Source organism: Cottoperca gobio, chromosome 11 (assembly GCF_900634415.1).
Source record: "Cottoperca gobio chromosome 11, fCotGob3.1, whole genome shotgun sequence".
In the NCBI taxonomy this organism is placed as follows: Eukaryota; Metazoa; Chordata; class Actinopteri; order Perciformes; family Bovichtidae; genus Cottoperca; species Cottoperca gobio.
Window position 1 is genome coordinate 13,348,500 of NC_041365.1, and position 71,986 is coordinate 13,420,485.

The 71,986-nt window shown below is 40.1% G+C and overlaps 3 protein-coding genes and 4 gene segments (V, D, J or C); 4 read left to right on the plus strand and 3 right to left on the minus strand.

The window, feature by feature from the left end:
- Positions 1–27,812: 27,812 nt before the first annotated feature.
- LOC115015979 (Ig kappa chain V region Mem5-like) lies at positions 27,813–32,682 on the minus strand. The segment is given in 4 exon segments: positions 27,813–28,345; positions 28,884–28,921; positions 32,043–32,337; positions 32,553–32,682. Coding segments are annotated over 4 exon segments (711 nt in total).
- LOC115015981 (immunoglobulin kappa light chain-like) lies at positions 29,908–38,617 on the plus strand. 3 transcript variants are annotated; one of them, XM_029443654.1, is made up of 4 exons: positions 29,908–30,046; positions 30,153–30,466; positions 37,414–37,447; positions 37,986–38,617. In XM_029443654.1, exons 1-4 carry the CDS (start codon positions 29,956–29,958, stop codon positions 38,309–38,311), a joined length of 765 nt encoding a protein of 254 aa, XP_029299514.1. In that variant the 5' UTR covers positions 29,908–29,955; the 3' UTR covers positions 38,312–38,617. The 3 variants fall into 3 exon arrangements, with proteins under 3 accessions (XP_029299514.1, XP_029299515.1, XP_029299513.1); XM_029443655.1 differs by lacking the exon at positions 37,414–37,447 and adding an exon at positions 37,045–37,080 and having other exon boundaries at positions 30,153–30,464; XM_029443653.1 differs by having other exon boundaries at positions 30,153–30,462; positions 37,410–37,447.
- An 11,850-nt stretch (positions 38,618–50,467) lies between these two features.
- LOC115015988 (Ig kappa chain V-III region PC 7043-like) lies at positions 50,468–51,322 on the plus strand. The segment is given in 2 exon segments: positions 50,468–50,628; positions 50,844–51,322. Coding segments are annotated over 2 exon segments (360 nt in total).
- Positions 51,323–52,654: 1,332 nt separating this feature from the next.
- Positions 52,655–54,211, minus strand: LOC115015985 (Ig kappa-b4 chain C region-like). The segment is given in 2 exon segments: positions 52,655–53,153; positions 54,059–54,211. Coding segments are annotated over 2 exon segments (462 nt in total).
- Positions 54,212–54,714: 503 nt separating this feature from the next.
- On the plus strand, positions 54,715–55,235 carry LOC115016052 (Ig kappa chain V region 120-like). The segment is given in 2 exon segments: positions 54,715–54,854; positions 54,961–55,235. Coding segments are annotated over 2 exon segments (366 nt in total).
- Positions 55,236–65,911: 10,676 nt separating this feature from the next.
- Positions 65,912–68,655, plus strand: LOC115016053 (deoxyribonuclease-2-alpha-like). Its single transcript, XM_029443717.1, has 5 exons — positions 65,912–66,004; positions 67,199–67,277; positions 67,576–67,740; positions 67,818–67,991; positions 68,555–68,655. The coding sequence occupies exons 1-5, from the start codon at positions 65,912–65,914 to the stop codon at positions 68,572–68,574; spliced, it is 531 nt and encodes a 176-aa protein (XP_029299577.1). The 3' UTR covers positions 68,575–68,655.
- Positions 68,656–69,322: 667 nt separating this feature from the next.
- LOC115016054 (piggyBac transposable element-derived protein 4-like) lies at positions 69,323–71,845 on the minus strand. Its single transcript, XM_029443718.1, has 3 exons — positions 71,838–71,845; positions 70,219–71,763; positions 69,323–70,100 (listed from the first exon to the last, which is right to left on the minus strand). The coding sequence occupies exons 1-3, from the start codon at positions 71,843–71,845 to the stop codon at positions 69,662–69,664; spliced, it is 1,992 nt and encodes a 663-aa protein (XP_029299578.1). The 3' UTR covers positions 69,323–69,661.
- Between the last annotated feature and the right edge of the window lie 141 nt (positions 71,846–71,986).

Genomic DNA, 71,986 nt, shown 5'->3' on the forward strand with positions numbered 1-71,986 from the left:
ACATTACAGTATTTAGTGTTATATTTCCCTGGTGAGCCCACACATGTCTTTAAGGACTTTCCATAGTTCTTTGGAACAGCATCAACGTAACAGATGAGGACCCACTGGCTTAGTGTGTGTGTGTGTGTGTGTGTGTGTGTGTGTGTGTGTGTGTGTGTGTGTGTGTGTTGCCTTTATCTTCTGTTAAAAAGCATATCGGAGGTGTTTGCTTAACCCTCCTATTGTGTTCGGGTCAAATCTGACCGATTTACTACTTTCATCAATCATAAATATTTTGTTTTACATCTGATTGCTTCAAGTCCTTATGATATCCTCCACAGTAGACATTTGAACATATACAATTTCTGATCACCACTTTCATTGAATTTGGAAGGGGTTCAGTCAACTTTGTTACATCCGTGGTGTTCCCGGTCAAAATTGACCGGCATAAGAAATTAATGGGTAACCCTAGATTAATTTCATCCAACAGATAGCGCACACACACACACACACACACACACACACACACACACACACACACACACACACACACACTTATTTGTACCTTGCTCTCATTTCACTCTGTGAGCACAATGAGTAGGCCACTGAATATCTGTCAGAGAGGTTCTTGACCAAATCTTTGAACCAGATGAAGTTGAAGTTGACCCAGAAATAAAGGAGGATGTCTCAGAAATGGAAGACAACATCGATCCTGACTTTGATCAAGACCTTTGTGAGTCTGACCAGTCAACAGATGGCGAGGAAGAGGCCCCTGAGAAAGAGGCCCCTGGGGAAGATGCAACTGAAGAAGAGGCACCTGAAGAAGAGGCACCTGAAGAAGAGGCACCTGAAGAAGAAGCACCTGAAGAAGAGGCATCTGAAGAAGAGGCACCTGAAGAAGAGGCACCTGAAGAAGAGGCACCTGAAGAACCGGCACCTGAGGTGACATTCCAGTCCAAGGGTGGTAACTTGCTCTGGTATTCATCCTCCCAGGACAGAGGAGGCAGAGTGAGAGTGGAAAACATTGTAAGGATGACGCCAGGGCCAACACGGTTTGCAACATCTCGTGTGGATGACATCATGTCCAGCTTCCAACTCTTTTTACCAAAGTCCATTGAGGAAGTTATAGTGGAGATGACTAACCTGGAGGGGAGGCGTGTGTTTGGGGACACGGGGAGAGCATTGGACCAGGTAGTCCTCCAAGCATACATAGGTCTGTTGATTCTAGCAGGAGTTTATCGGTCAAACGGTTAGGAGTCTGCAAGCCCCAGCCACGGCCCTGGCCCCACTCCCCCAATAAGGACAGGGGCAGAAAAAGAAGAGATGCAAGCTCTGTGCCCCAAGAGACAATAAAAAAACTGTGTGTGTGTGTGTGTGTGTGTGTGTGTGTGTGTGTGTGTGTGTGTGTGTGTGTGTGTGTGTGTGTGTGTGTGTGTGTGTGGTTCCGTAACTACTCTTTTTAAAACTGCTTATCTGGCTCCATCTTCTGGCAATAATAAATCTCTGCAACAGGTTTTGGTTATCTGTCCTCGTGTGATGATGTCATCATGGTCTGCAGCCGCTATTGTTTTGATTAGAAACTGTGAAGTTTTACTATTTCTCCAACTTTAAGTTGGTCTTTGAAGACATTGTCGGTCTGTACACTCATTTGTAAATAATATTTCTGTTAATGAAGAGTATATGCAGGGAATATATGAACGGAATGTTTTGCACGAGTTTGTAATGGAGGAGCTCACTATGTCTTGGATAGCGTGTTAAATCTCTGTCTGAGTGCGATGAATGTTTATTATTGTTTCTAATGGCAATGTACGTTTATTTCTCAGTTTTACCCAACCCCAAGTGGCTTCAGTAAAATAGTGTGTGTTAGAGTTGTCACAATACCAATACCAAGTTTAGTATCATGATACTTGATAGTGAGACTTAAATTTGACATTGAAATAGTGCTGATTCCACACTATCAATATTCAATTAACCACGAGACTGTTAAATATATCAGTAAATAAATACTGTGAATTATTAAGCCTGGCTGTGGCTACGTTAAGCATTAAAATGGTGCATACCTGTCAACCCTCCCGCTTTTCCCGGGATTATCCCGTATTTTTCCTTCTGTCCCGCTGTCCTCCCGTTTAAATATTTTCCCATAATCATCCCGTATTTTTAACCTTTAAATACAAATAGGCCTAATTAAAAAAAGTGTACAGTGGTAAAGTGGCCTCCGGTAGAGCAGGTGGCAGTATTATGTTTAACTTTAGCTGAAAAACATTATCCGCCAGTAAACACAGGAACAATAACACAGAAGAAGAAGACGAAAAAATGTGGATGAGAGTCACAGTGAACGGGAGATAGATGGAGACGCAGCTGTACCTGCCAAAAAAGTTAAAACTTTATGCAAGTACCTCGCCGAATGAGAGGAGACCTTCCCTTATTTAATAAAAAGCAGAGTCGGACAAACTCGTGTTTTTTGTAAAGTGTGCCATTCAGATGTTAGCATCACACACGGCGGAATAAGCGATGTTCGCCAGCATGAAACATCGACCAAGCACAAGCACAAGCACGCGAAGAGACACAAACACATACACGGTCAATGACTTCATGTGTGACAAGAACTGTGTCGGAGGCAGACCAAGTGACCAAAGCTGAGGGAAAGATGTCGATGCTTTGTGTCAAAAATAATGTCGCCTTCAGCTTCTGCGATGATTTCAGTCGCAGTGTAGCGGACACGTTTCCCGATTCTGCCATCGCAAGGAAGTAGGCTACTCGTCGGGGGAAACAAAAGCCACACAACTCATCCATCATCAAATAAATTGATGAATAAATAAAATACATAAATCTTATAAACATGTCTGTACAAGTAATAGCCTACATACTTTAAATAAACTTGTGTTTCCTGAACAGATGGTGACTCCGACGTGATTGGGTGTGGAGAAGTACCTGGAGATTGGACCGGAGGATTCCTACTCACCTCCCGACACTTGTTCTGCGCATATTGAGTAAAGGTAGGCAGAGCCTTTTGATATCAAAATCTGCATAGATTACATGGGAAAATAGAATACGAGTGTCAGCGGAGAGTCGTTATCTGTAACAAAACATAAATAACATATTTAAGTACAATAAATAATTGAATAATGATGATATATACGTGACTTGTATGTCGGTTTGAATGAGAAACTAGTTGAGTGAACTCCGGGAGGCCCTTGGTGCCGCCCGACGTGTATATAAATAAATAAATCATTTGAGAGGTACGAGGAGAAGCTCGGTTGATAGTGTAAAGATTCATTGAAAATCCACCCAGAGAGGTCTGGATTGAGTCCAGTGGTTCGGGTAGCACGCCTTGATGTACCACCATAGTCTATAGTGTAATGATAGGCGGGAGTGATAGTGGAATTTTGAGTGTTTGAAGAGAGGACCATGGTGTGTAAATATGTGTGAAATGGGTGAATAAGAAAGTGATGAAAAAGTTGTTGAGAGTTCAAAGAGTGATTCTACGCAGTGTGTTTTAAAACTTTGGTGTCAAAATATTGGATCAGAAGTGGAAACCTTACGGTGATAACACAAGCTTCTGTACAAATATTCAAAGGATCAGTCACTCGGGTGAATTCCATAACGACTGATTGGCCAAAGTTAGTGATTTTGTACAAAGTGTGGGAGGGTTATACAGAAATATCAATGCATGGAATCAACATCCACAGCAAGATGTTGGAGGGTTTGAGAGAAGCATACGAGGCCTAGTAAGCACTTATTGATTAAATACAGTAGAACTAGAAACATGTGTAAGAGGAATATTGCCATACACTTATATGCAACAGTAGAGAATGAATAGGTTAAATGGATCTGCACTCCCTGTGTCCAATCATGTTAAAACATGGACATTTAGTTGATTGGCAGACAGCCCCTCTGCAAGATGTCAAAACTCACATGATTCATTCGACAGTAGTTTTAGAAAAAGAAAAAGAGCGGGGAGCCACTGGGGGCAGCGCCCTGTAGCAGAGATATTTATGACGAAAGCAGTGAAACCAATTACCAGAACCCCAGAAGAAGAGTAGAATGGGAGTTTTTAGTAGACAGAGCAGTGACTAGAACAGAACAATGTCGCAAAATAATCAGTATAAAGAGAAAAATAATCAGAATAAACAGAAAAATAATCAAAATAAAGAGAAAAATAATCAAAATAAAGAGAAAAATAATCAAAATAAAGAGAAAAATAATCAGAATAAAGAGAAAAATAATCAGAATAAAGAGAAAAATAATCAAAATAAAGAGAAATAAGAGCAGAGTAATCAGAATAAAGAGCATAAAATAAAACAATCACAGTAAAACCAGCTAATGGTAGAATACGTTCAGATAATTGTTAAAAGACATTTGCATCAGACCATATTAGAGATATCCGTTTAAACAAGAAGCGCCTGAGGGAATTAGACCAATAGTGAAGGCCTTAATGGTATCAGGAGTAATTATTGACTGGCTCACCTTGCATCACACCATTATTTACAGCAAAGAAAACGACACCATCATCAGTAGATTCAATTGCAGCATCATCAGTGGGTATTATTTTGTGTTAGAAAAGGTCTCGCTCCTCCTAGAGAAACGTCAGTATCTGACAGAAAGCTTCCTTTGCCTCCTGTCCTAACATCTCTCACACAAGGGGCCTTACCTGAGTGTTGATGGAGAAACCTCAGATGCAAAGGTGGATGATGTCCAAAAGGTGAAGAAACTGCTGTCTTTCAGTCTTCTTGCTTTAATATAATGAAAATGATCAATGGTTATAAATTAATAAAAAGAATACAAATGATTAGATGAAAAAGTAAACTGCCAATGTTCAAATCCTCAGGCGTATACTGGAGCTGAGCAAAGAACATCTTAATATTTGGTCAAAAATGCAAATTCTTTCAAACTGTCGACAGATTAAACATCGCAGCTCTACAGAACGGTAAACTAAAGTTACATATATGGTTATGAATTCCTTCAATTATAAAATGTAATTTAATTTAAGTAAAAGTACAAAAGGATTAGCATCAAAATATACTTAAAGTACCAACAATAAAAGTACTCAATCTGCTGAATAATATATATTATATGATTGTATTATAATTACTTTGTTAACGTGTTCATCACTTGAATGTTGCAGCTGGTAAAAGTGGAGCTCATTTAAAATACTTTATATACTGCAGGAAAGCTAATTCACAATAATATATCATCATTTATTAGTTGATATATATTTTGTATTAATAGTCTAAATCTGTAAGAAACAAAGCTTTAAAATAAATGTAGTAAATTTCTCTCGGGATCAATAAAGTGTATCTCTCTCTCTCTCTCTCTCTCTCTCTCTCTCTCTCTCTCTCTCTCTCTCTCTCTCTCTCTCTCTCTCTCTCTCTCTCTCTCTCTCTCTCTCTCTCTCTCTCTCTCTCTCTCTCTCTCTCTCTCTCTCTCTCTCTCTCTCACACACACGGTCCGCTCCACCGCTCTTTTTCGACCTAGCCTACTGCAAGAGACCAGAACCAGATAACCACCGTGCTTATATTGTGTGATTACCTGATTCTGTGCAGCTGTCTGATCCCCGGCTGAGACACTCCCACCTCTCCACCAGCAGACGCCGCCCTAATCACACCCCACACCACAGTGTTCAAGCCCTATTTAGCAAAAATGTATTGGATGTACTGGTATTGGAATCAACTACAACATTCTGCCATTGTGACATGAAACAGTTTAAATACTGACCTTGCAAATGGTCTTGGGACTTCCAAAGTATTTATCAGAGGTGAATGTGTGTGTGTTGGATTTACCTTCCCTTCCTGATTCTCAAATATTCTGATTCTCATCATCGATCTGATTGGAGTAAAGAGGGGCTGTAGGGTGTTTGCCAGGATGTCGTTAGGATCCTTGATGCACTTATAGTTCAGTGACACACCAGCTGAGAAGCGACGACAGTCACATGCATTCCGGGGCCAGGGCGGAAACTGCTGGCTAAGGCTAAACGTAAATACAGTAAGATTGTTATTCACGTCGGCGGTAATGACACGCGATTGCGTCAATCGGAGTGTACTAAAGTTAATGTGGAGTCGGTGTGCCAAAACAATGTCTGACTCCGTAGTTTTCTCTGATCCTCTGCCAAATCTTTTGAATGAGGACATGTTTAGCCGCATGTCATCATTCCATCGCTGGCTCTCATGGTGGTGTCCACATAATGATGTGGGCTTCGTAGACAATTGGCGGACTTTCTGGGGAAGACCTGGTCTGATTAGGAGTGATGGCATCCATCCTACTTTGGATGGAGCAGATCTCATATCCAATAATATTACAACGTTTATTAGTGGACCTAATCCATGACAACCCAGAGTTGAGACCAGGAGACAGAGTTGCAGCCTTACACACCTCTCTGTGCTTCTTTCCGGGAAGTAACCCACTTAAATCCCCATAGTGACTGTGTCTGCCCCACGACCACTGAAATTAATCAAATCTATGGTTAACAGAAGAGGAGTTATACATGAAAACCTAATTAAAATAAACACCACCGCTGCAAAAGTGCAACTAAATCAAAAAATTAAATGTGGGCTCTTAAACATCAGATCTTTATCAACGAAAGCTGGATTGGTAAATGATTTAATATCAGATAATAAGATTGATTTATTGTGTCTCACTGAAACCTGGCTGAGACATGAAGAATATGTCAATCTAAATGAATCCACTCCACCTGGTCATATTAATACTCACATTCCCCGAGGCACTGGCCGAGGAGGTGGACTTGCGGCCATATTTGACTCAAACCTCTTGATCAATCCTAAACCTAAACTAAACTATAACTCTTTTGAAAGCCTTGTTCTTACGCTCTCAAACCCAACATGGAAAACAATAAAGCCAATTTTATTTGTTACTGTGTCTCCTCCTCCTACTCCTAGTCCGTATTCTGAATTTCTATCTGAATTCTCAGAATATTTATCAAGTTTAGTCCTTAAAACAGATAAATTAATTATTGTAGGTGACTTTAATATTCATGTGGATGTTGATAGTGACAGCCTTAATAATGCATTTATCTCAATATTAGATTCAATTGGGTTCAGTCAGAATGTACATGAACCAACTCACTGTCTAAACCACACTCTGGACCTTGTTCTGGGATATGGTGTTGAAATTGAAAGTTTATCAGTGTGTCCACATAATCCTCTTTTATCGGACCATTTTTTTTATAACTTTTGAAGTCCTGTTACTGGACTACAAGCCAGTAGGCAAAATATCCTAAAAAGTGCTGAAAGTGCTGTGACTAAATTTAAGGAAGTGATTCCATCAATATCAATATAACGGAGGACTCCAATGCTAACTTTAGTCCCTCCCAAATTAATCATCTTGTTGATAGCGCTGCAGCCTCACTGCGAATAATAATAATACATTTTATTTATAAGCGCACTTTTCATTTGCGTAAACAAAACTCAAAGTGCTACAGAGTAAAAACGATGAGCAAAATATACATTTAAAAAATAAAATAAAAACATTTGATAGACAAGACAACACTCGACTCTGTCGCTCCTCTAAAGAAGAAGACCATAAAACAGAAAAAGAAAGCTCCATGGCTTAATTAAAAAATCCGCAAACTAAAACAAATCTCCGTAATGCCAGAGCAGCTTATTACTCTTCCTTAAATTGAAGTTTTGTCAGGTATATCCTATACAAGGCCCCTACACAGCAGACTCTCACTGGGCTGGAGTATCTTTACATTGATTGTAAGTGACAAAGATGGCCCCCTCTACAAATCAAATCAAATCAAATTTATTTATATAGCCCAATATCACAAATTATACATTTGTCTCTGTGTGCTTTACAGACTGTACAGGTTACGACACCCTCTGTCCTTAGACCCTTGCATCGCACAAGGAAAAACTTCCTAAAAGAAACCCCATAATCCCTCTCCCAGGACGGACAGACGTGCAATAGATGTTGTGTGTACAGGATAAACAACATAGTACAAATACAACATTTGACAGAAATTAGAAAAGAGAAAGTATGGATGAATCCAGGAAAATGTCAAAAAGGCTTCCCGGTGTCCAGGGCAGCAGGCGCAGCCACGATTCCTGATCCTGATGTAAACTTTATCAGTGGCAACCTGCCACATGAGAGACACAGAAACTCCGGGGATGATGCCCCGGATGATGAGTTAGTAACTACATTTACATAATGCATACAGATAGAGAGGAAGAAGAAGAGAGAGGGAGGGGAGGAGAGAGGAAGAGATGGAGGAGAGCAGGGAGGTGTCCCCTGGCAGTCTAAGCCTATAGCAGCATAACTAGGGGCTGATCCAAGGCAAACCTGAGCCAGCCCTAACTATAAGCTTTATCAAAAAGGAAAGTCTTTAGCCTACTCCTAAATGTGGAGAGGGTGTCTGCCTCCCGAACACAAACTGGAAGCTGGTTCCACTGGAGAGGAGCTTGATAGCTGAAGGCTCTGGCTCCCATTGTACTCTTAGAGACTCTAAGAACTACAAGTACCCCTGCTGTCTGGGAGCGCAATGCTCTAGTTGGTTTATAAGGTACTATGAGATCTTTAAGATATGCTGGAGCCTGACCATTAATTGCTTTGTAATGAGTTGCAGTAATCCAGCCTTGAAGTAACAAATGCATGGACTAGTTTTTCTGCATCATTTTGAGACAGGACGTGTCTTATTTTTGCAATGTTACGTAGATGAAAGAAGGCAGTCCTTGAGATTTGTTTTATGTGGGAGTTAAAAGACAGATCCTGATCAAAGATGACGCCAAGATTCCTTACGGTGGTGCTGGAGGCCAAGTTAATGCAATCCAGAGCTTCTATGTCATTAGAAAATGCGTTTCTGAGGCGTTTAGGGCCAGGTATAATAACTTCAGTTTTGTCTGTGTTTAACATCAATAAGTTGCTAGACATCCAAGTTTTTATGTCCTTAAGGCTTGAAGTTTAGCCAATTGATTGGTTTCGTCTGGTTTAATTGATAGATATAATTGGGTATCATCCGCATAACAATGAAAGTTTATAGAGTGGTTCCTTATAATATTGCCCAAAGGAAGCATATATAAGGTGAATAGAATCGGTCCAAGTACAGAACTCCAAGACTGACTTTGGCTGTCATGGAGGATTTATCGTTAACACATACAAATTGAGATCGCTCAGATAAATAGGACTTGAACCAGTTTAGTGCGGTTCCTTTTATGCCAACACAATGTTCCAGTCTCTGTAGTAGAATGTCATGATCAACAGTGTTGAAAGCAGCACTGAGGTCTAACAAGACAAGAACAGAGACAAGTCCTTTGTCTGATGCCAATAGAAGGTCATTGGTAACTTTCACCAGTGCCGTCTCTGTGCTATGATGAACTCTAAATCCAGATTGAAAAACCTCAAATAAACTATTATTATGTAAAAAATCACACAACTGTTTTGCGACTCCTTTCTCAAGGATCTTGGTGAGAAAGGGAAGGTTAGATATCAGTCTATAGTTAGCTAAAACCTCTGGATCAAGACTAGGCTTTTTAAGAAGTGGTTTTATTACAGCTACTTTAAAGGATTGTGGTACGTAACCAGATAATAGAGACAGGTTGATCATATTTAATAACGAGGTGTTAATTAAGGGTAAAACTTCTTTAAACAGTTTAGTTGGAATCGGGTCTAAAAGACAGGCAGATGGCTTAGATGATGAAATTGTTTAAGTTAGTTGGTTAAGGTTGATTGAAGTAAAACAGTCTAGATATATTTCAGGAGTTACAGATGTTTTTGAAATTCTGGAGGTTGAAGTTAAGTCATTACCAATTGAGGGCAGGAGGAGATTCATTTTGTCTCTATTAATTATAATTTTATCGTTAAAGAAGCTCATGAAGTCGCCACTACTGAGAGATATAGGAATAGAAGGCTCTGTAGAACTGTTGCTCTCTGTCAGCCTGGCTACAGTGCTGAAAAGAAACCTGGGGTTGTTCTTATTTTCTTCTATTAACAAATCTGTTAAATCATGGGTCTTCAACTGGGGGACGGTGACCCCTAGGGGGTCCTCAGAGTTGTCTGAAACTAGACAATATTACAACACATTTTTAGCAAAGAAACGGCACCTATCCATAACATAGAACTAGTTAGCTACGTTTTATTGAAACATATTGGCCACCCTGCATGTTATTGTGGGCACAGGTAATATGCAACTCAGTTTTATGTAGTAGTGCAGGGGTGCCCAACCCGCGGCTCTCGAGCCGCATGCGGCTCTTTGCCCAGTTTCATGCGGCTCTTCAGTTCATATCAAATTTTATTTGTGTGTGTATGTGTGCTGTCAGTATGAGAGCATGACAGTGCGTCTAATTTTGATGTGGCCCAAGAACCAATCACCTTCGAGGGGGGAAAAACATATCGTAGAGTAAACACTATCTGACCATCTGAGAATGCACAGCTAAGGGAAAATATGAAGACCAACATAGGACGTTTTATTAGAGTGGGTGAGTTCATATTCATATAAAAATGCTGCCTGATCTAGTGCAAAGTGTATTTGCGTGTGTTAACAAACTGAAATAGTTTAAGACACTTCAAAAGTGAGAATTAGCGCATTTTCCCTCTGCTAAAAGCAAGCGGACAAGCCGAAATACTACATTGGTTGAAACCCTGCACGAAAACTTTGCGACCCGGTTCCATGATCTACAGCTGAAAAGGTCACAGATTATGTTCCTCGTCGACCCTTTTAATGCTGAGACGGACTGTTTGAAAGCCCCGCTAGTCCATACCTGTCAACATTGGAATTTCAAAATAAGGGAATTTTTTGCACACATGAAGTCATTGACAGTGTACGTTTTGTGCCTCTTGGCGTGCTTGTGCTTGGACGATTTTTCTTGCTGGCGAACATCGTTTATTCCGCCGTGTGCGATGCTAACATCTGAATGGCACACTTTACAAAAAGCACGAGTTTGCCCGACTCTGCTTTTAATAAATAAGGGAAGGTCTCCTCTCATTTGGCGAGGTACTTGCATAAAGTGTTAACTTGTTTGGCAGGTACAGCTGCGTCTCTATCTATCTCCCGTTCACTGTGACTCATCCATATGTTTTCGTCTTCTTCTTCTTCTGTGTTAATGTTCTTGTTTTCTTCTTCTGTGTGTTTACTCGCGGATAACGTTTTTCAGCTAAAGTTAAACATAATACTGCCACCTGCTTTACCGGAGGCCATTTTTTAATTAGGCCTATTTTTTTTCTTTCTGAAAGGTTAAAAATACGGGATAATTACGGGAAAATATTTAAATGGGAGAAAATCGGGATAGAAGTAAAAATACGGGATAATCCCGGGAAAAACGGGAGGCTTGACAGGTTTGCGCTAGTCACGGACGAGGCGGTGGCCCAGTTGGAGATGATTGAACTTTCTGAGGAAGACCGACTGAAACCTGTTCTGAGGGAAGGGACCCTTGAGTTCTGGAAAACTGTGCCAATGGAAAAAATATCCCAATGTCAAACGGGCTTCACTCAAGCTACTATCAATGTTTGGGACAACATATGTCTGTGAGTCGGTGTTATCTACCCTGAAACACGTGCAATCAAAGTATTGATCTGTTCTGACTGACACACATGTGAAAGAATTGCTTCGAGTGACCACAACGGAATACAAGCCAGATTTGAGGAGGATTGTTCAAGGCAAGGAATGTCAGAAGTCCCACTAATTTAAAGAAGCAACATGCATAGGAAGACACTTTTTCACATGTCTTTTACTGAGAGTTTGTGTGAGAGAGTGCACACAATGTTCATTGTTGATAATAACTGGCCTCTGAATACTGGTAGGAGATGTGTCTGTCTGTGTGAGGGTGTGTGTGTCTTTGGGAGGGAGGGTCTTTGAGTGTGTGTGTGTGTGTGTGTGTGTGTGTGTGTGTGTGTGTGTGTGTGTGTGTGTGTGTGTGTGTGTGTGTGTGTGTGTATGTTTGTGTAAAGTTTTAGATTTTAATTTTGACTGCGTGAGAGAGAGGGGAGGAAGAGAGTGAGGGAGCACAGAGAAAGGCTGAGAACAAAAGAGAGAAGGGGGGGGGGGGTGTGACTGTGTGTATGATGTGGCTCTTTGCAGTAACGTAGTAACATTATTGGCTCTTAACCTCTGACTGGTTGGCCACCCCTGTAGTAGGGGGTCCGAGCTCCATCTCTCTTTCAGCTCATGGGACCCTTGGATTACACATACCTGTTTGCTACATCAGATAGCTGACAGCAGCACCCTTTGAAAGACTTCTAGAAGTCAAGTGTTGCCTCACCAGTGCAAAGCACCTTCAGAAAAACACTTTCCTCTGTAAATGTGCTTATGTTAGCCTTATGTTTGAAAACACCCAGACTCACTTTTATATAAAAAAAACATCAATATCAACAGATGTTGGGGATCAAAGTCCAGAAGAGCTTTAGTTGTTCTAGATGTTGGGGATCAAAGTCCAGAAGAGCTTTAGTTGTTCAGAATGGGTTTAAATTAGTATGCATGCTTGTTAATTAAGATGAAAAAAAGGTTTCCTTCTGAGGAGTGTGAAATGTGTCGATCTACAAGATCTTCCTCAGGCCTGAGAAAAAGTCGTTTTTTATACTCACGTTATGTGTGAAAGTCTTCATGACAAAAACAACAGATCCAAAAACATATATTGACACACGTCCCCTGTAAAAACATACTAGGACTAGAAATGATTAATCAAATTAATTATATTATTAGTAGGTATTGCTATGTAGTGCTGGGAAAGACTGACACGTGTGATTTAGTTGTGAATAATTTAATTTAATTAGTAAATATCATTAAATCATACTTTGACCTGGATGACCGGGAACAGGTTATTAAAGTGCATACTGTGTGGAATTAAAAAGGGTTTTAAATTCCTCATAATGAACCCTGCAGAGACCGTGAACAAGTTTTTATTTATTTTTATGAGGAAATTAAGAGACAAGTTCAGGTGTTCGTGACATTTTACTTTTTTCATCACAGAAAACACTGGTTTGTGCTTCGTGCCTACAAAAACGCATTGTAACACTATTCTTTCCTATAATGCACTTCCACCTTGTATATACATATAGATATATATACATATATATATATATATGTATATATATATATAGATATATATATATATATATATATATATATATATATATATATATATATATATATATATATATAAAAATATATATACCCTCTACTAATTCATTGTATCCCATTATCAGTGATATAACAAATTTAAATATATATTGTTTGTATTTAAATATGGATTCAGAAATGCAAGTAAATTTATATTCTTTTGAAAATTGTGGTGAAAAGTTTTAATCAAGTCCTTTGAAGTCTATAATACTGAAATGAAGATTCTTGAGAAATAAGCTTGTCTTTGGAGTATTTATTCTTTGCAAAGAAGGTTTAATACAATCATACAGAGTGCAAGCAGTCTGGGTGCGGAAGAACCCTGCTCCCAGGGTATTCATGTATTTTACAGACAGTAAGGAGAAGGAGGGGTGGAAGATTGCCACAGTTGACCCACAAAGACAGGAAGTAGAGAGGGGAGGTGTGTGTGGAGAGTTCCCACAGTTGCAGGAGTTAGATGAGTAGAGTAGAGAGGGCAAGAGATATGCTGGGCATTGAACCAAGTATTAAACAGTAGGAATTAACATTGACATATGACATTTTCCATGACACAATGATAAACAAATGCATACAGAATTGCAAACACAACTTAATAATAGATGCTGATTTAGCCCATCAATCATTTATCAGAGTCAGAGTCACAGTCAGAGTCGGTGTCAGAGGGAGAGTCTACATCCATCTTATGAGCTTTGTTATTATCTGGGCAAGGCTGAGTGTCCATAATAAAACCTTTAAACATGGTACGAACAGCTTCATTCTCGAAGCACAGTGCGCCCCCACGCCTTTTGTATTGTGACATTCGTCTGTTTACATCAGCAATACAGATCAACGGCTTATTATTATCTGTAGTTACACACCACTTGGAATGATCATTTCCAGCCTTCCACACACCAAAATTAGTTATAGTTATAGATTCAATATTTATCACTTTGTGTCCATTTTTAGGGCAGGAGGAAGTGTCTTGCTTGCAGGGCCAGGACTGGACTTTCACTTCACTGCTATATGTGTTAGCAATAGTGGTGTAAAGATCTCCAACTGCAAGAACAACAACACAGTTCAGTACTGATAATACACTAAATACACACTCTGCTGAGCTGCAAATGTTGGTGCCCAAAATCATGTAAAGAAATAACACAATCACAATCACGTACACATGAACAGGAAGACCTGTCAGCCATCACCAGCCAGCCTCCATCTCACCTTACTCAAGATAAAAACACGTGTTGTTCACCTACCAGCCCGTGCATCATCTAAGTTATCTGGATGTCGTCTTTACTTCCAGCTGCTGGAGCTGACTCTAAAACAAAACAAAGAAAAAAACAGCAGAATTGTCATTATCCCAGGGGTCGGCAATCTTTACTATCAAATATATCAAAATATATATATATATCAAAATAACACAGCTTATTAATGTTATATATAGTTATACTATATTTGTTGCATTTATGAAATGACCAGAATGACAATAAAGGAAACTGTTGAGATAGTATTGCTATTTGTAAACTCTTTTGAAGAAGGAAGAAATACAGTGGCATGTTAGGCCCCACTTTGAAAACAAATTAAACACAGAACTATGCAGGCCTATTTGAGTCCTCCCCATATTTGTTGAATCAAATAAAAATGAAATGAATATAATATAAAAATACACAAAACAAAGAAAATACAATACAAAAATGAAATGAATACAAAAGTATCCCACTTAGAAAAACAAACAAACGTTATATCTGCAACCTAACAGCTTAAAAAAAGTAATCATGAAAAAATAGGCCAGTTTGTATTAATTATGTCCGTTTTCACCCCCAGTGTCAGTGTCACAATATCACCTCAAACTCCAAGATAAGGTGTTCCCTTTGAAAGATTGTCCACTGTGCAACAAAAATACATAAAAATAAACATTTAGTTCCATGTTTTAGTTTGTTCAAGCCCTCTCTACTTCCTGTCTTTGTGGGTCAACTGTGGCAATCTTCCACCCCTCCTTCTCCTTACTGTCTGTAAAATACATGAATACCCTGGGAGCAGGGTTCTTCCGCACCCAGACTGCTTGCACTCTGTATGATTGTATTAAACCTTCTTTGCAAAGAATAAATACTCCAAAGACAAGCTTATTTCTCAAGAATCTTCATTTCAGTATTATAGACTTCAAAGGACTTGATTAAAACTTTCCACCACAATTTTCAAAAGAATATAAATTTACTTGCATTTCTGAATCCATATTTAAATACAAACAATATATATTTAAATTTGTTATATCACTGATAATGGGATACAATGAATTAGTAGAGGGTATATATATTTTTATATATATATATATATTATATATATATATATATATGTATATATATATATATATGTATATATACAAGGTGGAAGTGCATTATAGGAAAGAATAGTGTTACAATGCGTTTTTGTAGGCACGAAGCACAAACCAGTGTTTTCTGTGATGAAAAAAGTAAAATGTCACGAACACCTGAACTTGTCTCTTAATTTCCTCATAAAAATAAATAAAAACTTGTTCACGGTCTCTGCAGGGTTCATTATGAGGAATTTAAAACCCTTTTTAATTCCACACAGTATGCACTTTAATAACCTGTTCCCGGTCATCCAGGTCAAAGTATGATTTAATGATATTTACTAATTAAATTAAATTATTCACAACTAAATCACACGTGTCAGTCTTTCCCAGCACTACATAGCAATACCTACTAATAATATAATTAATTTGATTAATCATTTCTAGTCCTAGTATGTTTTTACAGGGGACGTGTGTCAATATATGTTTTTGGATCTGTTGTTTTTGTCATGAAGACTTTCACACATAACGTGAGTATAAAAAACGACTTTTTCTCAGGCCTGAGGAAGATCTTGTAGATCGACACATTTCACACTCCTCAGAAGGAAACCTTTTTTTCATCTTAATTAACAAGCATGCATACTAATTTAAACCCATTCTGAACAACTAAAGCTCTTCTGGACTTTGATCCCCAACATCTAGAACAACTAAAGCTCTTCTGGACTTTGATCCCCAACATCTGTTGATATTGATGTTTTTTTATATAAAAAGTGAGTCTGGGTGTTTTCAAACATAAGGCTAACATAAGCACATTTACAGAGGAAAGTGTTTTTCTGAAGGTGCTTTGCACTGGTGAGGCAACCTTGACTTCTAGAAGTCTTTCAAAGGGTGCTGCTGTCAGCTATCTGATGTAGCAAACAGGTATGTGTAATCCAAGGGTCCCATGAGCTTAAAGAGAGATGGAGCTCGGACCCCCTACTACAGGGGTGGCCAACCAGTCAGAGGTTAAGAGCCAATAATGTTACTACGTTACTGCAAAGAGCCACATCATACACACAGTCACACCCCCCCCCCCCTTCTCTCTTTTGTTCTCAGCCTTTCTCTGTGCTCCCTCACTCTCTTTCCTCCCCTCTCTCTCACGCAGTCAAAATTAAAATCTAGAAACTTTACACAAACATACACACACACACACACACCACACACACACACACACACACACACACACACACACACACACACACACACACACTACAAAGACCCTCCCTCCCAAAGACACACACACCCTCACACAAGACAGACACATCTCCTACCAGTATTCAGAGGCCAGTTATTATCAACAATGAACATTGTGTGCACTCTCTCACACAAACTCTCAGTAAAAGACATGTGAAAAAGTGTCTTCCTATGCATGTTGCTTCTTTAAATTAGTGGGACTTCTGACATTCCTTGCCTTGAACAATCCTCCTCAATCTGGCTTGTATTCCGTTGTGGTCACTCGAAGCAATTCTTTCACATGTGTGTCAGTCAGAACAGATCAATACTTTGATTGCACGTGTTTCAGGGTAGATAACACCGACTCACAGACATATGTTGACCCAAACATTGATAGTAGCTTGAGTGAAGCCCGTTTGACATTGGGATATTTTTTCCATTGGCACAGTTTTCCAGAACTCAAGGGTCCCTTCCCTCAGAACAGGTTTCAGTCGGTCTTCCTCAGAAAGTTCAATCATCTCCAACTGGGCCACCGCCTCGTCCGTGACTAGCGCAAACCTGTCAAGCCTCCCGTTTTTCCCGGGATTATCCCGTATTTTTACTTCTATCCCGATTTTCTCCCATTTAAATATTTTCCCGTAATTATCCCGTATTTTTAACCTTTCAGAAAGAAAAAAAATAGGCCTAATTAAAAAATGGCCTCCGGTAAAGCAGGTGGCAGTATTATGTTTAACTTTAGCTGAAAAAACGTTATCCGCGAGTAAACACACAGAAGAAGAAAACAAGAACATTAACACAGAAGAAGAAGAAGACGAAAACATATGGATGAGTCACAGTGAACGGGAGATAGATAGAGACGCAGCTGTACCTGCCAAACAAGTTAACACTTTATGCAAGTACCTCGCCAAATGAGAGGAGACCTTCCTTATTATTAAAAGCAGAGTCGGGCAAACTCGTGCTTTTTGTAAAGTGTGCCATTCAGATGTTAGCATCGCACACGGCGGAATAAACGATGTTCGCCAGCAAGAAAAATCGTCCAAGCACAAGCACGCCAAGAGGCACAAAACGTACACTGTCAATGACTTCATGTGTGCAAAAAAATTCCCTTATTTTGAAATTCCAATGTTGACAGGTATGGACTAGCGGGGCTTTCAAACAGTCCGTCTCAGCATTAAAAGGGTCGACGAGGAACATAATCTGTGACCTTTTCAGCTGTAGATCATGGAACCGGGTCGCAAAGTTTTCGTGCAGGTTTCAACCAATGTAGTATTTCGGCTTGTCCGCTTGCTTTTAGCAGAGGGAAAATGCGCTAATTCTCACTTTTGAAGTGTCTTAAACTATTTCAGTTTGTGTAACACACGCAAATACACTTTGCACTAGATCAGGCAGCATTTTTATATGAATATGAACTCACCCACTCTAATAAAACGTCCTATGTTGGTCTTCATATTTTCCCTTAGCTGTGCATTCTCAGATGGTCAGATAGTGTTTACTCTACGATATGTTTTTCCCTCCCCCTCGAAGGTGATTGGTTCTTGGGCCACATCAAAATTAGACGCACTGTCATGCTCTCATACTGACAGCACACATACACACACAAATAAAATTTGATATGAACTGAAGAGCCGCATGAAACTGGGCAAAGAGCCGCATGCGGCTCGAGAGCCGCGGGTTGGGCACCCCTGCACTACTACATAAAACTGAGTTGCATATTACCTGTGCCCACAATAACATGCAGGGTGGCCAATATGTTTCAATAAAACGTAGCTAACTAGTTCTATGTTATGGATAGGTGCCGTTTCTTTGCTAAAAATGTGTTGTAATATTGTCTAGTTTCAGACAACTCTGAGGACCCCCTAGGGGTCACCGTCCCCCAGTTGAAGACCCATGATTTAAACAGATTTGTTAATAGAAGAAAATAAGAACAACCCCAGGTTTCTTTTCAGCACTGTAGCCAGGCTGACAGAGAGCAACAGTTCTACAGAGCCTTCTATTCCTATATCTCTCAGTAGTGGCGACTTCATGAGCTTCTTTAACGATAAAATTATAATTAATAGAGACAAAATGAATCTCCTCCTGCCCTCAATTGGTAATGACTTAACTTCAACCTCCAGAATTTCAAAACATCTGTAACTCCTGAAATATATCTAGACTGTTTTACTTCAATCAACCTTAACCAACTAACTTAAACAATTTCATCATCTAAGCCATCTGCCTGTCTTTTAGACCCGATTCCAACTAAACTGTTTAAAGAAGTTTTACCCTTAATTAACACCTCGTTATTAAATATGATCAACCTGTCTCTATTATCTGGTTACGTACCACAATCCTTTAAAGTAGCTGTAATAAAACCACTTCTTAAAAAGCCTAGTCTTGATCCAGAGGTTTTAGCTAACTATAGACTGATATCTAACCTTCCCTTTCTCACCAAGATCCTTGAGAAAGGAGTCGCAAAACAGTTGTGTGATTTTTACATAATAATAGTTTATTTGAGGTTTTTCAATCTGGATTTAGAGTTCATCATAGCACAGAGACGGCACTGGTGAAAGTTACCAATGACCTTCTATTGGCATCAGACAAAGGACTTGTCTCTGTTCTTGTCTTGTTAGACCTCAGTGCTGCTTTCAACACTGTTGATCATGACATTCTACTACAGAGACTGGAACATTGTGTTGGCATAAAAGGAACCGCACTAAACTGGTTCAAGTCCTATTTATCTGAGCGATCTCAATTTGTATGTGTTAACGATAAATCCTCCATGACAGCCAAAGTCAGTCTTGGAGTTCTGTACTTGGACCGATTCTATTCACCTTATATATGCTTCCTTTGGGCAATATTATAAGGAACCACTCTATAAACTTTCATTGTTATGCGGATGATACCCAATTATATCTATCAATTAAACCAGACGAAACCAATCAATTGGCTAAACTTCAAGCCTTAAGGACATAAAAACTTGGATGTCTAGCAACTTATTGATGTTAAACACAGACAAAACTGAAGTTATTATACCTGGCCCTAAACGCCTCAGAAACGCATTTTCTAATGACATAGAAGCTCTGGATGGCATTAACTTGGCCTCCAGCACCACCGTAAGGAATCTTGGCGTCATCTTTGATCAGGATCTGTCTTTTAACTCCCACATAAAACAAATCTCAAGGACTGCCTTCTTCATCTACGTAACATTGCAAAAATAAGACACGTCCTGTCTCAAAATGATGCAGAAAAACTAGTCCATGCATTTGTTACTTCAAGGCTGGATTACTGCAACTCATTACAAAGCAATTAATGGTCAGGCTCCAGCATATCTTAAAGATCTCATAGTACCTTATAAACCAACTAGAGCATTGCCGCTCCCAGACAGCAGGGGTACTTGTAGTTCTTAGAGTCTCTAAGAGTACAATGGGAGCCAGAGCCTTCAGCTATCAAGCTCCTCTCCAGTGGAACCAGCTTCCAGTTTGTGTTCGGGAGGCAGACACCCTCTCCACATTTAGGAGTAGGCTAAAGACTTTCCTTTTGATAAAGCTTATAGTTAGGGCTGGCTCAGGTTTGCCTTGGATCAGCCCTAGTTATGCTGCTATAGGCTTAGACTGCCAGGGGACACCTCCCTGCTCTCCTCCTTCTCTTCCTCTCTCCTCCCTCCCTCTCTCTTCTTCTTCCTCTCTATCTGTATGCATTATGTAAATGTAGTTACTAACTCATCATCCGGGGCATCATCCCCGGAGTTTCTGTGTCTCTCATGTGGCAGGTTGCCACTGATAAAGTTTACATCAGGATCAGGAATCGTGGCTGCGCCTGCTGCCCTGGACACCGGGAAGCCTTTTTGACATTTTCCTGGATTCATCCATACTTTCTCTTTTCTAATTTCTGTCAAATGTTGTATTTGTACTATGTTGTTTATCCTGTACACACAACATCTATTGCACGTCTGTCCGTCCTGGGAGAGGGATTATGGGGTTTCTTTTAGGAAGTTTTTCCTTGTGCGATGCAAGGGTCTAAGGACAGAGGGTGTCGTAACCTGTACAGTCTGTAAAGCACACAGAGACAAATGTATAATTTGTGATATTGGGCTATATAAATAAATTTGATTTGATTTGATTTGTAGAGGGGGCCATCTTTGTCACTTACAATCAATGTAAAGATACTCCAGCCCAGTGAGAGTCTGCTGTGTAGGGGCCTTGTATAGGATATACCTGACAAAACTTCAATTTAAGGAAGAGTAATAAGCTGCTCTGGCATTACGGAGATTTGTTTTAGTTTGCGGATTTTTTAATTAAGCCATGGAGCTTTCTTTTTCTGTTTTATGGTCTTCTTCTTTAGAGGAGCGACAGAGTCGAGTGTTGTCTTGTCTATCAAATGTTTTTATTTTATTTTTAAATGTATATTTTGCTCATCGTTTTTACTCTGTAGCACTTTGAGTTTTGTTTACGCAAATGAAAAGTGCGCTTATAATAAAATGTATTATTATTATTCGCAGTGAGGCTGCAGCGCTATCAACAAGATGATTAATTTGGGAGGGACTAAAGTTAGCATTGGAGTCCTCCGTTATATTGATATTGATGGAATCACTTCCTTAAATTTAGTCACAGCACTTTCAGCACTTTTAGGATATTTTGCCTACTGGCTTGTAGTCCAGTAACAGGACTTCAAAAGTTATAAAAAAAATGGTCCGATAAAAGAGGATTATGTGGACACACTGATAAACTTTCAATTTCAACACCATATCCCAGAACAAGGTCCAGAGTGTGGTTTAGACAGTGAGTTGGTTCATGTACAATTCTGACTGAACCCATTGAATCTAATATTGAGATAAATGCATTATTAAGGCTGTCACTATCAACATCCACATGAATATTAAAGTCACCTACAATAATTACTTTATCTGTTTTAAGGACTAACTTGATAAATATTCTGAGAATTCAGATAGAAATTCAGATACGGACTAGGAGTAGGAGGAGGAGACACAGTAACAAATAAAATTGGCTTTATTGTTTTCCATGTTGGGTTTGAGAGCGTAAGAACAAGGCTTTCAAAAGAGTTATAGTTTTAGTTTAGGTTTAGGATTGATCAAGAGGTTTGAGTCAAATATGGCCGCAAGTCCACCTCCTCGGCCAGTGCCTCGGGGAATGTGAGTATTAATATGACCAGGTGGAGTGGATTCATTTAGATTGACATATTCTTCATGTCTCAGCCAGGTTTCAGTGAGACACAATAAATCAATCTTATTATCTGATATTAAATCATTTACCAATCCAGCTTTCGTTGATAAAGATCTGATGTTTAAGAGCCCACATTTAATTTTTGATTTAGTTGCACTTTTGCAGCGGTGGTGTTTATTTTAATTAGGTTTTCATGTATAACTCCTCTTCTGTTAACCATAGATTTGATTAATTTCAGTGGTCGTGGGGCAGACACAGTCACTATGGGGATTTAAGTGGGTTACTTCCCGGAAAGAAGCACAGAGAAGTGTGTAAGGCTGCAACTCTGTCTCCTGGTCTCAACTCTGGGTTGTCATGGATTAGGTCACTAATAAACGTTGTAATATTATTGGATATGAGATCTGCTCCATCCAAAGTAGGATGGATGCCATCACTCCTAATCAGACCAGGCCTTCCCCAGAAGTCCGCCAATTGGTCTACGAAGCCACATCATTATGTGGACACCACCATGAGAGCCAGCGATGGAATGATGACATGCGGCTAAACATGTCCTCATTCAAAAGATTTGGCAGAGGATCAGAGAAAACTACGGAGTCAGACATTGGTTTTGGCACACCGACTCCACATTAACTTTAGTACACTCCGATTGACGCAATCGCGTGTCATTACCGCCGACGTGAATAACAATCTTACTGTATTTACGTTTAGCCTTAGCCAGCAGTTTCAAATGTGCTTCTATGTTGCCCGCCCTGGCCCCCGGAATGCATGTGACTGTCGTCGCTTCTCAGCTGGTGTGTCACTGAACTATAAGTGCATCAAGGATCCTAACGACATCCTGGCAAACACCCTACAGCCCCTCTTTACTCCAATCAGATCGATGATGAGAATCAGAATATTTGAGAATCAGGAAGGGAAGGTAAATCCAACACACACACATTCACCTCTGATAAATACTTTGGAAGTCCCAAGACCATTTGCAAGGTCAGTATTTAAACTGTTTCATGTCACAATGGCAGAATGTTGTAGTTGATTCCAATACCAGTACATCCAATACATTTTTGCTAAATAGGGCTTGAACACTGTGGTGTGGGTGTGATTAGGGCGGCGTCTGCTGGTGGAGAGGTGGGAGTGTCTCAGCCGGGGATCAGACAGCTGCACAGAATCAGGTAATCACACAATATAAGCACGGTGGTTATCTGGTTCTGGTCTCTTGCAGTAGGCTAGGTCGAAAAAGAGCGGTGGAGCGGACCGTGTGTGTGAGAGAGAGAGAGAGAGAGAGAGAGAGAGAGAGAGAGAGAGAGAGAGAGAGGAGAGAGAGAGAGAGAGAGAGAGAGAGAGAGAGAGAGAGAGAGAGAGAGAGAGAGAGAGATAGAGAGAGAGAGGAGAGAGAGAGACTTTATTGATCCCGAGGGAAATTTACTACATTTATTTTAAAGCTTTGTTTCTTACAGATTTAGACTATTAATACAAAATATATATCAACTAATAAATGATGATATATTATTGTGAATTAGCTTTCCTGCAGTATATAAAGTATTTAAAATGAGTTCCACTTTTAACCAGCTGCAACATTCAAGTGATGAACACGTTAACAAAGTAATTATAATACAATCATATAATATATATTATTCAGCAGATTGAGTACTTTTATTGTTGGTACTTTAAGTATATTTTGATGCTAATCCTTTTGTACTTTTACTTAAATTAAATTACATTTATAATTGAAGGAATTCATAACCATATATGTTAACTTTAGTTTACCGTTCTGTAGAGCTGCGATGTTTAATCTGTCGACAGTTTGAAAGAATTTGCATTTTTGACCAAATATTAAGATGTTCTTTGCTCAGCTCCAGTATACGCCTGAGGATTTGAACATTGGCAGTTTACTTTTTCATCTAATCATTTGTATTCTTTTTATTAATTTATAACCATTGATCATTTTCATTATATTAAAGCAAGAAGACTGAAAGACAGCAGTTTCTTCAGCTTTTGGACATCATCCACCTTTGCATCTGAGGTTTCTCCATCAACACTCAGGTAAGGCCCCTTGTGTGAGAGATGTTAGGACAGGAGGCAAAGGAAGCTTTCTGTCAGATACTGACGTTTCTCTAGGAGGAGCGAGACCTTTTCTAACACAAAATAATACCCACTGATGATGCTGCAATTGAATCTACTGATGATGGTGTCGTTTTCTTTGCTGTAAATAATGGTGTGATGCAAGGTGAGCCAGTCAATAATTACTCCTGATACCATTAAGGCCTTCACTATTGGTCTAATTCCCTCAGGCGCTTCTTGTTTAAACGGATATCTCTAATATGGTCTGATGCAAATGTCTTTTAACAATTATCTGAACGTATTCTACCATTAGCTGGTTTTACTGTGATTGTTTTATTTTATGCTCTTTATTCTGATTATTCTGCTCTTATTTCTCTTTATTTTGATTATTTTTCTCTTTATTTTGATTATTTTTCTCTTTATTTTGATTATTTTTCTCTTTATTCTGATTATTTTTCTCTTTATTCTGATTATTTTTCTCTTTATTTTGATTATTTTTCTCTTTATTTTGATTATTTTTCTCTTTATTTTGATTATTTTTCTCTTTATTCTGATTATTTTTCTCTTTATTTTGATTATTTTTCTCTTTATACTGATTATTTTGCGACATTGTTCTGTTCTAGTCACTGCTCTGTCTACTAAAAACTCCCATTCTACTCTTCTTCTGGGGTTCTGGTAATTGGTTTCACTGCTTTCGTCATAAATATCTCTGCTACAGGGCGCTGCCCCCAGTGGCTCCCCGCTCTTTTTCTTTTTCTAAAACTACTGTCGAATGAATCATGTGAGTTTTGACATCTTGCAGAGGGGCTGTCTGCCAATCAACTAAATGTCCATGTTTTAACATGATTGGACACAGGGAGTGCAGATCCATTTAACCTATTCATTCTCTACTGTTGCATATAAGTGTATGGCAATATTCCTCTTACACATGTTTCTAGTTCTACTGTATTTAATCAATAAGTGCTTACTAGGCCTCGTATGCTTCTCTCAAACCCTCCAACATCTTGCTGTGGATGTTGATTCCATGCATTGATATTTCTGTATAACCCTCCCACACTTTGTACAAAATCACTAACTTTGGCCAATCAGTCGTTATGGAATTCACCCGAGTGACTGATCCTTTGAATATTTGTACAGAAGCTTGTGTTATCACCGTAAGGTTTCCACTTCTGATCCAATATTTTGACACCAAAGTTTTAAAACACACTGCGTAGAATCACTCTTTGAACTCTCAACAACTTTTTCATCACTTTCTTATTCACCCATTTCACATATATTTACACACCATGGTCCTCTCTTCAAACACTCAAAATTCCACTATCACTCCCGCCTATCATTACACTATAGACTATGGTGGTACATCAAGGCGTGCTACCCGAACCACTGGACTCAATCCAGACCTCTCTGGGTGGATTTTCAATGAATCTTTACACTATCAACCGAGCTTCTCCTCGTACCTCTCAAATGATTTATTTATTTATATACACGTCGGGCGGCACCAAGGGCCTCCCGGAGTTCACTCAACTAGTTTCTCATTCAAACCGACATACAAGTCACGTATATATCATCATTATTCAATTATTTATTGTACTTAAATATGTTATTTATGTTTTGTTACAGATAACGACTCTCCGCTGACACTCGTATTCTATTTTCCCATGTAATCTATGCAGATTTTGATATCAAAAGGCTCTGCCTACCTTTACTCAATATGCGCAGAACAAGTGTCTGGAGGTGAGTAGGAATCCTCCGGTCCAATCTCCAGGTACTTCTCCACACCCAATCACGTCGGAGTCACCATCTGTTCAGGAAACACAAGTTTATTTAAAGTATGTAGGCTATTACTTGTACAGACATGTTTATAAGATTTATGTATTTTATTTATTCATCAATTTATTTGATGATGGATGAGTTGTGTGGCTTTTGTTTCCCCCGACGAGTAGCCTACTTCCTTGCGATGGCAGAATCGGGAAACGTGTCCGCTACACTGCGACTGAAATCATCGCAGAAGCTGAAGGCGACATTATTTTTGACACAAAGCATCGACATCTTTCCCTCAGCTTTGGTCACTTGGTCTGCCTCCGACACAGTTCTTGTCACACATGAAGTCATTGACCGTGTATGTGTTTGTGTCTCTTCGCGTGCTTGTGCTTGTGCTTGGTCGATGTTTCATGCTGGCGAACATCGCTTATTCCGCCGTGTGTGATGCTAACATCTGAATGGCACACTTTACAAAAAACACGAGTTTGTCCGACTCTGCTTTTTATTAAATAAGGGAAGGTCTCCTCTCATTCGGCGAGGTACTTGCATAAAGTTTTAACTTTTTTGGCAGGTACAGCTGCGTCTCCATCTATCTCCCGTTCACTGTGACTCTCATCCACATTTTTTCGTCTTCTTCTTCTGTGTTATTGTTCCTGTGTTTACTGGCGGATAATGTTTTTCAGCTAAAGTTAAACATAATACTGCCACCTGCTCTACCGGAGGCCACTTTACCACTGTACACTTTTTTTAATTAGGCCTATTTGTATTTAAAGGTTAAAAATACGGGATGATTATGGGAAAATATTTAAACGGGAGGACAGCGGGACAGAAGGAAAAATACGGGATAATCCCGGGAAAAGCGGGAGGGTTGACAGGTATGCACCATTTTAATGCTTAACGTAGCCACAGCCAGGCTTAATAATTCACAGTATTTATTTACTGATATATTTAACAGTCTCGTGGTTAATTGAATATTGATAGTGTGGAATCAGCACTATTTCAATGTCAAATTTAAGTCTCACTATCAAGTATCATGATACTAAACTTGGTATTGGTATTGTGACAACTCTAACACACACTATTTTACTGAAGCCACTTGGGGTTGGGTAAAACTGAGAAATAAACGTACATTGCCATTAGAAACAATAATAAACATTCATCGCACTCAGACAGAGATTTAACACGCTATCCAAGACATAGTGAGCTCCTCCATTACAAACTCGTGCAAAACATTCCGTTCATATATTCCCTGCATATACTCTTCATTAACAGAAATATTATTTACAAATGAGTGTACAGACCGACAATGTCTTCAAAGACCAACTTAAAGTTGGAGAAATAGTAAAACTTCACAGTTTCTAATCAAAACAATAGCGGCTGCAGACCATGATGACATCATCACACGAGGACAGATAACCAAAACCTGTTGCAGAGATTTATTATTGCCAGAAGATGGAGCCAGATAAGCAGTTTTAAAAAGAGTAGTTACGGAACCACACACACACACACACACACACACACACACACACACACACACACACACACACACACACACACACACACACACACACACACACACAGTTTAAAATCACATTCATAATTTGTTATTTTCATATTTTCTTTTTTTCTTTTAATTGATGAGGTTTTTATATCAAACCTTTGTAGATTTGTTGACAGGGTTGAGCATATGGTCTTATCCAATTGAATTTACTAAATAGGACTAACTTTACATGAAATGGTTAAAATGTCTAACACTTAAAAGGTAAGAAAGCAACACTCTCCATCTTTTTAAACAGAGGAAAGATAACACCAATTATTTCCTCTCAACATTGTATCCTTTAAGATATAAAGAAATATTACAATATGTCAATTTTTAAACACAGTAACCAGTGCAATAAAAAAATAATTGCGGCACATAAATAATAACTCAATATTGGCAAACACTGACATTTATTCCTGGGTATAAAAATCTCATGTAAGAAAAAGTTATATCATCTTATACTAATGATATTCTACATTTAGTTTTTCATTCTACAAACTGTACTTTAGTACTTTAGTTACACTGCATTTTAAATTGATTATATAATACAGCCCCCTCATCAATCCATAACACCTTTTTCATATTGCATTAAGACAATATTGCTAATCAGAGACACTTTCAGATGAGCATCAAATAGTTAGCGGACAAGTAACAATGGATGATTAAAACATTTATTAATAAAACCATCACCACCAAAATCTTACTGTGACATGGGTTAAAATCTTGTATCTCTAAACACACGGGCGCAGGAAAAGGTTTCGATACAAACATATTTCTTATTTGAATTTGCTTTATTGTCTTACAGCATTAATGGCATACATATTATTAGAACAAAAAAAGATCTATTTGAAGTTTATTATGTTCAAATAGTCAGATGACGGAAAGAAAGAGAGAGAGTATAACAGAGTGCAGACTGAGAGCAGTATCAGAGTAACACCAGTAGCAGAGTCCCAGTGAGTCCGGTCAGGACTGGGAGCACTGGTCTCTCCTCAGTGTCTCTGAGAACACAGTCTGGGAGCCCTGGGTGGCCTCACAGGTCACAGAGCCCACCTTCCTCCACTGGTCTGCAGGGAGCCTCAGGGTGCTGCTCCAGCTGTAGTGGCCGTCCTTCTCCAGCACCCCGGGGCTGCTGCTCTTCTCCCAGCTGATGCTGCTGCTGCCGTCCACCTTCCAGGCCAGACTCCAGTCTGAGGGGAAGCCCTTGTTGGCCAGGCACATGAGCGTGGCCATCCCCTGCTGCAGCTCTTCTCCGGAGGGGGGCAGAACCATCAGGGTGGGACGGACATCACCTAGGAGACACCAATCAGATTAGAGGACATGGACCACACAGCTGTCAATCAACCAGCAGACACGTGGACACCTTTACTGTGTGAGAGTTTCTCCTTTAAGGAGTTTCTGTCAGATGTTTGTTCTGCTCCATCAGTCACTCACTCACACATTGTTTCACTTCCCTTGAAGAAGCCTCTCATGCATATCAGCACAGAGAGAACCATCATACAGAACAACCTGAAATATATCAAACTACACTGCAAATACAATAACTAAATCTGTTTCAATCATTACAAGATTTTCACAATTTAAAACAATATATGACACAATTTAAAGATTTTGCACATTTTGAAATACTCATATTCATGTAAAAACAGTTATCATTGAGGAAGTAAAGCTGCTCTGAGTTCTCCTCCGTTATCAGAGAGGAGAAATAAAAACATGAAAACTAAAGTGTTACAATTAAAACAAGATATATTTATCTGCCTCAAACATCCAAAAACTGAATTTAAAACATCACTCAACAATATCATATTTAGTTTTGGTGCAGAAACTTACTTCCAACATCCAGTCTGGTTCCTCCACCAAAAGTCAACCACAGTGATACAAAGTCATTGAGCCGCCGTACAAAAACCTCTGACTGTAGAGAGACACGGCGCTCTGACTTTGTGAGACTGAACTAAACCTACAAGCCCTCAAGATGCAGCTTCACCATTAAAGGTGAAATAATGTTTTATTTTCTATTTACATTCTTTAACTTTCACAACTGTAAGTTTATTAAACTTTAATGGAGAGAAGTTTGACTCTTTGTGCAAAATGTATACATTAACATGGAATTCATTATTTTTCCTTGCATACTGAATATATAGGAAAGCAAAAGAAACATTACTTCTGAAATAATATCATATTTAAACATTTGACTTACTTCCAACATCCAGTCTGGTTCCTCCACCGAACGTGTTCCACAGTGATACAAAGTCATTGAGCCGCCGTACAAAAACCTCTGACTGTAGAGAGACACGGCTCTCTGACTTTGAACCAAACAGACTCACCAAACACATCCCCAGTTTACCTCCTTCATGTAATTACTGATTAAAATGATTATTACCGATTCACAAACTTCAGAAATGTATCGAATATTTCCTCATATATTCCTTCAAATATATATCTGCAAGCAATATTTATTTCTCTTTCAGTAAAATACATTTAATTTAGATGTTTCTAAAGAAAATCTCTACAATAAATCCTGATAAATGTAAATGATTTGAAAACAACATCTCTATGGTAGATTATGATGAATGGAAATAACCATTGTGTTTATTAGTGTCTCACAGTGGTGATGATTTGTGTTGTAGTGATTTACAGTGAATTAACAAAACATTCTGGAAAGAAATGTGTCCGTCGAACTCAAAGCAAAGCCTGATACAAATGAGCACTGACACATTCAATACTCTGATAAAGTGATTGATCCATTGATAAACAGCATCATCAGAGTAATCCAAGTCCCTGTTGGAGTCAGTCAGAGCATTTCCATAGAGAGACACTTTGCATCAGCAGCACCATGCTCCAGTGCTCCGGGAGACTTTATAGTCCTGAGAGTTGAACACTGGATGACTGACAGCCGTCCTTCATGACAACAGAAGCCACAGAAATCCTCCTCATCAAAAACATGACTTTGATCTGCGTCCTTATCTGGACTCTCCTCTGCTGCTGCTTCACAGGTAAAGTCCAGAGAAACAAACTCCTCTCCTCTATGAACATCCGTCCCTCTGACATGAAGACGACAAAACCATGATGTGCTTTATGTCTTTGTCTCTGTATCCTCAGAGTCCAGAGGCCAGGTCACAGTGACTCAGTCTGGAGCAGTGAGCTCTGCTCCGGGAGGCTCCGTCACCATCACATGTAGCACCAGTCAGGGGGTTCATGGTGGGACTTATTTAGCCTGGTACCAACAGAGAGATGGAGGAACTCCTAAACTGCTTATTTACCTTGCTAGTACTCGAGAATCAGGGATTCCAGCCCGTTTTACAGGCAGTGGATCAAACTCTGACTTCACTCTGACCATCAGTGGAGTCCAGACTGAAGATGCAGCAGTTTACTTCTGTCAGAGTTTTCATGTCATCAACAGTCAGTATGTGTTCACACAGTGAAAAAGCGTCGTACAAAAACCTCCATCAGTCAGACTGAACAGAAACTGAAGTGACTGCTGCAGCTGGAAGCTACTGCAGAGACTGATACACTTCAGTGAGGACACACACACACACACACACACACACACACACACACACACACACACACACACACACACACACACACACAGACACACAGTAGTTGGTTAAAACACATAATTCACTGCATGGTTTATGAAAAATGGGAATATCCTTCAATACAGATATAATTACAAATGTTGATTAGATATAGATGATTTGTTTCTCCACTAACTTTTTCATTTACATTGAATCCCTGTCTGGTTCTTTGGGATATGCATCAGCATCTCTGACATCATTTCATTCACACCATCAGAAAGTCAGCTTGTATGCCTGTGACATGCTGTAATAGTCTCAACATCCTCCTCTTCCCTTCTCTCAGTCATTAATCAGATCAGAAGTTAAAGCAGGGTATCTGGATACTATCACTCCCTTTTTAAATGTATAGCTAACTCCAGTTTATTGAGGACACACATGCTGTTGTTGCTGTAACCACCGATGAACATTCATCAAAACAAGTTCAAAGACACAAACATGATCTTGATGGTAATCAGATTACTTTCTCCAGTCATATCCCATTATAATCTCAAATTCTTCTCTGATTTTTCCAAAGAGTCAAAAGCAGCTACCGTGGAAATGTACATAAGAACAATTATTATTTTGCATGGTCATAAAGCGTATGTAAAAACACATTTTCTCTTACATGTAACTGAAATCCACAAAAAAGACTGAAAGTTCATTCTTGACCTTGGAAACAGCAAAACAATCTCTCCACAACCTCCATCCACTAACTGTTGTTGAGCTTTCATTCATATCACATGATCTTCCTCAGCAGATGGAGTCGCCCAGTTATTGAAATGCAGATGTTAAATGTCCCGTTCCTCTGAGCATTATTGGGACTTCACTTCTGATGCTGTTTATCAATGGATCCCCTGTCCCTCCCTAAAAAAGACAACAATGGGTCTAAATGTGTCTCTAAGGGTTTACTACAAGACACTAAGAATATTAGAGTGAGAAATTGTAAAGTATCATCGATACTGTGTAAGTGTAATAGAATAAATCGATGATAAAATGATACAATGGAACACAATTTCTAACAACAAGGAATGAATTACGTTTTGTTAAGAGCCAAAATTCTGAGTTTGATAATATAAAGTTTATGGCATTTTTTAAGCAAACACTAAACGTACAAATTTAGCATTTATTAAACATTCTAATCTAAATCTCCATTGATTAATTGATTATGTGTTATAATGATAGTAATAATATAATGTTATAAGAGCTAAATTCATACAGTTCTGACATTGTGTAAACTCATATTTACTCAAAACTACTATATTTAACAGAAATATACAAAATGTATTCAAGATGAAAATGTTATTGTGGTATGACAAAGAAAAATATATGTTAATCAATCCTCTAGTTTTTTAGTTTCTATGCAGCTGTTGAGTCGGATCAGTTCCTCTCCAGCTGAGGAGGTTTTTGTACGACGTTGTATCACTGTGTGAACGGCCAACTGTTACACTGCTGACAGTAATAATCTCCTGCATCTTCAGTCTGAACTCCACTGATGCTCAGAGTGAAGGCAGTCCCAGATCCACTTCCACTAAAACGACCTGAAACTCCAGACTGACGATTAGTAGCATCATAAATCAAGAGTTTGGGAGGTTCATCAGGTTTCTGGAGGTACCAGTGAAGGTATGTACTGGCAGTTGAACTGGCTTTACATCTGATAGAGACAGTCTGACCTGGAACAACAGACTGAGATGCAGGAGACTGAGTCAGGATGATATCTCCTGATGAATCTGGAAAACATGAAAACAGCAGAAGGGTTATTGAGACAAATCCAGTTTGGAGAAAGAAGATCAACATCCACACAGAAGAGCATCATTTCTTTAACATGGAGAAGAGATGGAAGAAGGTAAATGCTGCTTGTTTCAGTGTTTCTCCATCATAGCAGATCATCATGTTGGTGAACCTGGTAGCGTCCTGAAGCAAAGTTTTCACAAGAGAGTCTCACCCTGAACAAGGAGCCCCAGGGTGACCAGCAGTAGAATCAGTGACATCATCATTGTGCTGCCGGCGTGTCAGTGTCTCTGAAAGGCCTGGACAGCCACCGATCAACTCTGATCTCTTAACGGCTGGGAGCAGAGAGGCAGGACACGTATGCAAACACACAGAGTCAGTGAAGTGTAGCTGTCCTCAACATATCATGCTGTTTCCTCTCAGTGCTGAGAGCATTGACTATTTAAATGTTTCACTACATAATGGGTGAAAGGTTTCATAACATAAAACTGATTCTGCTCTGACAGGTTCATTTTAAGAATTATTTTGATAAAATATAAACTGAAGTCTTCAATTCATCCTTTTTATAAGTTTAAAATGAGAATAGGGAGTAGACAGAAGAGTTGCTTTAATTAGTGATCACATTACGGACATTAAGAAGGGAAGATGCAGGTTTTGTGGTGTATAATTTAATATCATTGGTGTGGAAGATGATGTTACGGTGATGCTTGGGATGCTGATGCATTTCCTTATTCTTCCTAAAGATGTATTATTAAAGTTTTCAGATGCTTCTCTTTCATCCTCTGGTAAATCTACCATCAGAAATATAAATGTCACTTTTGACCCGTCATTGACTCTTGAGCAGCATGAAGTGTTTGATTCACTTCTGTTTTTACACTTGAGATGCATTGTTCAACTTTATCCCACTGTGCCTCCAGCTAACATAAAGATGATCATTACAGATTTATTTTGTTCATCAGACTGTAACTCCATTTCTACTTGCCTTTCACGTCGTGATACGCTATCAGTAGGCTCTGTACACGTTCATATGCTCATTGTCATATGTGCAGCATACGTTTCTGCCATACGGCACTGTGTGACAGGGCCTTTAATAGGGGAAGAACTCTTGCCTTTCTTGTGTGACTTGGAACCTTTCCCTGCTTTAATGACAGATTCATTACATTACAGGTCATTTAGCAGACGCCCTTATCCAGAGCGACTTCCAGTGAACTAAGTACAGTTCCACTCTGGGTTAAGTACCTTGCTCAGGGGCACAATGGTGGGGACCCTGAACTCACAACCATCTGGTGTTGTATTTGGAAGCCGTACCACTAGACCACTAGGCCATCACCACCACTCATTCAGAATATGAGTAATGACCCCACAGGTGAAACTGACACTATCTCTCAGGAATCTGGCTGGAATAAGATCCAGGCCAGTTGCTTTGTTTGTACATAATGAGGAGAGTATTGTCATTACTTTTGTTACTGAGACAGGACTCATCTCAAATGAGTCAGGAGTAACTTTTTTACTTATTTAGAAACCAGACTTGCTGCAATGGGTGTATTGAAGTGTCCCGATATCTTCTGTTTATCAAAGGACATGGTATTGTCTATATCTATTCCAACATTACATTATTTAGTGTTATATTTCCCTGGTGAGCCCACACATGTCTTTAAGGACTTTCCATAGTTCTTTGGAACAGCATCAACGTAACACTGGGACTCGGCTCTGTATTTTCTAACTCTGTACTGTATATATCTGTCATAGTCAGTATGCAGATTTTACATCTAAATCTTCAGCAAATATATTTAGTCTCTGTCTGATGAGGTCCTAAATATCTGTTGTCATTCATGTGGCACCTGCTCACTGCTGACTCAAAAGTGAAGTTGACTGTGGCTTTAAAGTTGGGACTTTTCATCTTTTGGAGTCAATCCAGTTGGACATTAGTGGACACTGTTCAGAAGGCAGCTGAGGACCCACTGGCTTAGTGTGTGTGTGTGTGTGTGTGTGTGTGTGTGTGTGTGTGTGTGTGTGTGTGTGTGTGTGTGTGTGTGTGTGTGTGTGTGTGTGTGTGTGTGTGTGTGTGTATTGCCTTTATCTTCTGTTAAAAAGCATATCAGAGGTGTTTGCTTAACCCTCCTATTGTGTTCGGGTCAAATCTGACCGATTTACTACTTTCATCAATCATAAATATTTTGTTTTACATCTGATTGCTTCAAGTCCTTATGATATCCTCCACAGTAGACATTTGAACATATACAATTTCTGATCACCACTTTCATTGATATTGGACGGGGTTTAGTCAACTTTGTTACATCCATGGTGTTCCCAGTCAAAATTGACCGGCATAAGAAATGAATTGGTAACCCTAGATTAATTTCATCCAACAGATAGCACACACACACACACACACACACTCACACACACACACACACACACACACACTTTTATCTGTACCTTGCTCTCATTTCACTCTGTGAGCACAATGAGTAGGCCACTGATTATCTGTCAGAGAGGCACCTGAAGAACCGGCACATGAGGTGACAATCCAGTCCAAGGGTGGTAACTTGCTCTGGTATTCATCCTCCCAGGACAGAGGAGGCAGAGCGAGAGTGGAAAACATTGTAAGGATGACGCCAGGGCCAACAGGGTTTGCAACATCTCGTGTGGATGACATCAAGTCCAGCTTCCAACTCTTTTTACCAAAGTCCATTGAGGAAATTATAGTGGAGATGACTAACCTGGAGGGGAGGCGTGTGTTTGGGGACACGGGGAGAGCATTGGACCAGGTAGTCCTCCAAGCATACATAGGTCTGTTGATTCTAGCAGGAGTTTATCGGTCAAACGGTTATCGGTTAGGAGTCTGCAAGCCCCAGCCACGGCCCTGGCCGCACTCCCCCAATAAGGACAGGGGCAGAAAAAGAAGAGATGCAAGCTCTGTGCCCCAAGAAACAATAAAAAAAGCCTTACATGCTACAAATGTGATGCTTACATTTGCAAGGCACACTCCGACATGATGGTAAAAGGGCACTCCTGTGCGCACACACACACACACACACGCTCACACACACACACACACAGTAGTTGGTTAAAACACATAATTCACTGCATGGTTTGTGAAAAATGGGAATATCCTTCAATACAGATATAATTACAAATGTTGATTAGATATAGATGATTTGTTTCTCCACTAACTTTTCTTATATATTTACTGCAGTTATTCATGTAAACCAGTAGTCTGAGACATTGTTTACAGCTTAAAAGGGTATTCAATAACATTTGGAGATGATTAATGGTTTTTGTGTTGATGTGTTGTGTTGACCGGGAACACCAAAGTAAGGGGGGAGAAACGAACACAATAGGAGGGTTGCTTAGAATAATAAGGATAAAATGAATGTGTGTGTATGTATGTGTGTGTGTGTGTGTGTGTGTGTCCTCACTGAAGTGTATCAGTCTCTGCAGTAGCTTCCAGCTGCAGCAGTCACTTCAGTTTCTGTTCAGTCTGACTGATGGAGGTTTTTGTACGACGCTTTTTCACTGTGTGAACACCCACTGACTGTTGATGAGATGAAGACTCTGACAGAAGTAAACTGCTGCATCTTCAGTCTGGACTCCACTGATGGTCAGAGTGAAGTCAGAGTTTGATCCACTGCCTGTAAAACGGGCTGGAATCCCTGATTCTCGAGTACTAGCAAGGTAAATAAGCAGTTTAGGAGTTCCTCCATCTCTCTGTTGGTACCAGGCTAAATAAGTCCCACCATGAACCGCCTGACTGGTGCTACATGTGATGGTGACGGAGCCTCCCGGAGCAGAGCTCACTGCTCCAGACTGAGTCACTGTGACCTGGCCTCTGGACTCTGAGGATACAGAGACAAAGACATAAAGCACATCATGGTTTTGTCGTCTTCATGTCAGAGGGACGGATGTTCATAGAGGAGAGGAGTTTGTTTCTCTGGACTTTACCTGTGAAGCAGCAGCAGAGGAGAGTCCAGATGAGGACGCAGATCAAAGTCATGTTTTTGATGAGGAGGATTTCTGTGGCTTCTGTTGTCATGAAGGACGGCTGTCAGTCATCCAGTGTTCAACTCTCAGGACTATAAAGTCTCCCGGAGCACTGGAGCATGGTGCTGCTGATGCAAAGTGTCTCTCTATGGAAATGCTCTGACTGACTCCAACAGGGACTTGGATTACTCTGATGATGCTGTTTATCAATGGATCAATCACTTTATCAGAGTATTGAATGTGTCAGTGCTCATTTGTATCAGGCTTTGCTTTGAGTTCGACGGACACATTTCTTTCCAGAATGTTTTGTTAATTCACTGTAAATCACTACAACACAAATCATCACCACTGTGAGACACTAATAAACACAATGGTTATTTCCATTCATCATAATCTACCATAGAGATGTTGTTTTCAAATCATTTACATTTATCAGGATTTATTGTAGAGATTTTCTTTAGAAACATCTAAATTAAATGTATTTTACTGAAAGAGAAATAAATATTGCTTGCAGATATATATTTGAAGGAATATATGAGGAAATATTCGATACATTTCTGAAGTTTGTGAATCGGTAATAATCATTTTAATCAGTAATTACATGAAGGAGGTAAACTGGGGATGTGTTTGGTGAGTCTGTTTGGTTCAAAGTCAGAGAGCCGTGTCTCTCTACAGTCAGAGGTTTTTGTACGGCGGCTCAATGACTTTGTATCACTGTGGTAACACGTTCGGTGGAGGAACCAGACTGGATGTTGGAAGTAAGTCAAATGTTTAAATATGATATTATTTCAGAAGTAATGTTTCTTTTGCTTTCCTATATATTCAGTATGCAAGGAAAAATAATGAATTCCATGTTAATGTATACATTTTGCACAAAGAGTCAAACTTCTCTCCATTAAAGTTTAATAAACTTACAGTTGTGAAAGTTAAAGAATGTAAATAGAAAATAAAACATTATTTCACCTTTAATGGTGAAGCTGCATCTTGAGGGCTTGTAGGTTTAGTTCAGTCTCACAAAGTCAGAGCGCCGTGTCTCTCTACAGTCAGAGGTTTTTGTACGGCGGCTCAATGACTTTGTATCACTGTGGTTGACTTTTGGTGGAGGAACCAGACTGGATGTTGGAAGTAAGTTTCTGCACCAAAACTAAATATGATATTGTTGAGTGATGTTTTAAATTCAGTTTTTGGATGTTTGAGGCAGATAAATATATCTTGTTTTAATTGTAACACTTTAGTTTTCATGTTTTTATTTCTCCTCTCTGATAACGGAGGAGAACTCAGAGCAGCTTTACTTCCTCAATGATAACTGTTTTTACATGAATATGAGTATTTCAAAATGTGCAAAATCTTTAAATTGTGTCATATATTGTTTTAAATTGTGAAAATCTTGTAATGATTGAAACAGATTTAGTTATTGTATTTGCAGTGTAGTTTGATATATTTCAGGTTGTTCTGTATGATGGTTCTCTCTGTGCTGATATGCATGAGAGGCTTCTTCAAGGGAAGTGAAACAATGTGTGAGTGAGTGACTGATGGAGCAGAACAAACATCTGACAGAAACTCCTTAAAGGAGAAACTCTCACACAGTAAAGGTGTCCACGTGTCTGCTGGTTGATTGACAGCTGTGTGGTCCATGTCCTCTAATCTGATTGGTGTCTCCTAGGTGATGTCCGTCCCACCCTGATGGTGCTGCCCCCCTCCGGAGAAGAGCTGCAGCAGGGGATGGCCACGCTCATGTGCCTGGCCAACAAGGGCTTCCCCTCAGACTGGAGTCTGGCCTGGAAGGTGGACGGCAGCAGCAGCATCAGCTGGGAGAAGAGCAGCAGCCCCGGGGTGCTGGAGAAGGACGGCCACTACAGCTGGAGCAGCACCCTGAGGCTCCCTGCAGACCAGTGGAGGAAGGTGGGCTCTGTGACCTGTGAGGCCACCCAGGGCTCCCAGACTGTGTTCTCAGAGACACTGAGGAGAGACCAGTGCTCCCAGTCCTGACCGGACTCACTGGGACTCTGCTACTGGTGTTACTCTGATACTGCTCTCAGTCTGCACTCTGTTATACTCTCTCTCTTTCTTTCCGTCATCTGACTATTTGAACATAATAAACTTCAAATAGATCTTTTTTTGTTCTAATAATATGTATGCCATTAATGCTGTAAGACAATAAAGCAAATTCAAATAAGAAATATGTTTGTATCGAAACCTTTTCCTGCGCCCGTGTGTTTAGAGATACAAGATTTTAACCCATGTCACAGTAAGATTTTGGTGGTGATGGTTTTATTAATAAATGTTTTAATCATCCATTGTTACTTGTCCGCTAACTATTTGATGCTCATCTGAAAGTGTCTCTGATTAGCAATATTGTCTTAATGCAGATATGAAAAAGGTGTTATGGATTGATGAGGGGGCTGTATTATATAATCAATTTAAAATGCAGTGTAACTAAAGTACTAAAGTACAGTTTGTAGAATGAAAAACTAAATGTAGAATATCATTAGTATAAGATGATATAACCTTTTTCTTACATGAGATTTTTATACCCAGGAATAAATGTCAGTGTTTGCCAATATTGAGTTATTATTTATGTGCCGCAATTATTTTTTTATTGCACTGGTTACTGTGTTTAAAAATTGACATATTGTAATATTTCTTTATATCTTAAAGGATACAATGTTGAGAGGAAATAATTGGTGTTATCTTTCCTCTGTTTAAAAAGATGGAGAGTGTTGCTTTCTTACCTTTTAAGTGTTAGACATTTTAACCATTTCATGTAAAGTTAGTCCTATTTAGTAAATTCAATTGGATAAGACCATATGCTCAACCCTGTCAACAAATCTACAAAGGTTTGATATAAAAACCTCATCAATTAAAAGAAAAAAAGAAAATATGAAAATAACAAATTATGAATGTGATTGTAATTCTTGTGTGTGTGTGTGTGTGTGTGTGTGTGTGTGTGTGTGTGTGTGTGTGTGTGTGTGTGTGTGTGTGTGTGCGTGTGTGGTTCCGTAACTACTCTTTTTAAAACTGCTTATCTGGCTCCATCTTCTGGCAATAATAAATCTCTGCAACAGGTTTTGGTTATCTGTCCTCGTGTGATGATGTCATCATGGTCTGCAGCCGCTATTGTTTTGATTAGAAACTGTGAAGTTTTACTATTTCTCCAACTTTAAGTTGGTCTTTGAAGACATTGTCGGTCTGTACACTCATTTGTAAATAATATTTCTGTTAATGAAGAGTATATGCAGGGAATATATGAACGGAATGTTTTGCACGAGTTTGTAATGGAGGAGCTCACTATGTCTTGGATAGCGTGTTAAATCTCTGTCTGAGTGCGATGAATGTTTATTATTGTTTCTAATGGCAATGTACGTTTATTTCTCAGTTTTACCCAACCCCAAGTGGCTTCAGTAAAATAGTGTGTGTTAGAGTTGTCACAATACCAATACCAAGTTTAGTATCATGATACTTGATAGTGAGACTTAAATTTGACATTGAAATAGTGCTGATTCCACACTATCAATATTCAATTAACCACGAGACTGTTAAATATATCAGTAAATAAATACTGTGAATTATTAAGCCTGGCTGTGGCTACGTTAAGCATTAAAATGGTGCATACCTGTCAACCCTCCCGCTTTTCCCGGGATTATCCCGTATTTTTCCTTCTGTCCCGCTGTCCTCCCGTTTAAATATTTTCCCATAATCATCCCGTATTTTTAACCTTTAAATACAAATAGGCCTAATTAAAAAAAGTGTACAGTGGTAAAGTGGCCTCCGGTAGAGCAGGTGGCAGTATTATGTTTAACTTTAGCTGAAAAACATTATCCGCCAGTAAACACAGGAACAATAACACAGAAGAAGAAGACGAAAAAATGTGGATGAGAGTCACAGTGAACGGGAGATAGATGGAGACGCAGCTGTACCTGCCAAAAAAGTTAAAACTTTATGCAAGTACCTCGCCGAATGAGAGGAGACCTTCCCTTATTTAATAAAAAGCAGAGTCGGACAAACTCGTGTTTTTTGTAAAGTGTGCCATTCAGATGTTAGCATCACACACGGCGGAATAAGCGATGTTCGCCAGCATGAAACATCGACCAAGCACAAGCACAAGCACGCGAAGAGACACAAACACATACACGGTCAATGACTTCATGTGTGACAAGAACTGTGTCGGAGGCAGACCAAGTGACCAAAGCTGAGGGAAAGATGTCGATGCTTTGTGTCAAAAATAATGTCGCCTTCAGCTTCTGCGATGATTTCAGTCGCAGTGTAGCGGACACGTTTCCCGATTCTGCCATCGCAAGGAAGTAGGCTACTCGTCGGGGGAAACAAAAGCCACACAACTCATCCATCATCAAATAAATTGATGAATAAATAAAATACATAAATCTTATAAACATGTCTGTACAAGTAATAGCCTACATACTTTAAATAAACTTGTGTTTCCTGAACAGATGGTGACTCCGACGTGATTGGGTGTGGAGAAGTACCTGGAGATTGGACCGGAGGATTCCTACTCACCTCCAGACACTTGTTCTGCGCATATTGAGTAAAGGTAGGCAGAGCCTTTTGATATCAAAATCTGCATAGATTACATGGGAAAATAGAATACGAGTGTCAGCGGAGAGTCGTTATCTGTAACAAAACATAAATAACATATTTAAGTACAATAAATAATTGAATAATGATGATATATACGTGACTTGTATGTCGGTTTGAATGAGAAACTAGTTGAGTGAACTCCGGGAGGCCCTTGGTGCCGCCCGACGTGTATATAAATAAATAAATCATTTGAGAGGTACGAGGAGAAGCTCGGTTGATAGTGTAAAGATTCATTGAAAATCCACCCAGAGAGGTCTGGATTGAGTCCAGTGGTTCGGGTAGCACGCCTTGATGTACCACCATAGTCTATAGTGTAATGATAGGCGGGAGTGATAGTGGAATTTTGAGTGTTTGAAGAGAGGACCATGGTGTGTAAATATATGTGAAATGGGTGAATAAGAAAGTGATGAAAAAGTTGTTGAGAGTTCAAAGAGTGATTCTACGCAGTGTGTTTTAAAACTTTGGTGTCAAAATATTGGATCAGAAGTGGAAACCTTACGGTGATAACACAAGCTTCTGTACAAATATTCAAAGGATCAGTCACTCGGGTGAATTCCATAACGACTGATTGGCCAAAGTTAGTGATTTTGTACAAAGTGTGGGAGGGTTATACAGAAATATCAATGCATGGAATCAACATCCACAGCAAGATGTAGGAGGGTTTGAGAGAAGCATACGAGGCCTAGTAAGCACTTATTGATTAAATACAGTAGAACTAGAAACATGTGTAAGAGGAATATTGCCATACACTTATATGCAACAGTAGAGAATGAATAGGTTAAATGGATCTGCACTCCCTGTGTCCAATCATGTTAAAACATGGACATTTAGTTGATTGGCAGACAGCCCCTCTGCAAGATGTCAAAACTCACATGATTCATTCGACAGTAGTTTTAGAAAAAGAAAAAGAGCGGGGAGCCACTGGGGGCAGCGCCCTGTAGCAGAGATATTTATGACGAAAGCAGTGAAACCAATTACCAGAACCCCAGAAGAAGAGTAGAATGGGAGTTTTTAGTAGACAGAGCAGTGACTAGAACAGAACAATGTCGCAAAATAATCAGTATAAAGAGAAAAATAATCAAAATAAAGAGAAAAATAATCAGAATAAAGAGAAAAATAATCAGAATAAAGAGAAAAATAATCAAAATAAAGAGAAATAAGAGCAGAATAATCAGAATAAAGAGCATAAAATAAAACAATCACAGTAAAACCAGCTAATGGTAGAATACGTTCAGATAATTGTTAAAAGACATTTGCATCAGACCATATTAGAGATATCCGTTTAAACAAGAAGCGCCTGAGGGAATTAGACCAATAGTGAAGGCCTTAATGGTATCAGGAGTAATTATTGACTGGCTCACCTTGCATCACACCATTATTTACAGCAAAGAAAACGACACCATCATCAGTAGATTCAATTAGCAGCATCATCAGTGGGTATTATTTTGTGTTAGAAAAGGTCTCGCTCCTCCTAGAGAAACGTCAGTATCTGACAGAAAGCTTCCTTTGCCTCCTGTCCTAACATCTCTCACACAAGGGGCCTTACCTGAGTGTTGATGGAGAAACCTCAGATGCAAAGGTGGATGATGTCCAAAAGGTGAAGAAACTGCTGTCTTTCAGTCTTCTTGCTTTAATATAATGAAAATGATCAATGGTTATAAATTAATAAAAAGAATACAAATGATTAGATGAAAAAGTAAACTGCCAATGTTCAAATCCTCAGGCGTATACTGGAGCTGAGCAAAGAACATCTTAATATTTGGTCAAAAATGCAAATTCTTTCAAACTGTCGACAGATTAAACATCGCAGCTCTACAGAACGGTAAACTAAAGTTACATATATGGTTATGAATTCCTTCAATTATAAAATGTAATTTAATTTAAGTAAAATACAAAAGGATTAGCATCAAAATATACTTAAAGTACCAACAATAAAAGTACTCACTCTGCACAATAATATATATTATATGATTGTATTATAATTACTTTGTTAACGTGTTCATCACTTGAATGTTGCAGCTGGTAAAAGTGGAGCTCATTTAAAATACTTTATATACTTCAGGAAAGCTAATTCACAATAATATATCATCATTTATTAGTTGATATATATTTTGTATTAATAGTCTAAATCTGTAAGAAACAAAGCTTTAAAATAAATGTAGTAAATTTCCCTTGGGATCAATAAAGTATCTCTCTCTCTCTCTCTCTCTCTCTCTCTCTCTCTCTCTCTCTATCTATCTATCTATCTATCTATCTATCTATCTATCTATCTATCTATCTATCTATCTATCTATCTATCTATCTATCTATCTATCTATCTATCTCTCTCTCTCTCTCTCTATCTATCTATCTATCTATCTATCTATCTATCTATCTATCTATCTCTCTCTCTATCTATCTATCTATCTATCTATCTATCTATCTATCTATCTATCTCTCTAAAGTAAAAAGCTCAATATTTCCTGGAACCTTTAACTGGAACTCGATTGTTTCCACTGAACTTGGCCTTCTGAAAGGATTTTCACGGAAAGCAACAAACTGTGGTCTGCCATGGGCACCTGAGCAGGTGGGAGGAGCCGGCAGTTTGAGAAAAGATTAACCTGCTTTCATTTGCATGTTATAATCCTTCATACAAAGACGCAGTTCATATTCTCCATAATGTTATTTGAATTTCCATTTCCCCTCGTTATGTTATCTACCCATTGTAAATGGTTGTAGGAGTAGTATAGTTATGTAAATGATTATCACAGAGCTCTCATGATAGTTTTAATATGTGCAGGGTTCTTCCTGACCCCGTGCACGAGTGCATCTGTCGAGCACCTCGCCACAGGCCAAAACTCACAGGACTTTCCCGTGCCTACTTTTAACTTGTCCGCTACAGTGCTCCGTGTTAGATAACCACTAGGTAATGTGTCACCGCCAATTCAACACGTTCACAGATGTCTCAGTCAAATAAAAATGTTCACCGTCGATTCAACACAATTCATCAACGTGTAACTTTATGGAAATCCAACTAGATATAAGATTTCACGAGACGCTGGACACCTGGCCAGTCTCGGGAAAAGGGTCCCCACGTTCGTACAGGTTATCTTACCCAAATGTGTTATGGCGTGTGTAAGTTGGTTCAATCAGTATCGTGTAGCCGTAGTGTGGAAACTGAACTTACCCCGGGGCCGCGAAGAGACTCTCCTCCTCATTACCCAGTCCATATTAGTATAGATATCCAGCATTGTTTCTTTTCCCATTTTAATCTGATGTGGTTTCAAAGTGTCCCTGTAATGTTTTTGAGCAGTGTACTTCCCTTTAAACACAGTTTAATCTCTAAATGAAAACAATGCTTAAAATGTGACTATGAGTACCAACACCATGTACTCTGATTATGTTTAAACAAGTACAACTGTATATCAGTACTTCAGCAAGCAAACTCTTTATGAAAGGTTCACAATTTAAATAACTCAAACTATTTCATTCTGGTAAAAACATTAAGAAGGTAATATACATACAGTACCTCCAGAATAAACCACAGATTATTCAATTCCATTCTTTGTAAGTGACACAGACTGTGGCTATGTTGAAAACCTCTTTTATATGTTACATGACCATAAATGTGTATTCATATATAGATATTGCCGGCACATATCTTGCAGGGGGTGAACCTCTCCTTAAGCCATTTTAGCTTTTTTGTTTTTATCAGTACTTTTTAATTGTTTGTGCTTATTTCTGGAGTTCTATAAAACATTATCACTCATACCAGACTTATTCATGCAGGTCAGATGTCTTCTATGAAGCCACCTGTAGGTGTGGTTCAGCCACCACTAGGCATTTAGCACTTTTAGCAAATCATTAGATATTAATTGCATCATCTTCCACTTCTCTCTACAACATGTGCTAAATTACAGAGAGCCAGTGATGTCTATAATGTCAATTCCTGGATATTAAATGTTCATCTGCAGTGGTCCAAGTAATATTTGTTGTTAACTTCTTATCACATGACATGAGACTGAGAATATGACCACAAATACTGATATGCTAAATATATAACAATTTGATTTTACTGGCAAAATATTACTTATTTTCTCTATTTAAAAATAAAAACAAGAACATTTTTATAATACAGCTTGTCATGTATTAAAATGTATTCAGCCTATTTTAATTCTTAATTTAAAATATTTACTTTTTTCAGTAGCGTATGTGTGTGCAGTCATATTCTCACACGGGCCCGGTTCTAAGAAATGCAGGTTTTGGACTTAAAGCGATTATTATCTAGTAAAAGAGCCAATAATGCTCATACTCATAGATATTCATTTTGTTGATTATCGTTGTTTCTTTCTGATACCGAGCTATTTGACACGTGTTATCATCACAGAATGTTGTTGTAAAGAAAAGGTCCATTTTACTGGTTTACATAAATAATGATTTAATTGTTGTTACAATGAGAAACCGACTGAGGGCGCTGTAGGACACAGTCGCTTTATGTACATGAAGTGGCAATGGGAGAGGAGAAGAGAAGATAAATCTGTAGTCAAGGCCCTCAGCCAGTTCATATCCGTGTTTTGGGATCCCAAAAAGGGTCAAATTTAACATGTCGGTTGTTTGCACAGGTCCTCAAACAAGTTCACATAAAGCACAACACGGCCTCACCATCCACAGAGCCAAGGTTTTTTTATTGGTTAAGTGGTCCTTGGTCTCAAAAAGTTTTAGAAAAACTGGTGTAGAGGAGTTGCAACCACCACTCTATCAAAGGGAAATACACTACTATGACATTTGAATGTTTTCAAATTTCAAAGTCGGGTCTTATAAAAAGGTTCATTTTGCAAACTGTTGACCTGCTGCTGTTATCCCTTAAACATGTGCACTGTCACTTTTGGACCAGAAGATGTCCCCATAAAGTAATGTCTTCAACTTTAAAACTCCAGATGGTCCACATGAGATTCATGTGAAACTACCAGTCTTACTGTTACAGAAACTAAAATCTGAAGATTATTTCTGTTCCCTTTTTCAGTTCCTCCACAACCATCTGTACTGACTGTTTCAACTAGGTCAGGTAGGTTGAACACTTAATCAGAAAATATTCTCAAAGCTCCATTAGGAGTAATCCATAAAGGGTGTTGAGTGCATTTGAAAGATAGATCACTAAAATCAAGAGGAACAATTATTGCAGTTATGAGAATTCAATTTGTGATGAACCAAAACAAACTTTAGGGTTAGTTAAAGGTTTTATTTGTCACATGCTCATACAAATGTGTGCAGTGCTACTGCTAGAGTTGAATAATAATACTAATATAATAATAAGCTTTATTTGTATAGCACCTTTCATACAAGAATTGCAGCCCAAAGTGCTTCACAGCAAAAACATAACAATTAGTACAAGATTAGACAGAATAAGAGCATTTACAGTACAATAAGCACAGTGTTGATGTAAATGAGTGTGAAGTACCATTAAAAATAGTATCAGAGCCATATTTTGAAAGCATGAGATCAACAATGGACCCCTGTGGCCTTTCAACTGGTTTACTCCCTTTGCTACAGTCACAACTCCAGTCCAGGCTAAAGTCATGGCTATTTCTAAATATCCTCAGCCTACAACAAAAAAAGAACTACAGCGTTTTTTGGGCTTAGTGGGGTATTATAGGAGTTTCTGTAGGAATTTTTCGACTGTGGTTTTTTCGTTGACTGAATTGCTGAACGCCAAGGCAACATTTATTTGGTCATCTGAGTGCCAGCAAGCCTTTGAAAATGTTAAATCACTCTTGTGCTCTTCCCCTGTGCTAGCAGCTCCAGGTTTTCATAAAACATGTATGCTGCGGGTGGATGCAGAGCCACCTAAGAATTTGATTGACTTTGTGAATGGTTTTAGACATCGGTTGGTTGTGGCTGGTGGAATGGCAAGGGAGAAGTTACAACTATCTCAGAGTAGGATGAAGCACATATACGATCGTCGCGCAGAACGCCGTGTGTTTAGTCCAGGAGACCAGGTCCTTGCTCTTATGCCTTTGATGGAGTGCGCCCGGCTCTGGTTGTCAGCTCTATGTCCGTTGCGCGTGAGGACGATGGGGTGCCAGAGCCGGATGATTGTTTGTTGTACGGGCGTTTGAAAAATTCTGAGTCGCTTTGTAATTGGGACAAGCTACTCTCCCACATGTCAGAATCCAAACGGAGTGAATTGTGTGCACTTTTGCATAAATATCCCCCTGGAGCCCCCAATTTGTCACAACCCAAGCTCTAGGGCAGAACAAACAGACGAAAAGGACACGAAATGCCAAAACATATAAGTGATTTATTTGCAAACAGGACATAACCTGGCTCGGGCAGGGAGAGACCGCAGCATCGCGGATGCTGGGCCTTTTATGGTCGTGGGATGCTCTGCGCCCAGGTGCTCCAGATCAGACGGACTGCTGCCATCAGCTCCACTGACACCTTAAAGATATCCAACACAGTGACTGACACAAGACAGGTTAAGCAGGGGCCGTCACACTACCCATTCTTGGTCTTCCCGTTTCATAAACAAACCCCAGTTTGTTAAGTTTTATGAAATCTACCGGTTAATAATAATAATAATTATCAGAGAAACTTCCTCTGGCAATTACATTGGCATGAAGGATAGAAGCAATAATTAGAACATTAAATATAAAGATAGTAATTCAATTATAATGTTTTATACTGTTATACACTGAGAAATATAAGAAGTACATTTGTCACAGTTAAATGGCATACAGTACCCTTAACATGCTCAGGTGCACATATGCAATCATGCATGGTGGTGCAAAGGACTAATTCTAGAAGCAATTAATCAATTACATTGGCATGTCACATTTTCAGTTCATCTTGCTTCAATGAATCATATACTTACAATGTTATTAAGTGCTAAGATAGCATGGCATGTCCCATCTTTGTGCATGAACAGTGAGCGCTGTTTGGTTAGTGACTTTATATAATCTGGAGCCTTGCTCTCTGAAGGGATCATCAGTACAGTTCAGGTGCTCATACGACAGCCAGGCGGGAAAGCAAGAATGAATAGTTTAGAGGGGAAGTCAAAGACGGCAGGCGGAAAACGCACCAAACTCTCAAGTCTGCCTTCATATCGAAATCATGTTAAATATCTCGGTGACCAAGAGCACAATTCAAGCTTAGAGCTTCACGACCTACAGGACAATGACACTGGATATTACTACTTCAGGTTTGACACATACACATGTGAAGGATGCAGTAAAGGATCAGTGTATTTATCTTTAACAGGCCGAGTTCACTGATAATATAATATAATAATATTTCCAGTTTTGTGTATCTAAATCTGGAGAATGAATTTATGATTTTGGGCTATTAAATTGACTTTTGAAGTACCCTTACACTGATGTTGATATCCTCTACGCCTACATTTGAAAGATTAAAAGTTAAAAGTAGGACATCAGTGAAATACAGTAGCAGGACTATGATCCTCCATTAAAAATGTACATATAGCACACAGTCAATTAAAGGGTTCAATATCTTAAACTAATTAAAAATGTGAAACCAGATAACCATAATGTTTCTTCTTTTAAATAAAACTAAAAGCTTATAAACAAATTATGAATAATGAAACTCTGTGGATGTATAGCCCACTGTTGCAGCCAGGAGTGTGTCTAAGGATGCTGAAGGCCTGTTCTGCTGAACTCGGGGAGCCCCTTCAGTGTATGTTCAACCTGAGCTTGCAGCTGGGGAGGGTCCCAGTACTCTGGAAGACTTCATGTCTCATCCCTGTCCCCAAAAAGAAACACCCTAGGGAGCCAGATGACTTCCGGCCGGTTGCACTGACATCACACATGATGAAGACCATGTAGCGGCTGCTGCTCCATCACCTCAGACCGCAGGTCCACCATGCACAAGATCCTCTGCAGTTCGCATACCAGGCAAAGGTGGGCGTGGATGACTCCATCCTCTATCTGTTACACAGGGCTTACTCTCATCTGAACAAGGGGAGTGGCGCCCTTTAACACCATCCAGCCCCTACTCCTGAGAGATAAGCAGACAGAGATGAGGATGGACTCGCATCTGGTGAGATGGAGTACGGACTACCTCACAGAGAGACCACAGTACGTCAGGCTGAAAGGCTGCACTGACACTGTGGTCAGCACCACTGCAGCGCCACAGGGGACGGTACTCTCCCCTGTCCTGTTCACCCTCTACACCTCTGACTTCCAGCACAACTCTGAGCTCTGCCACATGCAGAAATACTCAGATGACTCTGTGATCGTCAGCTGAGTCAGGAATGGACAAGAGGGGGAGTACAGGAACCTGTTGGAGGACTTTGTGAGGTGGTCCAAGTCAAACCATCTGCAGCTGAACACCTCCAAGACCAAGGAGATGGTGGTGGACTTACGAAGTATCAGACCACAGCTGCAACCGTTGTCCATCGAGGGGGTCGACGTGGAGGTGGTCAGGACCTATAAATATCTGGGGCTGCAGCTGGACGACAAGCTGGACTGGACTGCAAACATGGACACTCTTCACAAGAAAGGGCAGAGTCGTCTGTACTTTCTGAGAAGGCTGGGGTCCTTCAAAATCTGCACAACACTGCTTGTTGATGTTCTACCAGTGCTCTCTTCTATACTGTGGTGTGTTGGGGAGGAAGCAGCAAGAAGAGGGACGCAGGGCGGCTGGACAGACTGGTGAGGAGGGCTGGCTCTGTAGTGGGCACGGAGCTGGACTGCCTGGTGACAGTAGCAGAGAGAAGGACCATCCTGGACAACGGCCACCACCCTCTGCACAGCACATTCACCCGGCAGAGGAGCGTGTTCAACAGCAGACTGCTGTCCCTGTCCTGCTCCACAGACAGGCTCAAGAACTCCTTCGTCCCCCTGGCCATAAGACTGTACAACACTGTACATTTCAAACATTTCAAACATTTCAAACATTTCAAACATTTCAAACATTCAAAACAAAACAAACAGTGGTCAATGTTGCAGTGTATATTTGTATTTATTTATAACAGCCTGTATTTTTACTTTTGTATTTATAATTTACAGCCTTTATCTCTTATTTTTATTTTTACTTACTTTTTAATGGAGGGAGGGAGGGAGGGGGGGGCAGATGTGCAATGTCATATGTCTTTTAAGCTACTGGATGCCTAAAGTGACATTTATATTTCTGATGGTAGATTTACCAGAGGATGAAAGAGAAGCATCTGAAAACTTTAATAATACATCTTTAGGAAGAATAAGGAAATGCATCAGCATCCCAAGCATCACCGTAACATCATCTTCCACACCAATGATATTAAATTATACACCACAAAACCTGCATCTTCCCTTCTTAATGTCCGTAATGTGATCACTAATTAAAGCAACTCTTCTGTCTACTCCCTATTCTCATTTTAAACTTATAAAAAGGATGAATTGAAGACTTCAGTTTATATGTTATCAAAATAATTCTTAAAATGAACCTGTCAGAGCAGAATCAGTTTTATGTTATGAAACCTTTCACCCATTATGTAGTGAAACATTTAAATAGTCAATGCTCTCAGCACTGAGAGGAAACAGCATGATATGTTGAGGACAGCTACACTTCACTGACTCTGTGTGTTTGCATACGTGTCCTGCCTCTCTGCTCCCAGCCGTTAAGAGATCAGAGTTGATCGGTGGCTGTCCAGGCCTTTCAGAGACACTGACACGCCGGCAGCACAATGATGATGTCACTGATTCTACTGCTGGTCACCCTGGGGCTCCTTGTTCAGGGTGAGACTCTCTTGTGAAAACTTTGCTTCAGGACGCTACCAGGTTCACCAACATGATGATCTGCTATGATGGAGAAACACTGAAACAAGCAGCATTTACCTTCTTCCATCTCTTCTCCATGTTAAAGAAATGATGCTCTTCTGTGTGGATGTTGATCTTCTTTCTCCAAACTGGATTTGTCTCAATAACCCTTCTGCTGTTTTCATGTTTTCCAGATTCATCAGGAGATATCATCCTGACTCAGTCTCCTGCATCTCAGTCTGTTGTTCCAGGTCAGACTGTCTCTATCAGATGTAAAGCCAGTTCAACTGCCAGTATATACCTTAACTGGTACCTCCAGAAACCTGATGAACCTCCCAAACTCTTGATTTATCATGCTACTAATCGTCAGTCTGGAGTTTCAGGTCGTTTTAGTGGAAGTGGATCTGGGACTGCCTTCACTCTGAGCATCAGTGGAGTTCAGACTGAAGATGCAGGAGATTATTACTGTCAGCAGAGTAACAGCTTCCCGTTCACACAGTGATACAACGTCGTACAAAAACCTCCTCAGCTGGAGAGGAACTGATCCGACTCAACAGCTGCATAGAAACTAAAAGACAACATATGATTAAAATATACTTTATACTTGTATTTAATTCTAACATTTTTAAACGAACAGTACTGACTCTATTAAAAATATTTTATTTTTATTGACCATGTTCTTACTCAAAGTTTAATTTAATAACCTTTCAGAGTCCAGCTCATTCAGTTTGATGTCAACTGTTTTTTAATTTAAATCTAAATCCATCTATTTATTAATATATATCTGTGTACCTTCGGATCAATTTCTTCCTTAAACGATTAATTGAAAAAGCAACAGCATTGTTAGTTTTATGTCAGTAAATAGTTAAATGAACATTGTATCTGTTTAGGGGCGAGGGGCGGGAGGAACTCTCTGAAGTCATTTCACAACAGAGTTGCCTGCGTTTGTAAAAGACACTTGCATTGGTGCTGCAAGAAAGGTTTTGGATATCGTGGGAATTACTGGAGAGACGTGCAGCGTCTTTTGAGAGAGGACTTCATGCCCCCTCAGAAGCTGGAGTCATAAGATTAGTGTTATTAGAAAACAGGATGAGGGGAGGGTAATAACAATAAAACATTACATACATAAAATGTCCTTTCTTTCTTTAGATTAGGAGATTTGGAGAAGTGAGTCTTATTTTTAATCCAGTAGGATTGTGGAAAATGCAACTGTTTGGATGCAAATCGCCTCTAAAAACCACAGAAGAAGAACATGCGTCTTTAAATCACTGTCGAAAAAAACTTGTCCTCTTCTGGAGAGTTTGAGGATCGAGCAAAATCATTTCACTCTCAGCAGAGAACAACCTCAAATGACAACCCACTCTCAAACACGATTATAATTCTGACATCATTATAGTCATTTATCATCGTCATCATCATGATTATGACCATTAGCACAACCTGTACAGTTATTTTATTTTTGCACTGCTATTATTAATTCATATCATTATTACTGTAACAATGTGTACTGTTATCTATTGACTTAGATTATAATTTCATATCATGATAATGTGTACAGTTAGTTAATCTTGTTTTCTTTAGTTTTATTAGTCTAATATTAGTTCGTATTAAAATGTACGACTCGTGTACTACACGGTGCTACGAATAAATTATAAGAGTTTGAATGTCTACTTCCAAACCGGAGTCCAGCTCCAGTGCTGCCATACTGTCCACACACCGGAGCCACGTTATTTTCAGGAGCTATCAGAAGGATTTTTCGAGGGCTTTTCTTTTGAAGTTACTTCCCAGAGTGCTTCTCTGCCTCTCGCCCATAAACTGATTCAATGATTTGTTTGATTATTAAGTGAGGTAAAAAGGAAGTCATGTTGTGTTTGCAGAGTAAATGATCTCAGAATGTTTTACAATAACAAATAGCAAAGTCCCTCATTATATTCTAGCGCCACGTAAAGACTTGAAGATGTTAAGTAGAATATAAAGTCTGTTTAAATAATATCCTCTGAAACACTTTGAAGAAACACATCTTTATTATCTGCAAAGGTTAACAGTATACTCGTCATTATGAGCAAGAAAATATCACAATTTAAATCTTTTGGTCTGATAAGAGAGAGAGAGTATAACAGAGTGCAGACTGAGAGCAGTATCAGAGTAACACCAGTAGCAGAGTCCCAGTGAGTCCGGTCAGGACTGGGAGCACTGGTCTCTCCTCAGTGTCTCTGAGAACACAGTCTGGGAGCCCTGGGTGGCCTCACAGGTCACAGAGCCCACCTTCCTCCACTGGTCTGCAGGGAGCCTCAGGGTGCTGCTCCAGCTGTAGTGGCCGTCCTTCTCCAGCACCCCGGGGCTGCTGCTCTTCTCCCAGCTGATGCTGCTGCTGCCGTCCACCTTCCAGGCCAGACTCCAGTCTGAGGGGAAGCCCTTGTTGGCCAGGCACATGAGCGTGGCCATCCCCTGCTGCAGCTCTTCTCCGGAGGGGGGCAGCACCATCAGGGTGGGACGGACATCACCTAGGAGACACCAATCAGATTAGAGGACATGGACCACACAGCTGTCAATCAACCAGCAGACACGTGGACACCTTTACTGTGTGAGAGTTTCTCCTTTAAGGAGTTTCTGTCAGATGTTTGTTCTGCTCCATCAGTCACTCACTCACACATTGTTTCACTTCCCTTGAAGAAGCCTCTCATGCATATCAGCACAGAGAGAACCATCATACAGAACAACCTGAAATATATCAAACTACACTGCAAATACAATAACTAAATCTGTTTCAATCATTACAAGATTTTCACAATTTAAAACAATATATGACACAATTTAAAGATTTTGCACATTTTGAAATACTCATATTCATGTAAAAACAGTTATCATTGAGGAAGTAAAGCTGCTCTGAGTTCTCCTCCGTTATCAGAGAGGAGAAATAAAAACATGAAAACTAAAGTGTTACAATTAAAACAAGATATATTTATCTGCCTCAAACATCCAAAAACTGAATTTAAAACATCACTCAACAATATCATATTTAGTTTTGGTGCAGAAACTTACTTCCAACATCCAGTCTGGTTCCTCCACCAAAAGTCAACCACAGTGATACAAAGTCATTGAGCCGCCGTACAAAAACCTCTGACTGTAGAGAGACACGGCGCTCTGACTTTGTGAGACTGAACTAAACCTACAAGCCCTCAAGATGCAGCTTCACCATTAAAGGTGAAATAATGTTTTATTTTATATTTACATTCTTTAACTTTCACAACTGTAAGTTTATTAAACTTTAATGGAGAGAAGTTTGACTCTTTGTGCAAAATGTATACATTAACATGGAATTCATTATTTTTCCTTGCATACTGAATATATAGGAAAGCAAAAGAAACATTACTTCTGAAATAATATCATATTTAAACATTTGACTTACTTCCAACATCCAGTCTGGTTCCTCCACCGAACGTGTTCCACAGTGATACAAAGTCATTGAGCCGCCGTACAAAAACCTCTGACTGTAGAGAGACACGGCTCTCTGACTTTGAACCAAACAGACTCACCAAACACATCCCCAGTTTACCTCCTTCATGTAATTACTGATTAAAATGATTATTACCGATTCACAAACTTCAGAAATGTATCGAATATTTCCTCATATATTCCTTCAAATATATATCTGCAAGCAATATTTATTTCTCTTTCAGTAAAATACATTTAATTTAGATGTTTCTAAAGAAAATCTCTACAATAAATCCTGATAAATGTAAATGATTTGAAAACAACATCTCTATGGTAGATTATGATGAATGGAAATAACCATTGTGTTTATTAGTGTCTCACAGTGGTGATGATTTGTGTTGTAGTGATTTACAGTGAATTAACAAAACATTCTGGAAAGAAATGTGTCCGTCGAACTCAAAGCAAAGCCTGATACAAATGAGCACTGACACATTCAATACTCTGATAAAGTGATTGATCCATTGATAAACAGCATCATCAGAGTAATCCAAGTCCCTGTTGGAGTCAGTCAGAGCATTTCCATAGAGAGACACTTTGCATCAGCAGCACCATGCTCCAGTGCTCCGGGAGACTTTATAGTCCTGAGAGTTGAACACTGGATGACTGACAGCCGTCCTTCATGACAACAGAAGCCACAGAAATCCTCCTCATCAAAAACATGACTTTGATCTGCGTCCTTATCTGGACTCTCCTCTGCTGCTGCTTCACAGGTAAAGTCCAGAGAAACAAACTCCTCTCCTCTATGAACATCCGTCCCTCTGACATGAAGACGACAAAACCATGATGTGCTTTATGTCTTTGTCTCTGTATCCTCAGAGTCCAGAGGCCAGGTCACAGTGACTCAGTCTGGAGCAGTGAGCTCTGCTCCGGGAGGCTCCGTCACCATCACATGTAGCACCAGTCAGGCGGTTCATGGTGGGACTTATTTAGCCTGGTACCAACAGAGAGATGGAGGAACTCCTAAACTGCTTATTTACCTTGCTAGTACTCGAGAATCAGGGATTCCAGCCCGTTTTACAGGCAGTGGATCAAACTCTGACTTCACTCTGACCATCAGTGGAGTCCAGACTGAAGATACTCAACTGAACTGAACTCACTCTGCCGGGTGAATGTGCTGTGCAGAGGGTGGTGGCCGTTGTCCAGGATGGTCCTTCTCTCTGCTACTGTCACCAGGCAGTCCAGCTCCGTGCCCACTACAGAGCCAGCCCTCCTCACCAGTCTGTCCAGCCGCCCTGCGTCCCTCTTCTTGCTGCTTCCTCCCCAACACACCACAGTATAGAAGAGAGCACTGGTAGAACATCAACAACAGTGTTGTGCAGATTTTGAAGGACCCCAGCCTTCTCAGAAAGTACAGACGACTCTGCCCTTTCTTGTGAAGAGTGTCCATGTTTGCAGTCCAGTCCAGCTTGTCGTCCAGCTGCAGCCCCAGATATTTATAGGTCCTGACCACCTCCACGTCGACCCCCTCGATGGACAACGGTTGCAGCTGTGGTCTGATACTTCGTAAGTCCACCACCATCTCCTTGGTCTTGGAGGTGTTCAGCTGCAGATGGTTTGACTTGGACCACCTCACAAAGTCCTCCAACAGGTTCCTGTACTCCCCCTCTTGTCCATTCCTGACTCAGCTGACGATCACAGAGTCATCTGAGTATTTCTGCATGTGGCAGAGCTCAAAGTTGTGCTGGAAGTCAGAGGTGTAGAGGGTGAACAGGACAGGGGAGAGTACCGTCCCCTGTGGCGCTGCAGTGGTGCTGACCACAGTGTCAGTGCAGCCTTTCAGCCTGACGTACTGTGGTCTCTCTGTGAGGTAGTCCGTACTCCATCTCACCAGATGCGAGTCCATCCTCATCTCTGTCTGCTTATCTCTCAGGAGTAGGGGCTGGATGGTGTTAAAGGGCGCCACTCCCCTTGTTCAGATGAGAGTAAGCCCTGTGTAACAGATAGAGGATGGAGTCATCCACGCCCACCTTTGCCTGGTATGCGAACTGCAGAGGATCTTGTGCATGGTGGACCTGCGGTCTGAGGTGATGGAGCAGCAGCCGCTACATGGTCTTCATCATGTGTGATGTCAGTGCAACCGGCCGGAAGTCATCTGGCTCCCTAGGGTGTTTCTTTTTGGGGACAGGGATGAGACATGAAGTCTTCCAGAGTACTAGGACCCTCCCCAGCTGCAAGCTCAGGTTGAACATACACTGAAGGGGCTACCCGAGTTCAGCAGAACAGGCCTTCAGCATCCTTAGACACACTCCTGGCTGCAACAGTGGGCTATACATCCACAGAGTTTCATTATTTATAATTTGTTTATAAGCTTTTAGTTTTATTTAAAAGAAGAAACATTATGGTTATCTGGTTTCACATTTTTAATTAGTTTAAGATATTGAACCCTTTAATTGACTGTGTGCTATATGTACATTTTTAATGGAGGATCATAGTCCTGCTACTGTATTTCACTGATGTCCTACTTTTAACTTTTAATCTTTCAAATGTAGGCGTAGAGGATATCAACATCAGTGTAAGGGTACTTCAAAAGTCAATTTAATAGCCCAAAATCATAAATTCATTCTCCAGATTTAGATACACAAAACTGGAAATATTATTATATTATATTATCAGTGAACTCGGCCTGTTAAAGATAAATACACTGATCCTTTACTGCATCCTTCACATGTGTATGTGTCAAACCTGAAGTAGTAATATCCAGTGTCATTGTCCTGTAGGTCGTGAAGCTCTAAGCTTGAATTGTGCTCTTGGTCACCGAGATATTTAACATGATTTCGATATGAAGGCAGACTTGAGAGTTTGGTGCGTTTTCCGCCTGCCTTCTTTGACTTCCCCTCTAAACTATTCATTCTTGCTTTCCCGCCTGGCTGTCGTATGAGCACCTGAACTGTACTGATGATCCCTTCAGAGAGCAAGGCTCCAGATTATAAAAAGTCACTAACCAAACAGCGCTCACTGTTCATGCACAAAGATGGGACATGCCATGCTATCTTAGCACTTAATAACATTGTAAGTATATGATTCATTGAAGCAAGATGAACTGAAAATGTGACATGCCAATGTAATTGATTAAATGCATGATATTTATGCAAAAGTGAATTTTTCAAACGCCCGTACAACAAACTATCATCCGGCTCTGGCACCCCATCGTCCTCACGCGCAACGGACATAGAGCTGACAAGCAGAGCCGGGCGCACCCCATCAAAGGCATAAGAGCAAGGACCTGGTCCCCTGGACTAAACACACGGCGTTCTGCGCGACGATCGTATATGTGCTTCATCCTACTCTGAGATAGTTGTAACTTCTCCCTTGCCATTCCACCAGCGACAACCAACCGATGTCTAAAACCATTCACAAAGTCAATCAAATTCTTAGGTGGCTCTGCATCCACCCGCAGCATACATGTTTTATGAAAACCTGGAGCTGCTAGCACAGGGGAAGAGCACAAGAGTGATTTAACATTTTCAAAGGCTTGCTGGCACTCAGATGACCAAATAAATGTTGCCTTGGCCTTCAGCAATTCAGTCAACGAAAAAACCACAGTCGAAAAATTCCTACAGAAACTCCTATAATACCCCACTAAGCCCAAAAAACGCTGTAGTTCTTTTTTTGTTGTAGGCTGAGGATATTTAGAAATAGCCATGACTTTAGCCTGGACTGGAGTTGTGACTGTAGCAAAGGGAGTAACCCATTTGAAAGGCCACAGGGGTCCATTGTTGATCTCATGCTTTCAAAATATGGCTCTGATACTATTTTTAATGGTACTTCACACTCATTTACATCAACACTGTGCTTATTGTACTGTAAATGCTCTTATTCTGTCTAATCTTGTACTAATTGTTATGTTTTTGCTGTGAAGCACTTTGGGCTGCAATTCTTGTATGAAAGGTGCTATACAAATAAAGCTTATTATTATATTAGTATTATTATTTAACTCTAGCAGTAGCACTGCACACATTTGTATGAGCATGTGACAAATAAAACCTTTAACTAACCCTAAAGTTTGTTTTGGTTCATCACAAATTGAATTCTCATAACTGCAATAATTGTTCTTCTTGATTTTAGTGATCTATCTTTCAAATGCACTCAACACCCTTTATGGATTACTCCTAATGGAGCTTTGAGAATATTTTCTGATTAAGTGTTCAACCTACCTGACCTAGTTGAAACAGTCAGTACAGATGGTTGTGGAGGAACTGAAAAAGGGAACAGAAATAATCTTCAGATTTTAGTTTTTGTAACAGTAAGACTGGTAGTTTCACATGAATCTCATGTGGACCATCTGGAGTTTTAAAGTTGAAGACATTACTTTATGGGGACATCTTCTGGTCCAAAAGTGACAGTGCACATGTTTAAGGGATAACAGCAGCAGGTCAGCAGTTTGCAAAATGAACCTTTTTATAAGACCCGACTTTGAAATTTGAAAACATTCAAATGTCATAGTAGTGTATTTACCTTTGATAGAGTGGTGGTTGCAACTCCTCTATACCAGTTTTTCTCAAACTTTTTCAGACCAAGGACCACTTAACCAATAAAAAAAACTTGGCTCTGTGGATGGTGAGGCCGTGTTGTGCTTTATGTGAACTTGTTTGAGGACCTGTGCAAACAACCGAGATGTTAAATTTGACCCTTGATCACTCTGTAATATTTTGGGGATCCCAAACACGGATATGAACTGGCTGAGGGCCTTGACTACAGATTTATCTTCTCTTCTCCTCCACTTCATGTACATAAAGCTACTGTGTCCTACAGCGCCCTCAGTCGGTTTCTCATTGTAATAACAATGAAAGAAGTATGTAAACCAGTAAAATGGACAATTATTTTTGCAACATTCTGTGATGATAACACGTGTCAAATAGCTCGGTATCAGAAAGAAACAACAATAATCAACTAAATGAATATCTGTAAAACCATTATTGGCTCTTTTACTAGATAATAATCGCTTTAAGTCCAAAACATATGACTGCACACACATACGCTACTGAAAAAAGTAAATAATTTAAATTAAGAATTAAAATAGGCTTAATACATTTTAATACAGGACAAGCTGTATTATAAAAATGTTCTGGTTTTTGTTTTTAAATAGAGAAAATAAGTAATATTTTGCCAGTAAAATCAAATTGTTATATATTTAGCATATCAGTATTTGTGGTCATATTCTCAGTCTCATGATAAGAATTTAACAACAAATATTACTTGGACCACTGCAGATGAACATTTAATATCCAGGAATTGACATTATAGACATCACTGGCTCTCTGTAATCTAGCACATGTTGTAGAGAGAAGTGGAAGATGATGCAATCAATATCTAATGATTTGCTAAAAGTGCTAAATGCCTAGTGGTGGCTGAACCACACCTACAGGTGGCTTCATAGAAGGCATCTGACCTGCATGAATAAGTTTGGTATGAGTGATAATGTTTTATAGAACTCCAGAAATAAGCACAAACAATTAAAAAGTACTGATAAAAACAAAAAAGCTAAAATGGCTTAAGGAGAGGTTCACCCCCTGCAAGATATGTGCCGGCAATATCTATATATGAATACACATTTATGGTCATGTAACATATAAAAGAGGTTTTCAACATAGCCACAGTCTGTGTCACTTACAAAGAATGGAATTGAATAACCTGTGGTTTATTCTGGAGGTACTGTATGTATATTACCTTCTTATTGTTTTTACCAGAATTAAATAGCTTGAGTTACTTAAATTGTTAACCTTTCATAAAGAGTTTGCTTGCTGAAGTACTGATATACAGGACTGTCTCAGAAAATTAGAATATTGTGATAAAGTTCTTTATTTTCTGTAATGCATTCTGGATTCATTACAAATCAACTGAAATATTGCAAGCCTTTTATTATTTTAATATTGCTGATTATGGCTTACAGCTTAAGAAAACTCAAAAATCCTATCTCAAAAAATTAGAATAGTTCCTCAGACCAAGTAAAAAAAAAAAGATTTATAACAGCAAAACAAAATCAAACATTTGAAAATGTCCATTAATGCACTCAGTACTTGGTTGGGAATCCTTTTGCACGGATTACTGCATCAATGCGGCGTGGCATGGAGGCAATCAGCCTGTGGCATTGCTGAGGTGTTATGGATGCCCAGGATGCTTCAATAGCGGCCTTTAGCTCATTAGCATTATTGGGTCTGGTGTCTTTCAGCTTCTTCACAATACCCCACATATTCTCTATGGGGTTCAGGTCAGGGGAATTGGCAGGCCAATCGAGGACAGTAATGCCATGGTCAGTACACCAGTTACTGGTGGTTTTGGCACTGTGGGCAGGTGCCAGATCATGCTGGAAAATGAATTCCTCATCTCCAGAGCTTTTCAGCAGACGGAAGCATGTAGTGCTCTAAAATCTCTTGGTACACAGCTGCATTTACTCTGGGCTTGATGAAACAGTGGACCAACACCAGCAGCTGACATGGCTCCCCAAACCATCGCTGACTGTGGGAACTTCACACTGGATTTCAAGCAACTTGGATTTTGCTCCTCTCCAGCCTTTCTCCAGACTCTGGCGCCTTGACTTCCAAATGAAATACAAAACTTGCTTTTGTCTGAAAAGAGGACTTTGGACCACTCTGCAACTGTCCAGTGCTTCTTTTCCATAGCCCAAGTCAGACGCTTCTTCCGTTGTCTTGAGTTCAGAAGTGGCTTGACCATGGGAATACGGCTATTGTAGCCCATTTCCCGGACACGTCTGTGAACAGTGGCTTTTGATACCTGGACTCCAGCTTCAGTCCACTGTCTTTGAAGCTCCCCCAAATTCTGGAAGCGACTCTTCACAATGCTGTTAAGGCTGCGGTCATCTCTCTTGGTTGTGCAGCGTTTCCTGCCACATTTCCCCCTTCCAACAGACTTTTTGTGGATGTGCTTTGAAACTGCACTCTGTGAACAGCTTGCTCTTTGAGACATTTCTTTTTGTGTCTTACCCTCCTGATGGAGGGTGTCAATGATGGTCCTCTGGACAGCAGTCAGATCAGCAGTCTTCCCCATACTTGAGATTTAGTTTACTGAACCAAGCTGAGTGTTTTTCAAGGCTCAGGAAACCCTTGCAGGTGTTTCGAGTTAATTAGACAGACAGATTTTCTGAGACAGTCCTGTACAGTTGTACTTGTTTAAACATAATCAGAGTACATGGTGTTGGTACTCATAGTCCAGGGGTCGGCAACCTTTACTATCAAAAGAGCCATTTTGCCTCCTCTTCCACCAAATAAGATTGGTCTGGACCCGCAAAACATATTTGATAACACAGCTTATAAATGTAATATATAGTTATACTATATTTGTTGCATTTATGAAATGACAGCATGACAATAAAGGAAACTGTTGAGATAGTATTGCTATTTGTACCCGTTTTAACAAAAGGAAAACACCAAACTCTTTTGAAGGAGGAAGAAATACAGTGGCATGTTTAGGCCCACTTTGAAAACAAATTAAACAGAACTATGCAGGCCTATTTGAGTCCTCCCCATTTTTGTTGAATCAAATAAAAATGAAAATATAAAAATACACAAAACAAAGAAAATACAATATAAAAATGAAATTAAAGTATCCCACTTTGAAAAACAAACGTATATCTGCAGCCTAACAGCTTAAAAAATTATGGAGAATATGAACTGCGTCTTTGTATGAAGGACTATAACATGCAAATGAAAGCAGGTTAATCTTTTCTCAAACTGCCGGCTCCTCCCACCTGCTCAGGTGCCCATGGCAGACCACAGTTTGTTGCTTTCCGTGAAAAACCTTTCAGAAGGCCAAGTTCAGTGGAAACAATAGAGTTCCAGGAAATATTGAGCTTTTTACTATAGACAGGCAGACAGACAGATAGATTTAGGCTCAGATGCAGAGACAGACACAGGCTTGGAATGGGTCAGAAGAGGAGTCTTTACTTTTAGAGCAAACAGGTGGCAGGACAAAACTCAAAATACCTCCAGACAGCTAACAGGTAAAGTCTGGGCAAAAACAGGATCAACAGAGGATATCCGAAAAGCAGGCAGCAAAAGGATCTCAAGAGCTAAAGAGTAAAAAGGCAGTGAACTAAGGAACTCGAGACAAGGGCACAAAAACGGACACTTCAAGAGACGGCTCAAAACTCACAAACTTGGTCTCCGGCAACCAATCAAGACACAGCAATGAACAGAAGAAAACAGGCAGCTTATAAAGGCTAGCAAACAAGGAACAGGTGCAACCAATGAAACAATAAAGACAAGCACATGACACACAGAAATGAACGGTGGCGACCCCACATGGTCAAAAGAGGAACTGCAGTCCAAAAACCCTGACAGATAGATAGATAGATAGATAGATAGATAGATAGATAGATAGATAGATAGATAGATAGATAGATAGATAGATAGATAGATAGATAGATAGATAGATAGATAGATAGATAGATAGATAGATAGATAGATAGATAGATGCCGTATATAAAGTCATTAAAATGAGCTCCAGCTGCAACATTCAAGTGATGAACACATTAACAAAGTAATTATAATACAATCATATAATATATATTATTGTGCAGAGTGAGTACTTTTATTTTTGGTACTTTAAGTATATTTTGATGCTAATCCTTTTGTACTTTTACTTAAATTAAATTAAAATGTATAATTGAAGGAATTCATAACCATATATGTAACTTTAGTTTACCGTTCTGTAGAGCTGCGATGTTTAATCTGTCGACAGTTTGAAAGAATTTGCATTTTTGACCATATATTAAGATGTTCTTTGCTCAACTCCAGTATACGCCTGAGGAAGAGGCAGTGTAGTCTGAGACAGTTCCTGTTCTTATGGAGAACTTCAGTTTTTATTTCAGCCTCGTAGCAGATTTACTTTTTCATCTAATAATTTTTATTCTTTTTATTAATTTATAACCATTGATCATTTTCATTATATTAAAGCAAGAAGACTGAAAGACAGCAGTTTCTTCACCTTTTGGACATCATCCACCTTTGCATCTGAGGTTTCTCCATCAACACTCAGGTAAGGCCCCTTGTGTGAGAGATGTTAGGACAGGAGGCAAAGGAAGCTTTCTGTCAGATACTGACGTTTCTCTAGGAGGAGCGAGACCTTTTCTAACACAAAATAATACCCACTGATGATGCAGCTATTGAATCTACTGATTAGAGACACTGGAAAAAGGCTTTTCATCTTGCTCACCTCAGGTGCGCTATTGCATTGCATAAATCCTAAAGTGATGCTGAGAACACACGTTGAAATGACTTAAACTTAGTTTGTAATGCATTAGATGTGTTCCTGGTATATTTTTCATTACAGTTTCTTGTAACTGCGTTACAATGTAAGACATAATATTCTGTAAATGCAATTGGTGTGTCCTGCACTTAAGTCCAGTTAACAAGCATAACAAAAATGTCAAAGGAATCAATTTTCTTCTGAATTAAGAAAAAAGAGGTCTCCAGTGCTTTATCCTTCAATGAGAGGGTAAGCCCCTCTCTGCAGGTAATAATAATAATAATAATAATAATAATAATAATAATAATAATAATAATAATAATAATAATAATAATAATAATAATAATAATAATAATAATAATAATAAGGATCAGAGGATTTGGTGCGGGTCGTGATCCGGGCAGCGGCGTTTTGGATGATTTGAAGTCGGTTGAGCAGTTTGGTTGGAAGGCCAGAGAGAACAGCATTACAGTAGTCAATCCATGATGTCACAAAAGCGTGGACCAAGACTTCTATACTGGATTGGGACAGGGACGGGTGGAGTCTGGAGATGTTGCGCAGGTGGAAAAAAGCAGTGCGGGTGATGTTCTTTATGTGGGGTACAAAGGAGAGGGTGCTGTCCAGAGTGACACCAAGGCTCTTGACTTGACTGGAGAACGGTACGGAGAAGCCATCGATGATGAAGTTTGGGGCAGTGGAAGTTTGTGTTTTGGATAAAGTGCTTTTGGAGCCGATGAGAAGGGCCTCGGTTTTGTCGCCATTGAGTTTCAAGGAGTTCCTGGTCATCCAGCTCCGAACGTCTTGTAGGCAGGTGGTGAGGGATGTGGGCGGGAGGGCAGTGGTGGGTTTTGTATAAATGTAGACCTGAGTGTCATCGGCATAACAGTGAAAGTGAACATTGTGGTGGCGGAGGATTGTGCCAAGGGGAAGGAGGTAGATAGTGAACAATAATGGACCCAGTACTGACCCCTGGGGGACACCCCGTGAAACAGCAGAACACCTGGACCTGTGGTTGCTCAGTTGCACATATTGTTGTCTATTGTAGAGATAAGATGAAAACCAGGAAAGTGCTACACCAGAGATCCCAATGTCAGCCAGGCGCTGGATGAGTGTCTGGTGGGAGATGGTGTCAAAGGCAGCGGTGAGGTCAAGGAGGATAAGGATGGTGAGTAGTCCAGAGTCCGCTGCACGGAGGAGGTCGTTGGTGAGTTTGACCAGGGCTGTTTGAGTACTGTGGTTGGGGCGAAAACCAGATTGAAAAGGTTCATGGAGGTTGTTTGTGTCGATGTGCAGCTGAAGTTGAGCAGCAACGACTTGTTCAAGGGTTTTGGAGATGGAGAGGTTGGAGATGGGCCGGTAATGGTTTAGGTCAGCTGGGTCAGCACCAGGCTTTTTGAGAACCGGCGTAATTGCAGCTGTTTTGAGGGAGGGGGGTACAGATCCAGTGGTGAGGGAGGAGTTAATTATTCTTGTGATCATGGGGGTGATGGAAGGTAGACAGGTTTTGATGAGGATAGTGGGGAGGGGGTCGAGCTGACAGGTAGTGGGTTTGGATTTAAGGATGAGCTTGGAGATGGTCGATTCTGTTGCTTGTGAGAAGTTGGAGAAGGTGCTGGTGAATGGTTGGCTGGTGGTAGCCATCCAGGGTGGATCACTTGGGGAAGTACAGGATGAGGCCAGCTGATGATGGATGGTGTTGATTTTGGTGTTAAAGAATTGCAGGAAGTCATTGCAGTGGTCGGTGGAGACATCTGGCGGGAGAGTTGTAGCTGGCTGAAGTAGGTGGCTGACTGTTGAGAAGATTGAGAAGGTTCTAGTGTTATTTTTACCAGTGTTGATGAGGTTGGAGTAGTAGGAGGATTTTGCGGTGGAGAGAGCGTTCTTGTAGAGGTGTAGGTGTTCAGTGTAAAGTTGGATGTGCACTGAGAGTCCAGTCTTTTTGCACAGCCGCTCGAGTCGACGACCAGTGGTTTTTAGTTGTCGAAGGTCTGCGGTGAACCAGGGAGCGGTGTGAACAAAGGAGTTTTGAGGGGGGCCAGGGCATCCAGGGAAGAGGAGAGACAGTCATTGTAGTGAGTCACCAGTTCAGCAGGGGAGAAGGATGGGGGAGGACTGGGAGAGGAGTTAATGAGGGTGGTGAGATCCGTGGGATTGATGTGTTTAATGTTTCTGAAGGAGATGGTCCGTTGCTTTTTTATGATGGATAGGGGGGCGTTGACCTTGAGGGACACAACTTTATGGTCAGAGATGGGGAACTCTGCAACAGTGAGGTTAGAGGGAGGGAGTGACCTTTGTTATGCGTTGGGAAGCTGACATGCTGTGTGGTACCAAGACATTCAAGAAGTGAGGTGAAGTCATTGGCAAGAGTACTGGAAGGGTCGTCGATATGGATGTTAAAGTCCCCCACAATGATGACAGTGGGGGACATCGCACAGACAGATGTTAAAAGTTCTGATAGTTCAGTGAGAAAAACAGCAGAGGTTTTAGGAGGTCTGTAGATGGTAACAATAATGATGGGTGCAGAGCCAGTGAGTTTCACAGCTAGGCATTCAAAAGAGGAATGATGGGGTACAGTGATAGTATTGACTTTAATGGTCTCACGATAGAGCACAGCAAGACCACCCCCTCTCCCGGTAGCCCGGGTTTACTGAAGAAGGTGAAGCCAGGTGGGACAGCTTCATTAAGATGGGAGAAGTTGTTTCGCTGAAAGAGCGAATGATTGTGTTGCTGCTGTGTTTGGCGTAATGAAAGTTCCGACGTGATCCACGATGTACATATCTGGGTCACGATGGGAAAGCAGAGCTGGCGGGGTCATGTAGTGGGATCGGAGAGACAGTAGCTCCGTTACAGAATATTTCAGCGGCGGGGAGATGGTTGTGACGGTGAAACACAGAGCAGTCCATATGAAATGTTTGATGATCCCCATAGGTGGTGGAGAGGGTTTCATCCAAGTTTTCAAGTTTCATCTGGGAGAGGTTTTACTAAGCACTGCTGGTTTTTCTCTTGTAGTCTGTGACGGTTCTTAGTCCAGCCCACATGTTTCAGGTGTTGGACCTGTGGTACTCAGACTCCACTTTGTCCCTGTGTCGTCTCTTTGCACTGCTAATAGCTTCCTGGAGTGCATAGTCTTCCTGTATTCCGTCAAGTTATTTGGTACGGACTTCCTTGTTAACCCTCTGAGATCCGCGGGATCACCAGTGGCCCCGGCCAACTTTACTGTCTTTGAAAGGCTGTAGCAGGCTAATTTCTTAAGTTAGAGTGAAGATATCATATGAAACTAGAAAAGCTAAGCAATCCATTGAGAGCAACCATGGTATGCTAGCATATAATGCTAAATAACGCTCCAAAGATAGGCTACATTTTGCCGATGGAATAACCGGCATGGCCGTATTTACATGGGTCCCTTGACCTCTCACCTCAAGATATCTGAATGGACATGGGTTCCATGAATACTCACAAGCCTCGTCTTTACAGACGTGCCCACTTTATGATAATCACATGCAATTTAGGGCACAAATCATGCAGTTTTTTTTAAATGCAGTATGCCTAAGCAGTGGGGGAATTGCATAAATTGGGTATGACTGTAAAGCTGAAAAGCATTGTAGTGTGATCATTCTTTTAACTTGTTGTATAAAATGAGCTGTTGTGAGCTCTAGGATAATCACAGCATTATGAAACTTTACTACAACAAATACAGACTGAGGACTTTCAGAGGATGAAAGAATAAAATCAGCCTCCAGTTGGTCATTGTATTTGAATAAACTCTTAATTGGCAGATTTGGTACTGGCCAGTTCCCTCTCTTAAATAATGTTTCTGACATTTTCTTCAGTTATTCTGCATCATTTATAGCTAAAAGATTTTGGATTCATCAGCTACAGCGATCAACCTCCAGGAAGTCATGCTGATGATGAGTTTGGGCACAGTAAAGGTAAATAAAGAAAGCATCACTCTTACAGGAAACATATCTTTGAACCTCTGTACTGTTTTCAGCAAACAGTCTGAATGTCATACTTCTGTATCCAATAGTCTCACATACATCTATTATTGTGTAATGAAAGCTTATTAGTTAACGATGATGAATGGAGGATCTGTGACTCCTGTTTGTTCACTTTCAGCACTTACTGTAAGACAAAACGCAGTTTGTGTCTTTGAATATCAGATTAAATTGAACTAAATCAATAAGCATAAAGGAGATAATTATCTGTATAACTGTTCATGTTCTCCAGGAGTTGTGATGGTGGAAGAAGGTAAATCTGGAGTCTGGCTCTTACACAGCACACCACAGTTCCCTTTCAGTATAGATCAAAACCATTTCTGGCCTCAAAGCGGAGCAAAACATGCTCAGACGTTTATCTGTGTGACATTCCCCCATGACCAGTTCATCGCTATAGGTAAGGAGCTCAGTTAAAACACACAGAAAATGTGAAGATTTAAGCCTGAATGTTACTGTGACTATTTATATTTTCAGGTAAACACCTGCAGTACATCAAAGCTTTCCCATTCGACCATCATGTTCCAGATGTTTTTCCAGAATTTATCAATGTTGTTAACTGGAAATCAATAACCCCCTCCAACGATAAACAGCCGCTGACATCAAATGGACTACAGCCCTTTTTTAGCATTGCTAAACTTCAGTTTAAAGGTGAGATCTCTGCATGAGGGTTAAAATTGCATTAGCTAAAGAAAGGTACGAGACAGCTCAAATTACATATCCAGATTAAAATGGCTAATTTCATGCATGAATAGTCTTTACAGAAATGAAACGTGTCATTACTCTAAGTGCTTCTGGCACTGAGAAATCCGCTGAATTTGAAGGATATAAATTCAGCCTGACTTTTTGTAGAAACAGATGCCTATAGCTGGTATAAGCTGGAAAACACAATAGGAACATAACATAAAGTATGTAATGGTACATTTTACTCATACTTTTCTTGTACTTGTATGCATACATTGTAGATGTGTTTGTCTTAGTAGTTTCCCACAGGACCAGTTAGACACAGTCCAGATCACTCTTTTAGGGCAGTAGAGGACTAGGGGTAATGCCATTTTATTAGGGTCATGTACTTTATAGCACCCAACCAAAATGGGGCAGAAGTCTGGTCTATGTCATGTGTTGATAAGCTTTACAACTCTTCCAAACCTCCCCTTTCTTACCTTTAAAATGTATGAACACATCCATACATGTGTTCATTCCTTCTCAACTAGACTGCTTGCACTCTGTGTGACGAAGAGCTCTAAGTGCGGCTGTGGCTCAGGAGGAAGCGGGGTTGTCCAGAGGCCGGAGCCCCTGCAGTCAGCATGTCAAAGTGTCCTTGGGCAAGATACTGAACCCCAAACGGTGTGTGAGTGTGTGTGAATGCTTATCCCTACTGACGCTGATGTGCACCTTGTATGATAGCCACTGACTCTGTATGAATGGGTGCATGCTGACATGTGTTGTAAAGCGCTTTGAGTGATCGCAAAGATTGGGAAAGTGCTATATAAAAGCAGTCACGCATTTCACCAATTTCCTCAGGTATCTTTATTTCAGCACAATAGATTTGCTTCTCACAACTCTTTAGTTTAGTTCCCACTGTAGGGGTGCATATTGTGAATGCACAATAACAGGGTAGCTATGTTTATACATGGCACTAGGCCCAGTTAAAAAAAAAAAATATATATATTATAGAGATATATATAGATATATATAGATAGAGAGATAGAGATAAGAGATATAGATATATATAGATATATAGATATAATATGATATATATATATATATAGATATATATTATATATATATATATAATATATATATATATTATAGGATATATATATATATATATATACTATATATATATATATAATATATATTATATATATATATATATATACTATATATATATATATAAAGTAGGGGGTCCTGCTCCATCTCTTTCATCAGTTTGGGGGTCCTTGGCCTAAAAAACATTGAAGACTCCGGCTTTAACATATTACCAAGTTCAGGTTCAAATTTCAGAACAAAACCACAAAAAGATAACATCACAGTTTTTTCTAAGGGTACCACCAGGCGTTTCCAAACTGTGCCATTTGGAGACCCCACAAGGACCTTTGGTAATCATGGTCACATACCTTGGATAAAAAGGCCATAACTTTTGAACGCTTCAATGTACAGGCATCATCTTGGGCTCTATTGAAAGATGACACTCAAGGCCATCCTATTCTCTTCATATATATTCACTGTCAGTAGTAATGGCACAGTAAGTGAAGTATAAAGACTAACACAACCTATTTACAAAGTCCTTGAGTGAACATTGTCCCTCCCTAACCTCCTCATAGGTTATTGGCAGAATGCCAGGCATTGTAGCAGTCCCGCCCCGACACCAAGCACAAAGCCACATTACAGGAGGAGCACTTCAGTGGCGTTTTTGCGTGACAATGCTTGCACTTTAGCCGTCCGGATGTGCTGTCCCCACTGATGTACACTGGCTTGTGATGTGCTTCGGGTGAAGAAGTAGAAGGAGGCGGTACGGGTCTGGCTGTGGAAGAAGAGCCCACCTTAGCCAGCTGCTGGGCGAGGGTCTCCCTGAAAGCCCTCTGACTCAACGGCTTATTTCCTTTTCCAATGTCGATGGCTTTGTGCAGAAGGAAGGCGTTTACAATGGCAATGTCCATAAAGTGAAAGAAAAAGGTCTTGTACCACCTCTGGGTCTTGTGGAGGACCGTGTAATAGCCTATGAGGGCATCTGATAGGTCCACTCCACCCATGCTCCTGGATGGACAGAAAAAAACACAACATTGAGAAAAATATTCCAAAACATAAATATATCAAGCAAATAAATTATAAAATTTCAAAGAGCATAAAACATAAAATAATATGTAGTACGTACCTGTTGTAGTCCTTCACAGATGGTGGCACAGAGACGTGCTTCACCGTCCACTGCCCATCTCGACCTTTCGTCCTCCTGATAACCGTGTCCTCTGAATGGGCTGTGTGGAGTGCTGAACACATGTGGACATCCCTCGTGTCGCGCCACTGGACGAAAACGAGGGAGTCCTGCCTCAGCCAGTATATGGTGCCACGGGGAGATTTGGAATTCAGGCTGTTTTCTTTTGTCTTCGGGAAGCCAATTCTGTTGGAGTGGATGGTTCCACAAGCCCAGATCTTCTTCTGGAGGAGGTCCTTGAAAAGGGCAGGACTTGTGTAGAAATGATCCACATACAGCTTGTAGCCAGTGCCCAGCAACCGTGTGTTCACTAGCTCCATCACCGACTCATAACTGAGTCCCATGCCGGAGTTTCCGTGGGTCCTCCCTTCATACACGAAAAAGTCCCATGTGTAGCCGTTCTTTGAGTCTGCCAAAACAAAGAGCTTGTACCCCCATTTCACAGGTTTGTTTTTCATATATTTCTTCAATCCAGTACGTGCTTTGGAGGAAAGCATCCTCTCGTCGATGGAAATGTCCTGGTCAGGGTGGAAGTTCCTCCTGCAGGATTCCCTCATCTCATTGTAGAGTGGTTTGATTCTGCCGAGGCGGTCGTAGGCGGCTGTGCCTTTCTTCTTGTCATTGGCTTCATCCATCGCCGGGCTGCTCAGATGAAGGGCATGGGTGATCATCAGGAACTTCCTCCCAGACATAACCTCTTTTGGGAACGGCAAACTGTAAAGGTTCCCCCCTCGCCAGTAATCTGTGAGACGACTGCACTTCAGCAATCCCATGTAAATAAGCATGGCCATAAATGAAAACATGTCCTGCAGCGTGATGTCAAACCAGGGGTGGTTGGCAGTAGAACATGTGGAGCCTTTTATATTGGTGTTCTCAATTATTGTGTTTAACATCGAGTTGGTAAAAAATAAGTTGAACAGCTCCAGGGGGGTGTATGAAGCTGTGCGGATGAGCGTGGGTCCGGGTGCATTGCGGGGTTTGAATATGGGCTGTCTTGGCGTAATGTCTGGGGTGTCAATACCATACCATCTCTTTTCAGCTGGGTCGGCTGACTTCCCAGGTTGACTGCTGATGCCATCACTGCTTCCTTCTGTTTCTCTCCAGATGATGCCTCTTCCTCTGTAGCTGATGCCATCACTGATTCCTTCTCTTTCTCTGCAGCTGATGCCATCACTGATTCCTTCTTTTTCTCTGTAGCTGATGCCATCACTGATTCCTTCTTTTTCTCTGCAGCTGATGCCATCACTGATTCCTTCTTTTTCTCTGCAGCTGATGCCATCACTGCTTCCTTCTCTTCCTCTCCAGCTGATGCCATCACGGCTTCCTGCTTTTCTTTTCCAGCTGAAGACTCTTCCTGGTAATCTCGCTCTCTTGGGAGTTGGAGTGGGGGTGTCCTCTTCTGAGGAGCTGCTCTTCACTCTATGCCGCTTGGTGGAAGAGGTGGTTTCCGGCACCCACTCCTCATCAGAGCCTTCCTCTGAGGTGCATCTATTATGTGAAAATAAAGAAATAAGTCATTTACAAAATAGACAAAAAATGTCCATCACTTCTTTACGGCTCACTCCCTCATCAGTGCACACAGGGAAACATGGGTGCAATAACGCTTCAGACCAGGGATGTGCGGTCAGCCTCATCTGTCATCATATAATAAATAAAACAAACAATAAAATAAAATAGAGTAAATATTAGTCCACCTGTCTGTGCTATAATG

Coding starts and splice junctions, on each gene's coding strand:
- LOC115016053 (XM_029443717.1), top strand. CDS start 65,912: ATGGGGTACAGTGATAGTATTGACTTTAATGGTCTCACGATAGAGCAC. Junction 67,278..67,575: donor TGAGTTTGGGCACAGTAAAG/GTAAATAAAGAA, acceptor CATGTTCTCCAG/GAGTTGTGATGGTGGAAGAA. Junction 67,741..67,817: donor TGACCAGTTCATCGCTATAG/GTAAGGAGCTCA, acceptor TTATATTTTCAG/GTAAACACCTGCAGTACATC.
- LOC115016054 (XM_029443718.1), bottom strand. Junction 70,101..70,218: donor TCTGTGAAGGACTACAACAG/GTACGTACTACA, acceptor CTGTCCATCCAG/GAGCATGGGTGGAGTGGACC.
- LOC115015981 (XM_029443654.1), top strand. CDS start 29,956: ATGACAACAGAAGCCACAGAAATCCTCCTCATCAAAAACATGACTTTG. Junction 30,047..30,152: donor CCTCTGCTGCTGCTTCACAG/GTAAAGTCCAGA, acceptor CTGTATCCTCAG/AGTCCAGAGGCCAGGTCACA. Junction 37,448..37,985: donor AACCAGACTGGATGTTGGAA/GTAAGTTTCTGC, acceptor GGTGTCTCCTAG/GTGATGTCCGTCCCACCCTG.